This window comes from Cricetulus griseus, chromosome 7 (assembly GCF_003668045.3).
Source record: "Cricetulus griseus strain 17A/GY chromosome 7, alternate assembly CriGri-PICRH-1.0, whole genome shotgun sequence".
Classification (NCBI taxonomy): Eukaryota; Metazoa; Chordata; class Mammalia; order Rodentia; family Cricetidae; genus Cricetulus; species Cricetulus griseus.
The window spans coordinates 69311515-69377692 of record NC_048600.1 but is presented as its reverse complement, the minus strand read 5'-3'; the positions used below and the strand labels follow the sequence as shown (position 1 = coordinate 69377692).

General features: G+C 45.8%; 2 protein-coding genes across 3 annotated transcripts; both read left to right on the top strand.

The window, feature by feature from the left end:
• Window positions 1-1783: 1783 nt before the first annotated feature.
• LOC100765800 (proton-coupled amino acid transporter 2) lies at window positions 1784-27786 on the top strand. Its single transcript, XM_027427461.2, has 10 exons — window positions 1784-1941; window positions 5537-5627; window positions 6335-6423; window positions 7745-7840; window positions 13225-13309; window positions 17356-17574; window positions 18654-18752; window positions 22706-22872; window positions 24206-24375; window positions 27515-27786. Exons 1-10 carry the CDS (start codon window positions 1784-1786, stop codon window positions 27784-27786), a joined length of 1446 nt encoding a protein of 481 aa, XP_027283262.1.
• Window positions 27787-33513: 5727 nt separating this feature from the next.
• On the top strand, window positions 33514-62318 carry LOC100759799 (proton-coupled amino acid transporter 3). 2 transcript variants are annotated; one of them, XM_027426211.2, is made up of 10 exons: window positions 33514-33668; window positions 36777-36867; window positions 39132-39220; window positions 43408-43503; window positions 50041-50125; window positions 51797-52015; window positions 56070-56165; window positions 56606-56772; window positions 60871-61040; window positions 61995-62318. In XM_027426211.2, exons 1-10 carry the CDS (start codon window positions 33514-33516, stop codon window positions 62261-62263), a joined length of 1437 nt encoding a protein of 478 aa, XP_027282012.1. In that variant the 3' UTR covers window positions 62264-62318. The 2 variants fall into 2 exon arrangements, with proteins under 2 accessions (XP_027282012.1, XP_027282013.1); XM_027426212.2 differs by lacking the exons at window positions 33514-33668; window positions 36777-36867 and having other exon boundaries at window positions 39165-39220; window positions 56067-56165.
• The last annotated feature ends 3860 nt before the right edge of the window (window positions 62319-66178 follow it).

Sequence of the window (66178 nt, the reverse complement as noted above, 5' to 3'; positions counted from 1 at the left end):
AACCAAAACAAAACTGGAACTGGGAAGATGGCTCAGTCAGTAAAGTGCTTGCTGTACAAACATGATGAGGTCTTGAGTTTGATCCCCAGAATCTGCAGAAGAGCCAGGCACAGCTACACATGGCTTCATGTAACCCCACTGCTGGGGGCAGGGGGAGCAGAGACATGTGGGATTCTGGAGTTCACTGGACAGCCATATTTGTTGAGCTCTAGGGTCACTGAGAGATCCGGTCTCAAAATAACACAAGGTAGAACCAGGTGTAGTGGTGCATGTCTTTAATCACAGGGGCAGAGGCAGGCTGATCCCTGAGAGCTCAAGGCCAGCCTGGTCTACATAGTTCTAGGACAACCAGGGCTCCATAGTGTCTCAAAAGAAAAAGTGGAGAATGACCAAGGAAAACACCTCAAATCCACCTCTTACATCCACCAGGTACACACCATGCATGCATACATATGGCACGAAGACACTTCACAAATTCAGAATCCACATGGGACCTCAGAAAGAGTCCTGGTAAGGGACAGGCCCTTCAGAATCTGTCTCCAGCATCCCTGTCACCAGTGAGTAGTTTAGGTTATACTGTTGGCACACAGTAAGGCCTCAGTCAGTGCTGCTTTCTAAGGATGAGATGATGGTAGGGAAATGGGCCAGGTTTGAGAAAAATGCTATAATTTGTAGAAGGAGGAAAGTTTGGCTGGTTCATCTGCACTGAGCAGAGATAATGACAGAGAACGAATCCCAAGTTCCTGAGACCTTCCTTGGCCCCAGAGCTCTAATCTGAAAACCGCATGTAACCCTAAGCAAATCACACCCCATCCCTGAGCAGAGGCCTGCCTAGGAAAAAGCTCCTGGGAATCATGCAGAATTTGCCTTTTCTTGAGTCCAAGGAAGCTCTGTCCTATCATGGAGCCTCCAGAAAGCAAAGAAGCCTCTTCAGTGATTCTCAACCAGTGGGTTGCAACTCCACAGGGGTTGTATATCAGGTATTTACATTACGATTCATGACAGTGGTAAAATTGTAACTGCTATGAAGTAGCAACAAAATACTTTTATGGCTGGGGGTCATCACCACATGAGGAACTGTATTAAGGGTCTCAGCATTAGGAAGGTTGAGAACTACTGCTCTAGGTGCAATGCTGGCTGCCCTTCCCATCTTGAAAACAGCAGGCTGGTGGACCCTGAGAAGCCTGCTCTCTAAGATGGGACAAGTAGGAGTTTTCTCAGAGGCAGAAATGGGCACCCCTCAGGAGAGTGTGCAATAAGTAGTTCAGCTCCAGTCACTAAAATCAGCAGGCTGGGCTAGAGGTGTGGCTCAGATGTGGACTGCTCGCCTAGTATGCAGGAAGCCCTGGGTCCTGGGCCCAGCACTGTTTAAGACAGGTGTGATGGTGCACAAGTCTGTAATCCCAGCACTCAGGGTAGAAACAAAGGGAGCAAAAGTTCAAGGTGACCCTTGGCTACCTAGTGAGTTGGAGGCCGCTCTGGGCTACATGAGACCCTGTCTCAAAAGAAAAAAAAAATTCAGCTGCATTCTAGTTCTTGTCGCCTTTCCTGGGATTGGACAATACCAATACAGCTCCCTCCCCAAATCCCTCCTTTCTCTTCTCCTCCCCTGGGTTTCTTCAGGCAAGAGGAGGCGGGTTTACATGCAGGTGGGCGTGGTCTCATTCCAGCCCAGCCAGAGCAAGCTCTGAGAGGCCAGTTCCACTGAGCCCAACTTGCACCTGCACCCACACCTCCCCAGTTGCTTCTTCCCTACCCTGAGCTTACCCTTTCTGAAGCCATCATGCCTGTGACCAAGAGTGCTGGTAGTCCCCAGGTAGCCACCACTGTCAAGTTGGACCTTGTGTCATCTCCTGAGAGTACCAAGAAGGTGCAGAGCCAGGATCCCAGTGTCGTGAATGGGAACTCTTCAGAGTCATCGAAGACTACCAAGGGCATAACGTGAGTGCGGCTCCCTGCCACCCCATGTCTGATTCCGTCAGCTTCCAGCCTAGACCTCCAGGTGGGTGTGTCTGACCCTCAACCCACTGTGCCACCGCTAAAGAGGAAAAAGTGGCAGCCAAAGGCTGTGTGAAATAGGAAATTCTAGCTGAGGCCAAGGTTAGAATCTGAAAAGTCCTGAGAGGGAAACTGAGGTCCAACAGCTTTAAGCCACATGTTAAGGTTTACAGGCAGAGAAGAGGCTAGAATATAGTGCTGTTGCTAAAGTCAGTTGGGGCTTTTGGTGTCTAGGAAGGGAGGCAGAACTTGGAAGGAAGTTGGGACCAGAGCTTAAGACCACAATGGCCTCACACCTCACAAACCAACAAGCAAGCCTCTCCCTGTAGCAAACCTGGCCCCTGCTGCTGCTAAGGTTGCAGTGGTGCTACTCAAAGAACAGCCTGTAAAAGATTCTAGTTTCTTCCATTTCCTGGAAGATGGGTTCTGGAGAAGGGGACATTCACAAAGTTTTTCAGAACATGACAAGCTGCAGGGCTCCAGCATGCTCTCTCTCCTTTAACTTCACCAGTCCAGCAGTCCAGCTAGCTCAGGCTCACACCTTAAGAAGCAAGTGTGACACCATCAGTGTTTTATGGCACTTAACAGAGGACCAGAAGGACTGGCTTCAGGTGGAATCCTGTCCTCCTCTCCCCCGAATCGACTTTCCTCATATGTAAAGCAGGGAGGAGCAGGTATGACCCAGTGCATTGAAAGGAGTGTGTGTGTGTGTGTGTGTGTGTGTGTGTGTGTGTGTGTGTGTGTGTGTGCATGCATGCGTGCGTGCATACTGGGGGTGAATATGGAGGAGGAGAAGGTGTGGCAGAGAGGGAGAGGGTGCTGAAGGGATGGACTCAATCTCTCTCCACAAGACACTGCAGGAATGGACTCAGTGGCTGCTGGCAGTGTGACATGGCTCCTTTGTCCCTGGAACTGGTCCTAGGCCTTCTAAGTGCTAGAGATTACTAGAGTGAGCTGTAAAGACCCCTGGGTTACCCACAAGAGAACAGGGGCATTTCTCAACTTTGAGAGAACCAAGTGACTCTTGTCCTGTGTCCAGGATGGTTGAGGTGACAATTTCAGCTGCTTAAAAATCAAAAGAATACAGCAAGCACGAGCTAGAGAGGACCTAGTGGGGCTTGGAGACAAGTCATATAGACTGAGTAGCATGCAGCTGATGGAGTCTGGCCTTCTGGGTTTGGTTCCCACTTACCAGCTGGAGAAAATGGAGTCTAGAAATGACAGATTACTCCTCCCAGGATGACCACACCTTCTATGTAAGCATGAAGCCCCCAAGCATAGTACCTGTATGTTCTAAGCTGCTTTAAAATATCCGTGATGGTGGTCCCAGGTCACCAAAGGAGTCAAAAATGGAACCCAAGCCTTCTGGCTCCTGATCCAAAATTTTGTGTGGCTTAACACACTGCAAACTGGCTGAAATACTGCAAGCTAAATTCTGATTTCCTAAGTTCTTTAGTTAGAAATTTCCTAAGTGACCCGTTGACCCCTTCCCAGTTGCAAAACAAGCCCATCACTGGGGGCCAGGGGGTGTAGTTCTCTGTCAGCAATGTTGACACCCACAGGGAAAGGGAAAGGCATGCAGGGCTCTCCACCCCCTTTCTCCTCCAATTGTTCTTTAACTACTACCAATCTGATGCTAGAGGACTTGGGGGTTAAAGTAGAGACTGGGAGTTGGGTGAACTCTTTCAAAATAGCATTATTCTTCACATTTGCAGAGGCTCTCCAGAGCCAGACATGTGCCCCTACAAAATGACAGAGCTGGGTAAGTAGCAGCCTTGGGTTGTAATCCTGGTTTATTTGATTCCAGAATCCTGGCTCCTTCCAGGCTCCTGTCACCGATTTGAGATGATCTGCTGGCTGTGAGGGTTTTTGGGGAATTTCTAAGGATTCTAAAGGGTTAGATAGATGCCTAGGGCGCTGTTTCACAAGGTCAGGATACAGACATCTGAAATAAAGATAGGCTTGAAATTCACTGGGAAAGAAAGTCCCAACTTGGAATTTTTCTCCCTTGATGACCTTGTCCTCTGGATCAACTGCACATCTCTCCTAAATAGTCAATTGAGGCTGTGGACATAGCTCAGCTGTGGAGAGGGCACAAGGCCCTGGGTTTGATCTCCAGGACTGCATGAAGTGGGCATGGTGGCACACACCTGTAGTCCCAGCACTGGAGAGGTGGAGGTGGGAGAATCAGAAGTTCAAGGTCACCCTTGGCTACATAATGAGTTTGAGGCCAGTCTGTGCTACATGAGGCCCTGTCTCAAAAAGAGAGAGAAAGAGAGGAGGGGGAAGATGGAGAAGGAGAAAGAGAGAGGAAAGGAAGGCAAGAAAGAAAAAATCATGAGTGGGTGCTGAGGGCATTGTTCAGTAGTACAGCCCTCGCCCAGCATGCACAAGGCCCTGGGTGTAACCCCGAACACCGTAAGTAAATAATAACCGAAAGTGTGCAAGTCCTTTGCTTTAGGTGTTTGTTTTGTTTGTTGTTGGTTTTTTTGTTTTTTTTGTTTTTTTTTTTTTGTTGTTTTTGTTTTTGTTTTTGTTTTTTTGGTTTAGAGGTCATGCCATTCTCCAGACTAAATGTCCTGGGCTAAGATGAAAAGAAAACCTCTCTGGAGACCAATCCCCAGATGAGCCAGGTCACCTGACCTATGACTAAGAAGTCATAGGAACTTTTGTCCTGTCTGCCTTTCCCCCCTATTCTTGGAGTGCAATCCTGACTCTGCCACAACTCAGGAGGTCAGGTTGGTCTCTGGGCCTCAGTTTCCTCCATAATGACTTAGGGCTGTCCCTTTCTGCCCTTGTCCTGGGTCTGCCTCCTAGAGTTCAGCAGAAGCAAAAAACTGAGCAGTGAAACAGATTGGCTTCCAGCCCTGACTCCCAGTGTATCCATGGTCAAATCATTTAGGTACTTTTGTGCCTCCATTACCCACCCATAAACTAAAACTCACAACAGTGCCTACTTTATTGTCTTGCCAAGAAGACTAAATGAGATGTTATGTATATTTAGTACAGTGACTCACATATTTCATGCTTCGTGGCATAGACTTAGCACGGATTGCTAATGCTGGGACAATTCTGGACAACTTGGGTTGGGTGGTCACCTTCCAGGAGACCCACATGTGCCAAGAAAGGATACAGGAGCATCAAGGTGGCCATACAAGAGTAGTTTCAGGACAGCCTTCAAAGCCACAGAAAAACCCTGTCTCAAAAAAACAAAACAAAACAAAACAAAACAAAACAAAACTACTCAATCAGAAAGTGTAAACATTCTCTAGCTGGGCATTGGTGGCACATGCCTTTAATCCCAGCACTCAGGAGGCAGAGGCAGGTGGATCTCTGTGAGTTTGAGACCAGCCTGGTCTCCAGAGCGAGTGCCAGGATAGGCTCCAAAGTACACAGAGAAACCCTGTCTCGAAAAACCAAAAAAAAAAAAAAAAAAAAAAAAAAAGGTGGCCACAAACTTACTTGTCCAGTTTAATTGAGGTGTTGACATGCAATGAGGGAATGGCCGCTAGATTCATCACTCCTCCTTCTCCTGCAGAGGGTTCCAGACATTGGTTCATCTGGTCAAAGGCAACATGGGCACAGGGATCCTGGGTCTCCCCCTGGCTGTGAAGAACGCAGGTATCTTGGTAAGAGGAATGGCAAAGTGGGGCCATTATGAAGAGCTGTGGGGTGGGGGAGGAGATAGTAATGAGTTAAAACACCCTGTAGCAGACAGTATCTCTGGGGGTAGAATCCAACCATCGAGCCTGAGTCTGAGTTCTGCCTTGGCTATGGACACGAGGAGTTTATTCAGCACTTTTGATCTGCTCTCAGGCCTCAACTTCCTCTTTTGTAGAAGTTAAGGGCTGGAGTTGGACCGGTTATCCAATTTGACTTTACAGAGCCTATGTGTCCTTGGAGACAACTCAGAGGCCACCAAAGGGACATGTGGTCACAACTTTAGGTCTCCTACTCCCATCACAAACTTCATCATAATTGCTATGTGTACTTTTGGGACATTACTTGAGATTGCTTTTGGAAAGACAAGCAAAATGGCTTTCAACTCAGTTTTCTAGAAAGCTCTTTCAGAGCTAGCAAATGGCTCAGTAGATAAAGGCACTAGCTGCCAAGTCCAATGACCCAAGTTTGGTCCCTGGGACCCACATGAGAGAAGAGGAGAGAAAGGACCTCCTCTGACCTTTGTCCCCTAACCTCCATATATGTACTGTGGCATGCTGGAGTCACCATCCCCAAACAATAAGTGGAGGGGGGGTGGGGGTCCTTGAATCCTTAGCAGTATTTGCCCTACTAAGTCGTCTTCTCTCCCACCTGTTCATGTCTGCCCTGCCTGCAGATGGGCCCGCTCAGTTTGCTGGTGATGGGCCTCATTGCCTGCCACTGTATGCACATCCTGGTCAGGTGTGCCCAGCGCTTCTGTCACAGGTGAGGAGTGTCCCATGTCTGGGGTCTTGGGGACATCCCTCAAACCTCTTACATTAGAAGAGTTTCCCTCTCCATAGTCCCCATGATTGCCAAGAAAAAGAGCTCCGGGAATGGGGAGATCTCGAGAGAGGTCTGGACACATGATTGCTTAGGTGACCTCAATCTGTCTTGACTGGCCAGCCCATCCAGGGGTGTGGATAACCCTTGCCTGTCCCTGCCTCTAAGAGTTAAACCCACTTCAGTGAGAGCCATGGGTCTAGGCACCACTACACCCACGCCAGACCAGAAGTGTGTTGTTACTCATGCTCTGTGGCAACTCCTCAATTTACAGGTGAGAACAAAGCACAATGGAATTACAACCAGACATCACAGCCGCCATTGGAACCTGCTGTGTTGACTCTGTGTTCTTTCCACACTGCATCTGTGTGGTCTTGGTCTGGATCTCTTGACTTTTTTTTTTTTTAACCTGTGAGTTGTGGGGCATAGAGGACTCCCTGAGTAAATGTGTAAGGAGTGGAGGAAGCCCTGAGTGGATTCGTAGTTTTGACATGATCCTTGTCAAGATCCCAATGCCCCCAAAGCCTTCCCAAGGTGAGGCTCAAAGAGATAGCAAAGCCATCCTCTGCTCCTAGAGTGACTGTTGACAGTATATGACGAAACTACCAGCCACAGCTTCCTCTTCGGGGATGACAGCAGCCTGTGGCTGCTCCCTGACAGAGACCTCCTACCCAGATCATGTAAACCTGCCTCCTTGTTGAGCTGTGCACACTAAGCCTGGCTCCTCAGTCAGTTGTATACAATAAATGCACTGGGGTTCTGGGCTGCTGCGACTGGTGCCTCACATCAGAGTGAGCACAGTGCCACTGGATCCCAGCTTTTCTGTTCGTGGGTCTGTCCTTTGCCTTTCTTCCTTCCCTTGTCATTCCAGTTAGGTGGATCCCTGGATCAGTGCAGAGCATTGTAGGGAGTGTGTGCATGTGTGCATGCATGTGTACAGGTGACATAGCACACTGTGGAGGTCACTGACAGTCTCGGCTGTCAGTCCTGGCCTTACAACTTGTTTGGAAAAAGGTCTCTTGTTCACTGCTGCATTCACCAGGCTGCACGGCCAACACAGTGCCAGGGATTCTCCTGTTTCTACCTTTCATTCTGCAGAAATCACAGACCTGTGCTTCTGGACCTGCTTTTAGGTGGGTTCTGGGATTTGAACTCAGGTCCTCAGGTTTACACAGCATCTCCCCAGTTTGGCCTCTCATCTCTTTAAAATCATAATCCTGGATTCATCTGTTTCTTACAATGCCGTATGTGCTTTGTCCTACAGACTCAACAAGCCCTTCATGGACTATGGGGACACAGTGATGCACGGATTGGAAGCCAGTCCCAACGTCTGGCTGCAAAACCACGCCCACTGGGGGAGGTACCTTGTTCTCTTTTTGTTTACAGTGGGTTAGGATATGAAGGAGAAAGCAATACTGTTAGAAAATGTCTTCTTTCCTGACCAGGTGGCTCCGAGGTCAGACTCTCCACAGGCAGGAGGGTCACTGCCAACATCACCTAGCCAGTTCTCCTCTAACTCTCGTGATAGGTGTTCATTTCACCATACATTTTTAGGAAACCACACTTATCACTGCCAACAGCACAGGGAAGAAGGTTTTGCTCTGGCATTACCCATGGTTCATTGGGAAGGACAGACAGCCTAGGGCTTGATTATGCAACACCCATGGGATACACATGAAAGAGGTTCTGGTTACTACCAAAGGGGTAGAGGGTTATGGGGGGCCAAGGGAAGGGATGTGTATCAGGGTCAGGGTGGCTTCACTGCAACAGCTGGGATAGACTGTACAGGAAGCAGCCTTGAAGGGGAGAAGGCAGGAGGGCCTGAAGTACCTTTCGGGAAGGGGGCAGAGCTGGGGTGCAAGCCACATGGGGATTTGACAGGTTCATGCTACAGAAAGATCAGGTGGCATGAAGGCATAGTCAGGGTGGGGAAATTGAGGAAGGTGCCTGGTCATATTGTCTATTTTATTTTTGTTTCATATGTACTTATTTGTTTGTGGGAGGGATTCATGCAGAGGTCAGAGGACAACCCATGGGAGTCAGTTCTCACCTCCTCCCACGTGGGTCTCTAGGATTGAACCCGGGTCATTGGATTTGACAGCGAGCATCATTATTTACTGAGCCCATAGTGTATATTTTAGACCCTCCCTAATAGTTTGTTATTTTCTTTTCAAAGGGTATTTATTTGTATTACCTTTAATTATATGGGGGGTGTGTATGTGACTACAAATGCCCTCAAAGGCTGGAAACATCAAATGCCCTGGAGCTAAAGTTATATAGCTGGTTGTGATTTAGGGCCTGGGAACTGAACTCTGGTCCTCCGAAAATGCAGTATATGTTCTTAACCACTGAGCCATCTTGACAGCCCCTTTCTTAAGAGAGCAGAAAGCCAAGAGAGCTTTTAATTTTAAAGCACGTGTTCATTCTTGAAAGGTTCGTCTAGCTTCTGTAAGACTATAAGGCAGCAAAGGACTGACTTTGACAGACCCCTGGGGAGGTTTTAGTGTAGACAATGTCCATTCTGATGGCAGCAAGAGGAATGAAGGAAAGTTGTGTCAGTAAGAGATTAGCTGAAAGGAAAGGAAAGAGTTGGGGCTGGGGATATGGCTCATTAGTCAATGCATTTGTTGTCCTAGCATGAAGACCAGGATTCAGATTTTCAGAACCCACAAAAATGACAGGTGGCTGGGGGGGCACTTATAACTCTGGACTCAGAAAGTGGAGACAGGGGATTCCCATGAGCAAGCTGGCTAGCAAGACTAGTGATATCAGGGAGCTCTGGGTTTGATTGAGAGACCCTACCTCAATGAATAAGGTGGGAGAGCAATGGAGAACGATTCCGCCTTCACATACATGCACACACGTGTACACTACATGTAAAACATGCATGTATGCACACATGCACACAAATGAATAAAAACAAGAAAGAAGAGTCAGATTGACTCAGACTTCTACCCACTTGTATTTTGGACAGCGTGGGTCTTTGGTGACATCTGAGAGGAGAGTTCACTGGGTATTGACTTACAGAACTAAAGGTATCAGTCATGAGGCCAGGGAGAGAGGAAAGAATGGAAACCAAAGAGAACAGAAAGACCAGATTTTAGGACACTTGGTTGAGCTGAACTGCCCCCCCCCCCAGCCCACCTATTAGCTCACAGGGCTGATACACGCGTCAACACCTCTGTCCATGGTGCCTGAGTTCAAGTCCACTCCTCTGTCTCTATTTTCAGGCCTATTACACCCCATCTGTCGTCTGTTTTCTTATCACCAACTAATTGCCCTTGTAGATGCATAGTCACCACATTTTAACATTTAAATATGGCCATGTATTGTTTTCTTACAAATAACGAAATTGGTGAATCGAACTTTGTCAACTTAACCATGTGGCATAACTTTTGATACAGAGTTATCCATGGGATATCTACCAAATGCCTGCTGTCTTAGTTAGGGTTTCTATTGCTGCAGTAAAACACCATGACCAAAAAGCAAGTTGGGGAGGAAAGGGTTTATTTGGTTTACACTTGAGTATTGCAGTTCATCACTCAGGACAGGAACTCAACAGGGCAGGATCCCAGAGGCGGGAGCTGATGCAGAGGCCATGGAGGGGCGTTGCTTATTGGCTTGCTTCGCTTGGCCTGCTCAGCCCAAGACCACCTGCCATGGGCTGGGCCCTCCCTCAATGATCACTAATTGAGAAAATGCCTTACAGCTGGATCTCACTGAAGCATTTCCTCAACTGAGGCTCCTTCCTCTGGTGTCTCTAGCCTGTGTCAAGTTCACACACAAAACCAGCCAGTACAACTGCAGTGGGTCAGGTAGTACTTTTGACATTGCATCCAAACTTTAAACCAGATGTGTGCCATTGCTTAGGGCTTCTCACTGCCTGGCTTTATAAAGACTGGGCCACAGTCTGGGGAGATGGCTCAGTTCTTCTCTTGGCTCTGTTGGCCTTTCACCCAGTTTCCTTCCCTGTTCTCTATCTATACTATACTGTAGGTCTCTGTTTATCAAACGGTGTTCTGAAGGGTTGGCGTTGGGGAGGGTTTTAGCACCAGTGATATGTGAGAGGGGTGTGGTAAAGAAACTGCCGACATCCCTGCTCCACGGTATGGTTAGGAGGAAGGTTTGTATATGAGAGCAAGAACAGCCAAGGGCATCTGGAAGAGTCTAGAGCAGAGAAAGAAAGTAGTAGACTGAACATGGCCAGCAGACTGGACATGGCTGGGTCTATCTGTGAGAGAAGGTAGAAGAAGAGCAGAGCATAGAGAATAGCGAAAACATAGTAAGAATAGCCAGAACAGAGAAGAGTGGGGATAGGGGTTATAAAAAGGATGAGTAGCTAGGGGTGGGGAAATTTAGGGTAGAAGAGGAGAAAAGAAGAGCCAGGATGCCAGCATGGACTTTGAAATGTGTAACAGGTGCTTGTGCTTCTGGGGAGCCTGAAGGCCAGCCTGCACTTTGATATGCAACCAAATGGAGAGCCTTATGTCCCTTCTGCCCGAGGTAAGGGAAATGACTCCTTTTGGCAGATGGAAACCAGTTTCATAAGTTCCTGAGGAAGTCTGGCTTTTATCTAACCCCCAGAAATCCTATAGTCCAGCACACTAAGCATGTTCCTGGACATATGGACTGCCTTTTGGAGTTTGGGGAATTCGTTTTTTCCTTTGGACCTGATAGTTGGGACCTCTACCCTTTCCTTTTTCAGACTCTGCTTTTCAACCTTGGTCTGCCTCCTTGAGGCTTTGTCCATTGGCACAACTCAGCATCCCAGCTGCTGAGACACAGTGTTCAGCTTCAGATACCACATGAGTGTTGTCCTGTCCCCTTCTCCTCAGGCCCATCCTTCCTCCTGAGTGGTCCAAGTCAAAACCAGGTACATCATGTAAGATATCTGTCCCCTACCTGGCAGTCCATGGTCAGGGTCCCCAAACTTTAAACACGCTTTCATCCTCCTGCCCTAGTGGCCACAGCTTCATGAAGGCAACTGTGCTCTCACTCTGCATGGAGAGAATCTGCTGTCACACCCTCTAGCTAAGTCTTGGAAGGCAGTGACGCCTACCTGTTCCCTCACACAAATGCTTCCTCATTCCTCCTTCTCCACACCCTCCTCCTATTTTTATTTTCTCTTCCTCCGTCTCCTCTTCTTTATTCCTCCCTCTTCCCTTCCCCCTTTTTCCCCTTCCAAAGGTGCCTTGTCTTGTGTATTACTTTTCCCATTTTCACATCTATGTGTGCTGTGAGGATGTCTGCATGTGTAGGAGGAATACACATAGTGCACATGTTTGCTCATGAATGTGGAGGCCTGAGGTTGATGTCAGAATCATCATCCATCACTCTTGCACTCATTGAGGCAGGGTCTCTCAGTCAAACCCAGAGCTTGCTGATATGGCTAATTTCATTAGCCATCTTGCTATGGAGATCTCATCTCCCTTTTCCAAGGCTGGAAGAGCAACATGCACGCCTGGCATTTATGTGGATTCTGGGGATCTGGACTGCACTTTGACTACTGAACTGTCTCTCCAGCTAATGGTGGTCTAAGAATGCTTCTTTCTTTCCATCACCACAATTCATTAATATTCTCTCTCTCTCTCTCCTCTCTCTCTCTCTTTCTCTCTCTCTCTCTCTGTCTGTCTTTGTCTCTCTCTGTCTCTCTCTCTACCTTGTTGTCTCCCCTTTAGCATTAAAGACCACCATATTAAGGGAATGAAGACAGATTAGGGATAAATAATTGGGGTTTACAAATTTATTAAGACTTTTCTCACCAGACAAACTTGTGATGTGGATATTTTTGAGTACATATTTATACAAAATAATGGGTTTCATGATAACACTATGTCTCTTTTCACCATGGCCTCTAGAGCCGTAGTATAATGCTAATTCCTTTGTATGCTTATGAGTGAATGTTGGTGTGTGCTTGCACATGTCTGTGGTGTGAGTGTTCATGAGCATTTATATACAAATGCTTGTGCATGCGGAGGCCAGAGGTCAACATACGGTGTCTTTTTCATTCACTCTATGCATATATATTTATGTATACATACATACATACATACACACATAGGTGTGTATGTGTGGTGTGTGTGTGTGTGTGTGTGTGTGTGTGTGTGCAGGATCTCTCACTGAACCTAGAACTCCCTGATTTGGCTACACTGGCAAGCCAGCACACTCCAAGGATACTTCTGTCTCCACCTTCCCAGAGCTGGGATTACAGGTGTGCATCACCATGCCTAGCTTTTTACTTGGGGACTAGGGATCTGAATACAGGTCCTAATGCTTGTGAGCAAGCAAGAAATTGCATCATTTCTTCAGCCCCTGTAATGCTAATTTCTGCCCATCTTACAAACCATTCTAGTATAAACTCCCAGAGCAAGAGGCCCTGTGTTATTTATGTATCTGTAATGCTCAATGAAGTGTCTGACACATGTGAGAAAAAAATGTTTTATCTGTTCTGGGCAGCTAATAAATGCTGTGTGGTTGCTGTCAGTGAGAGGCAGGGATGAAGAATGCCATGGAGCCAGGTGGAACATCCCTGGGAACTTGATCACTTACCCTGCTGTGAGTGTTCAACTGCTGTTTATAACGAGCTGTTGTTACCTCCCTCCCCCTGCCTTCTTGATAGTGGCAGACAGATGGAGGGTGTTGGTACAGGGCCACCAACCCTTGGGGACAGAAGGCAGAATGGCAAGAAATAGAACAGAAAAGTCAATTTCTTATAACAAGCTCCTCTCCTCTTCCTTCCTCCAGGTACATCGTGAGTTTCTTCCTCATTGTTACACAGCTGGGCTTCTGCTGTGTGTATATTGTGTTTCTGGCAGACAATTTAAAACAGGTACGTACATTAGACAAGGTGGGAAAGGGAGGACATAGAAGGAAGCTTCTCTACCAATTGTTTGCCTACCACATTACTTCATCTGAGTCCTCAAAAATCTCATTAATACAACATGGGAAGGGAAAGCCATGCTATCTTGTAGCTTGGCCTCCCCCACCCTCCATATATCTATAGATTTCTGAGTCATTATTCTGTGTGTGTGTGTGTGTGTGTGTGTGTGTGTGTGTGTGTGTGTGTGTGTGTACATGTTCAAGCCATCTTAGGAGCCCATACTTTTTCTCCTTAAAAGTTAATTCTCTCAGATGTTTTATTATATCAATGGAAAGCTGACAATCATAACTGATTCACATTTTGCTAGGTTCTTACATTTTAAGTAGTTTGAAGCAGTTCATCACTAAGAATGATCATAGCATGGTTTATATTTTGTTGCTGGATATTTCCACTGTTTCTTTTATTCTTCTTTGTTGTTTTGTTTTGTTTTGTTTTAAGATAGGGTCTCATGTAGCCCAGATTGGCTCAAACTTATTATATAGCCAAAGATGATCTTGAATTCCTGATCCCCCTGCCCCTACCCACTAAGTGTTGGGATTTCAGGTGTGTGCCAGCATGCCTGGTTTATGCAACCCTTGAAATCAGAACTTCATTCATGGCCAGCACTCTACTAGCTATGCCATATCCCCAAACCAAAGATATTTTTGTTTTGTATTGTCTTTATTTTATTGGTTGAGGCAAGATCTCATGTAGCCCAAGCTAGCCTCAAACTCACTATGTAGAGGCTCTCCAAAGAGCAAGATGCTATCTGCAAACCTTTACTTATGGTCTGTTGCTCATGGTCTGCATTTTTATCAGCTGTCTATCAAGGCAAGCACTGTCTTGAAGGGGTTGCAAGCTCTGTGAGTGGGTCTAAAACACAGAGGGCAACCTTCCATGTGACCATCTGGGAGGCAGCTCAGGTGGTGGGAATGCATACTGTGGTGAAGAAGCATCATTGTGTAGCCTCTGGAATCAGAGAAGGCTGCCTCCAGGACCCATATGTGAGCTGGGCATGCTTCAGCAGCTTGCAGAGTGTAAGCAGCCAAGCTAGGGACATAGACCATGAAAAAACTTCCAGGCAAGAATACATGGAACTGACCCAAGAGAAGCAACTCTGCTGGTCGTAGAAGACAGTGGTGGCTGCATTTGAGGAAGAGTCCTGACCACTTCGCAGAGATCTTTTAAGGAGGTCTGTGAGTGCCTGGCTAATTGTCTTAGTTAGGGTTTCTATTGCTGTGAGGAGATACCATGACCACAGCGGTTCTTATAAAGAAAAACATTTAAGGGTGGTTACAGTTCAGAGATTTAGTCCTTTATCATCATAGCAGCACATGGTGGCAGGCAGGCACACATGATGCTAGAGAAGGAGCTGAGAGCCCTACATCTTGATCCACAGGCAACAAGAAGTGAACTGAACTAGACATCACTTGGGCATAGGAAACCTGAAAGCCCGCCCCTACCATGACACACTTCCTCCAACAAGGTCACACCTACTTCTATAAGGCCACACCTCCTAATAGTGCCACACTCTATGAGCTTGTGGGAGCCACTTACATTCAAACTACCACACTAATTGTCTGGGGATGTTTCCTACTGTAGGGAAGAATCATTAAACAAACAAACAAAAAGGCGAAGTTCAGAGAGCTGGGATATATATAGCTCAATTGGTAGACTGATTGTATAACGTTCCCAAATCTCTGGGTTCAATCTCTCACAAAATGGGAAGGTGGAGGCAGGAGGATCAGAAGTTCAATGTCATCCTCAGCCACATAGTAAGTTTGTAGCCAACCTGGACTACATGAGATCTTGCCTCAGGAAAAAAAAAAAAAAAAAGCCAAGAAACTCAGTGGCACTGTGCTTGCTCTGCATGAATGAGCTGCAGGGTTCCATCCCTGCAACACACATGCAGGAAGTAGAGAAAAATTCAAGACATAATGACTCATATTTATATATCCATGATGTGTACTTAAGTTAAAATAAGGTTTCAAAATAAGAATGGATACAGTAATTGCCATTTTACAATATAAAATGAATCTCCATCATGTAACTTGTTACTTTGTATAGAAAATGCATGGATGAATATATTGGAGATGACTCAACACTTCTCCATGAGTACTGATGTCAGCAACAGCTTTACACTTTCTTCTTACATGATTCTAGATTGTAATTGTTCTGCCGTGAATCCTATTGTCTGAACAATAGTATTGTTTATATTAGAGTTATGCTGATTTTAAACTTAGGGTAGACCATTTATCCACCCTGACCTAATAGGGAAGGGGCATGTATACTGTGTGTTGAGAGATTGTATTAATCCCATTTTTGTTGTTGTGATAAAATACCTCAACAAAAGGAAACTTAAGGGAGAATTAGTGTGTTTTAGCTCACAACTCCAGGTTACAATCCATCATTGTAGGGAAATCAGGGAGCAGGAACCCAAAGCAGTTAGTCCCATCACATCCACAGTTCAGAGAAGAGAGAAATGAATGCTACATGCCTACTACTTAGCTCACTTTCTCCATGATTACACAGCCTAGGGCCCGATTCTAGGGAATGGTGCTGCCCACAGTGGGCTGGTTCTTCCTACTTCAGTTAACAATCAAGATAATTTCCCCACAGACACACCCACTGGCCAACCTGATCTAGACAAATGTTCACTGAGACTCTTCCCAGGTAATTTTAGATTATAGCAAATTGGTAATTAAAACTAACCAGCATTGGGATCTTGTTTACAACATGTTTGAGGGTGTTAATAGCTTTCACTAAGTAGGATTCAAGGATGTTGTGTTCTTCTGTAAGTGGTCCAATCCATGCAAAAGGGAGAAAAAGGAGAGCCCCGACATTCAAAATTCTAGACAAGAAAGAACAACTGGGTTTGAGAGATTACTTAGTGCTTAAGAGTACTTGTTGATCCTGCAGATGACCTGGGTTCTATTCCCACCACCCACACGACAGCTCACATCTGTCTGTTATCTCCAGTCCCAGGGATCTGACTCCTTCTTCTGACCTCAGGGGGCACCAGACATGCAGACGGTACACAAACATCCATGTAGGCAAAACAGTCATACACACAAAATAATAAAACAAATCTATCATTTTTGGTTTTTTGGGGAGGGGAAGGAGAGAGAGACTAACTTAGCTCTCTAGGCTAGTTATGGAGCAATAACTGATGGGCTTTAGGGGCTATGAGTGAAAGAAAGAGACTCTGGGAAATTTTTAGACAGAAAATGAGTGTACTGGAAGGATCTAAACTGACTTACAAAATGGAATAGAAAGCTAAACGTGGGTCTCAGAAAATACCAGAAGCCAGAGCATGCATGGTGTGTGTGTGTGTGTGTGTGTGTGTGTGTGTGTGTGTGTGTGTGGTGAGGCTGCAGATACCAGGATGAGTGAGTCATCCCTTGGGACCTTACTGTCGGGGTTCACTCTCACCTTTTTTAGTTGATATTTGTGTCACTCGGCTTGAGAATTCCATCTGTATTTCTGAGCTCAGAGCCTGCCACACAGGCCAGCCTCCAGCTCTGTGATCTCCAGTTGTCCCAAGACTGAATTCTGTATGAATAATCAATACCAGGAGGATAGATGCCAGGAAGCCAAGGCACCAGACCCCACTATAAATGTAGTTATCTGTCATGAAATTTGCTGTCTTGATAGCCTCCTTTAAGGTAGTCTGTTGAAGAGGATTTAGAGTAAGACATTTCATGGGCTGGAGAGACCGCATTTACTGACAAGCTTGATCTGAGTTCGATCTCTGGGTCCCCTACAGTAGAAGGAAATAACCAACTTCTGTAAGTTGTCCTCCGACTTCCATGTGTGCACAATGTTGAGCACACATGCACACACGAACATATACATAACTGTAAATGTCTTAGAAAAATTAAAACCAAAAGGAAGTGGGCAGTGCCCTGTACTTGCTCGAGATCAACTCTTCATAAGAGAGCCTGCTTCTGGGGAAAGCGCTGAGTCCACCGTGCGACCAGATTCTTCCTCCTCTTGCTTTCCCATTTCTTCCCCAGGTTGTAGAAGCTGTTAATGGCACAACCTTCAGTTGCCACAACAACGAGACTGTAGTTCCGATGCCCACCATGGACTCACGACTCTACATGCTTACCTTCCTGCCCGTTCTGGGGCTTCTGGTCTTTATTCGGAACCTCCGTGTCCTCACCATCTTCTCCCTGTTGGCCAACATCAGCATGCTGGTTAGCCTAATCATCATTGCCCAGTACATCATCCAGGTTGGTGCACAGCGCCCACTGACTCCCTGGGAGGCGGGGCCCTTGTACCCATATGAGGCATCAGGCCCCAAGTCCTAAGGTGGGTACGGTATGTTCCTCACCCTTCAGCCTAGGGCCCATCTTGTTATAATTTCCCCCTTTGTACTGTCTTGTCTTTTTACCTATCTCATTCCTTCTGTATCTCCAAATGACTGCTTTTAATACCAAATCCAGCTTTTTAAAAAGCTATGTTTGCAGGGTTGGGGAGGCGACTCCATTAGTAAACCGCTTGCTGCGTGAGTATGAGGACCTGAGTTTAAATCCCCAGAACCTGTGTAAGTGACAGGGTGCTGTGGTACAGGCTTGTAATTCCAGCACTGGAGTTGGGGCAAGCAAAGCAGAAACAGGAAGATCTCTGAGGCTGGCTGACCAGACAGTCTAGCCAAATTGAAGGGCTCCAGGTTTAATGAGAGACCCTGACTCAAAAATTAAAGACACCTGACATTGACACTGGCCTGACATTGACCTCTGGCCTCCACATGTACCCACACATGTTCATTCACACCTGTACACACATATGCTACTTCTGATTTATGTTGGGGGATATTCCAGGAATCTTAGATTATAAAAACAATTCTGTGTTTCTTTTAACATTCTGGGCCAAGGGCTGAGTAGAGCATTTACTCCACTTCTGTCCTCTCCCTTTAATCTACAGCTCAGAAAGAGAAGAGCAGACTTTCACATTCAACCTACTGTGTTGGGCTCCCTAGAATAGTCTGTAACTGCACTCTACTCATAGATGTTCTTGGGTGCCACTAATCTGTGATGCATACAATATGCTTTTAGAGACTTCTGGTAAACCTGCTCCCTTCATGATCTTCCATGATTTGACAATGCCTGAATGCTCCAGCCCTCTGGCTCTTTGGTACTGTGAAATATTAAAGTCAATATTTATCATTTGTACCTCATTCTAAAGGCTTGCTGAACTTTTGGTCATTCAATGTTCTCAAATCCAGCTCTCCTCTCAGAGTACTTCTTGCTTAGAGGAGTCCATGGAGTGTGCCCATGGAGTGACAAGCTCATATTTCTCTCTCCTATAGGGAATTCCAGACCCTAGCCAGTTGCCAATGGTAGCAAGCTGGAAGACCTATCCTCTCTTCTTTGGAACAGCCATTTTTTCATTTGAAAGCATTGGCGTGGTAAGCTTGGAATGAAGGTGGCCTTTCCCTGGACCTGTGAGCCAGTTTCTGGGAAGGAGCTATGAGCTCTGGCTTTGTGTGTACTCTTGGTCATTGGGTTAGGCCTGTGAAAATTACACATGGGATAAAGTAGATTACAGCAGAGAAGCAATCCAGAGATTATTTTTGTCAATGTCTATCCAATGTTTATCTTCCCAGCAATATGCGTTTCCTAGTCTTTTTAAAAATCAAGACTAGTGATTGTACATAATTTAAATGAAAAGACTTCATAAAAGATAAAGGTGTTTTAGCCAGGCAAAGTGGCACATGCCTTTAATCCCAGCACTTAGGAGGCAGAGGCAAGTGGATCTCTGAGTTCAAGGTCAGCCTGATCAACAGATAGATTTCCAGGACAGTCTGAGCTATACAGAGAAACCCTATGTGAACACCATCCCAACAAATATGAGTGTTTTAAACTGCAAAAGAAGTGTGTGTTTTCAATCGATTATGGGCTGGGGATATAGCTTAGCCAGTGAAGAACTCCCTCGAGTGTACAAAGACCTAAGTTCCATCTTCAGCACCACATGAACTGTAAACCTTGCCCTCAGGAGAGGGAAGTAGGAGGATCAGGAGTTCAAGGTCAGCCTCAGCACCGCAGCATATTCACCGGCAGCCTGAGCTACAATGAGAACCTGTCTCACCAAAAAAAAAAAAAAAAAAAAAAAAAAAAAGATAATTCTTTTCCTCCCTATTGACAAAGCTGTACAACAACACTGATATAAGAATCTTCTCAGTCTTATGCGGTCATTCTAATCTCTGCTGCTGCCTCCTTCCCTCAGTGCTCATAACTGCAGCACAGCCACTGAGGGGCTGGCTCACCTCCCATCAGCTTACCCACTGAGGAGCCTGAGTTGTCTCTAGACTGTAACATCTGTGAGTAACGCTCCTAATGTCCACTCCTAGAACTCGTGTATGGGTCTTACGTAGATTTAACTTTTTCTTCTCTAGGAAGAGGCTTCTGGGTCTCATATTTATAGGACATTTAGAAGAGTGACAGTAATCCTGGTCAGATGTTTGTCATTGCTGGTTAGGCAAGTGGTTCTACCACTGAGCTCCACCCCCAGCCCTGACTGACACTTTTTACTTCAATCGGAACACGTGAGCATTGCAGTCCTTCAACATTGGGACTAGTGCCTATCTGGACTGCCAGTCCTTAGCAGGTGTGGGAGTGTGTGGGAATCGAACCCAGGACCTCATGCATACTAATCAGAACTCCATCACTGAGCTGTGCCCCCAGTCCCAGCATATTTTTATTTCAAACATTCTGCAGTGTGTAGTGGTATTTGATTATGGTTTAATTTGCATTTTACTAATAACTAATGATACTTGGTTATGAATACATCTTTGTTTTTAGTAGTGTGTGAGTGAGTAAAGGTGTGAGTGTGGTGTCAGGAGTCAGTTCTCCCCTGTACCTTTTGAGGTGTCTCTCTTACTGCTTCAACTGCTCTTGGGCCCCCAGGCTAGCTGTCCCGTGAGCTTTCTGCCAGTCCTCCTGTCTCTGCCTCCCATCTTACCTTAGGAGTGCCGGGATTACAGAGGTGTGCCACTACAACCAGCTTTTTGTGGGCTGGTGGAATTGAACTCAGGTCATCAGGCTTTCCCAGCAAGTGCTTTCCCCACGGAGCCCTCTTGTTGGCCCTCCTTTCTGCTGTTTAGTTAGTATATGTGTGTCTTCTTTGTGATGTATTCAAATCTTGCTTTGTTTTTTGAGACAGGGTCTTGATATGGTTCCCTGACTGGCCTTGTACTTATGGTAATCCTCTTGCCTCTGCCTCCCAAGCCAGGTGTGTGCCAGCCTGTACCTATCTTTCACATAAGTATTTCTTTATCTGAGTTCATCAGCTTCTAGCCAATCTCCTTTTAATTATCCTCTGACCAGAAAGCCTGGCTTTTGTCTCCCTATGCTTCCATGTACTTCTTGTGTTTCTTCCATGTATTTCTCAATGTCTTAAACAGAGAGAGAGAGAGAGAGAGAGAGAGAGAGAGAGAGAGAGAGAGACAGAGACAGAGACAGAGACAGAGACAGAGAGATGAAATGAAATGTATTCTCCCCAGGCTCAATTTGATGGGTATGCTACCTCACAGGGCCAGTCTTCGAAAGTATCGTACCCTTCATGCTCTGCCCACACCATCTTAGAATTCTTGACCTTTGCCCAAGTGCACTACATCCTGATTTTACACAAGTCGCTGTGTATTGTCCATCTTGAATGCCCCTCACTCCTGAGATCTCCCAAAGGCTCACTCCTAGTTGCTCACAGCTACTTCAGATGTCTGTTTAATCTCTGTGTCACTGGTACACCAGAATGTGACTCTGTGGCTGGGACTTGTCTTTGGAGATTTTGGCCTGGCAGAAATGGAGAAACAGGAAATCAGGGTTCCTGGCATACTCTCTGTCCTGCAAGGCTCCCTTTTCACATGCCCCCGCTAAAAAGAAAAGGTGTTCCGTGAAGTGGTTTCCATCCTCAACCACTGAATCATTCCAGAATTGGGGCCTCCCTTGAGTTTAAACTTGTAAAAATAGAAAGGAAACTATCCTGAACCTCAACATTATGACATTTATCCCCATGCAAAAACTGGAAACTCTGCCTTATACAAAAACCAACCCAAGGCCCAGCAAGATGGCTCATTGGATAAAAGTGCTTGTCTCCAAGCCTGAGGGCCTAAGTTTAATGCCCGGGACCCACATGGTGGGAGGAGAAAACCAACTCCTGCCAGATTTTCCTCTGATCTCTGCACACACATGAAATAAATAAATAAATGTAATTTTTTAATCTTAAAAAAGCCCCAATAACTCAAAATGAATCAAAGACATTAACAGGAGACTCAAGACTCAAACTTCTAGAAGAGAATTTTGAGGGGGTTGGTCAGACACGGTGGTGGTTCCAGGGGATGATTTTTCTGGATAGGATTCCAAAGGCACAGAGAACAAAAGTAAACTGGCAAATAGAGCTATGTCTAACTGAAGAGCATCTGCATAGAAAAGGAAAGAGTGGAGGAGAGACAGCTTTCAAAATAGGAGGCATGTGCTCACACGGTAAAGGGTTGACACCCAGCTTGAGGGCTGACACTACAATGTATAAGAAACCCAACAAACAACAGCAAAGTAACCAGCTGCAAAATGAGTGAATGATGTAAGTGGAGTCTTCCTCGAGAAGAACTACTAATGACCAACAAATAGTATGAAAATATGCACCTTCTCATGGGCTGTTGGGTGTATCACAGAGAGGTATCTTTTCACCCCTGTCCAAATGGCTATTGTCATAAATCAGAAGTGCAAAGATGGCTCTGCTGTTAAGAGCACTGGCTGCTCTTGAAGAGAACCAAGATTCGGGTCCCAGCACCCACATCAGCTTGTAACTCCAGCTCCAGGAGATCCATCACCCTCTTCTGACCTCCACATATGCTGCAATGACTGTCAGAATTTTCTTCATATTAAAACAGATTTATTTTTGTTCTACGTGCATATGTGTTTTGCCTGCATGTATGTATGTAGACTACATGCATGTCTAGTACCTAAAGGGTCCAGAAGAGGGTGTCAGATCACATGGAGCTGGGGTTACAGATGGTTGTGAGCTGCCTGATCTAGGTCCTGGGAACTAAATCTGGGTCTGCTACAAGAGCAGCCAGTTGTCTTAACTGCTGAGCCCCGGAATTTCCTTCTTTTTAGAGGCTGTATAATATTCCATTGCATAGATGTACCACATTTTGTTTGCTCTGCCTCCTGCCTTTCAATCGTAAATAACATTGACATGAGCAAGATCATACAAACAACTTTTCAAGTCCCTTCTTTTGATTCATTTGGGAACATGCCAGAGGCAACGAGGCTTTCTCTTCTGTGTGCTTCTGGTTGATACTGCTACTGCTATTGTTGCTGTTATCCTCCCCCTTCGCCTTACAATGTGGTGTTCCTGCAGGTCCTGCCTCTGGAAAACAAGATGAAGGATGCCCACCGCTTCCCAACCATTCTGTCTCTGGGGATGTCCATCATCACCACCCTGTACATTGCCATTGGGGCCTTGGGCTACCTGCGGTTTGGAGATGACATCAAAGCCAGCATCACTCTTAACTTACCCAACTGCTGGTACCTTCATGGCTCTTGGGTGGGAGGAACTGAGAGATGTGTAGAGATGTAGCTCCCTTCCTCTCCCTGTCAGAGCAGGGAGACCCAGGTCTAGAGACACTCTCACTGGGAGAGGTAGAGCCACCATTGGAACCTTGGGCTACAGAGATGTGTTGATAGCTGCCTCCAGGTCAAATAGGGTCTTGGTATTTTGGTGTAAAGGGGACACAACTAAGAGGAAAGAACAGAAGTAAAGAGAGAGTCCTTGTTCACCTGGGGGGGGAGATGGGGGTGCTGGAGGAGGACAAAGGGCTTTATCTGTGGGTTGGAACCTTCTGGCTCCCCTCCCCAGGCTCACAACTAAGTCTCTGCTGCCACTCCCCCTCCATGCCAAGCCAGGGGAGCTAGTGTTGAAAACTTGAAACAGGGCTGTGGAGAAGGTTCAGCCACTAAAAGAATTTGGCATGCAAGCAGGAGCACCCTGAATCTGATTGCAACACCACCCCAAAAAAGCCAGACATGTGACATGTGACTGTAATCCCAGCACTGGGAAGGTAGAGCCAGGAGGACCCCCAAGGTTCACTGCCCTGCCAGTTGGGTTGAATTGGTGAGCTCCAGGTTCAGTGAGAGACCTTGTCTCGAAAAATAAAGTGCAAAGTAGCAGAGGAAGACATCAACCTCTGGCCTCTCCATGCATGTCACACACACACACACACACACACACACACACACACACACACACACACACACACACACACACGAGTTTAACCCCCTTGAATCCTCGCCATTCCTCCCTACCCTCAGCTTCAAGCCCACCCATGACCCCGCTTCTCCTTTCACCCCTCCACACAACCCTGCAGATAACATCTTTTCCTCGCTATTATTAAGGACTTGGCAGTACTCCAAATGAAATTGTGCACTTATTGACAGCCCCTGATATACTGAGTACTTGGTGGGGGCGGGGGCAAGGACAATTCCTGTAGACTCTAGTCACAAAAGACTTTAGACCCAGGCTTTAGGTCCCTGGCTACTTACCTTGGGTCTTCCTGAGAGAAGTATTTAGTGTTAGGCCTGACCTGATCCACACTTCACAGAGTGGTCTGTGAAGGCACTAGGTGTGTACATGCTCAGGGCTGCTTGTCTCTCATTTACATAACCCTTCCCTCCGCTGCCATAAGATCCTGTATGCTTCTCTGCTCTCTCCACACTCTGTACTCGGAAAAGGCCCCACACCTTCATCTTCAGAGAAGGAAACACAGACCCAAGGGACTGTCCCAAAGTCAGAGGCTGCTGTCCCCAGGAGGCCGGGTATGGGAGTGTCAGGCCATGAAGAACATGACTGTGTTTCTTGCAGGCTGTACCAGTCAGTCAAGCTCCTGTATGTTGTTGGCATCCTGTGCACCTATGCCCTGCAGTTCTACGTCCCTGCAGAAATCATCATCCCCTTTGCTGTCTCCCAGGTGTCAAAGCGCTGGGCACTGCCCTTGGACCTGTCCATCCGTATCGCCATGGTCTGCCTCACATGTGAGTAGAACAGAGACTCAGGGAGCCTCTGACCATTTCCTGAGAAGTTCGTGTGTGTGTGTGTGTGTGTGTGTGTGTGTGTGTGTGTGTGTGTGTGTGTGTGTGTGTTCTGGATACACCTCAGGTCCTTGTGTCTGCAGGGAAGACACTTGACTAACAGCTATCTCCCCAACCTCCATTTAAACAATCCCTAATTCTCCCTAATTAGATAGGTATGCTGATGCCCAGCCGAAGGACAGATTCATTGATATCAGTGTATTAAACAGTAGCCATGACACAGAGAGTGTACAAGGCCCTGTGGCAAACCCTCCCTAGGCTGCATTTCATAGCATTGTATTCAGTTCCCGTGAGAATGCTCATGAAGCAGGACACTGTCAGATAACTGGCCTGTGACTGTTGGGAGCTGGGGACATGGCACAGTCTGGAGAGTATTTGCCTGGCGTAATTCATTCTCCAGCACCTCATAAACAGGGTGTGTTGGCACATGCTTGTGATCCCAGCACTCTCGAGGTGGGGTCAGAAGGATCAGAAGTTCAAGGTCACCCTTGTCCACTTAGCAAGTTTGAAGCCAGCCTGAGTTACATGAGCTACTTTCTTAATAGTTAATAGCAGTAGTGAAGGGCCAGTGAGATGGCTAAGTTGGTAAAGACACCTGCTGCCAAGCCTGACGACCTGAGTTTAGTCCCCAGAACCCACATGACAGATGGAGAGCATCGACTCCTAAAAGTTGCCCTCAGACTCGTACACATGTGCTGAGACACACAATGTACATGCATACATTCAATAAATAAATGTAGTTAAATTTGAAAAATCATTTTAATGAAGACACATACATACACTAAGTAAATAAATGGAGTTAAATTTTTAAAAGATCATGTTAATGAAGAAAAACAAGCAGGGCCCAAACCCAGGTCATCACAGCCCAGAGCCAGCACCTTTCACTTCCAAGGCTGGCACAGAAGGTCAGGAACCAAGGAGAATGCTTGGGCAATGGGTGCAGTTGGTCCCTCAGGACTTCGTGTAAATTTAAGCCAACATTTAAAACAAGCCCATACCCATGCTCGTGCAGGCAACCCTAACAAAATCCGGTAGGTTGTTTTAAAAGAGACATGAGGGGGCTGGAGAGATGGCTCAGAGGTTAAGAGCACTGACTGCTCTTCCAGAGATCCTGAGTTCAATTCCCAGCAACCACATGGTGGCTCACAACCATCCGTTAGGAGATCTGGTGCCCTCTTCTGGTGTGCATATATACATGGAAGCAGAATGTTGTATACATAATAAATAAAATCTTTAAAAAAATAGAAATGATAGGGGGAGGCTTGTGGAGAAAAAGAATTCTGGAACAAGTGGGAGGAGACAAGAGAGGGTAGTGGGGGTGAGGATGATCCACATACAGAATATACCCACAGGAAATTGTCAAAGGATAAAAAATGAAAAGTGCACAAAAATCATTTGGTGGGGGAGAGAGGTCAGCGCACACATGCATGAAAGAGTAATAACAGAAGATCATTTGAAACTATTGACATTTGAACAGAGGTTGAATAAAAAGCATGATTGAAGCCTGTTTTGCTGACTAGCTAGGGCATTCTGGAAACACAGCCCCTACACACACACACACACACACACACACACACACACCTGTCTGCAAGGCCAGCCCAGCAGAAGGCTAGCCATTGTCAAATTGGAATTGAGGAACCATCTGAAAATGACCTGCTGTCCAATTTCTTTGGAGTTTTGAGGATAGTGGGTACTGCTAGAGCCCCAAGCTTATGAGTCAGGCCTGCTTCCTTCATTACTGGGGTTTACAGAGCCAGGTGGACTCTCCTGGATGTAGCTCACAAATGAACTTTGTGTTTTCTCTTAATAATCTCTCCATTTTCAGAACCCCACACACTGAACCTAAGTGGGTAGAGAAAATCCCCCAACAACCCAACAATATGAACACATAGTATTATGTGGACTCCACCGCTCATGACCACTCAGACAGTTTGTAGCCAACTGAAAGTCTTTATTCCAGCCGGAAGAGACTATCTATGCTCAGGTATTTGGGGACCCAAGTGTAGCCCTGAACTTTCAGAGAAAGATGCTTTTACAGGCAAAATCCACATCCTGTTTGATGTCTCTAGCTGAAGTGGAGAGCGGGGATTGCACAAGCAGATAGTTTAACTGAAGCTAAGCCAAGTTTTAGATGGGGCATCTTGACCTCTCGTTCCTAGAATAGAGTTGGGTCATTTTCTACAGGAATTCTCCATCAGGGAAATCAGATTCTAATTTAGCCTGAAATGGCCTCAGCAAGGATAGGAGATGGAGGAACCTCTGCCCTGTCTTGCCCTGTCCCACTGCATCTGGACAACAGGAGTGAGTTGTCTCAACTGTTAACGTGTCATCCCCTGAGATAAGAACAGGTGCACTGGTAGCTCTCCATTCTTCCCATTTTTAAATTTTTTTACATTTATTTGTTTATTGCTTACATATGCATATTGACACATGTGTGTAGGTCAGAGGACAATTTTTACCATGTGTGTCTGGAGATCAAAATCAAATTACCAGACTTAGCAGTAAGTGCTTATACCCACTGAGCCATCTCCCATTTGTTTGATGCTGTTCTGTTGCTGTTTTAGTTTAGTTAAGCTTTGTTTTGTTTTGCTTTTATGGGGTGTCTCAGGATGTATCCCTGGCTAGCCTAGAACTTACTATGTAGACCAGGCTGATCTGAAATTCACAGATTTGCCTGCTGCTTCCCAAGCTCTGGGGACTAAAAGCATGCAGCACCACACCTTGCCCTTTTTTTTTTTCCTTTACTTCTTTTTTCCCCCTTTTTATACAGTCTCATATAGCACAGGTTTAGCCTCAAACCAAACTATGTAGCCAAAGAAAACCTCGAGCTCCTGATCCTCCAGTCTTCACCTCCAAAATTCTGGGGCTGTAGGCATACCAACTGGAGGTAGGTGCTGGGGATAGAACCCAGGCTCCATGCATCTTAGGCAGGGATTCTACCAACTGAGCTACAACAGTAGCCCTCAGCTTGTATTTGCAAAACTGAATGTCTGAAGGAGGTTTCGCTTCTTCTAAAGGTGACTTCAATAACAACCTTTAAAGGCATTGGGTCTCTCCATCTGTCCCCCTTCGTCTCCCATAGGCATGCTGGCCATCCTCATCCCACGCCTGGACCTGGTCCTCTCCCTGGTGGGCTCTGTGAGCAGCAGTGCCCTGGCTCTCATCATCCCGCCCCTGCTGGAGATGACCACCTACTACTCGGAGGGCATGAGCCCCCTGACCATCATCAAGGATGCCCTCATCAGCATCTTGGGCTTTGTGGGCTTCGTAGTGGGGACTTACCAGGCCCTGGATGAGCTGATTGAGTCTGGGAACACTCTCCCCTTGTCCAACTCCACTATGTTTTTTCAGTGACAGAGCCTCCCCTCACCCACGGCGACTCATGTTGTTTCACTTCGCATTTTCCCTGGACCAAGACTTTGGTCATTCTCTAGTTTTCCACACAGTGGAGAGCTTTTAGATTCCACCCTCCTTTTTTTTGGTCATTTATCTGATTTCCTACCTTGAGTGGAGCTATGCAAAAAGCAGCCACTAGAGGGCAGCAAGGGCCAGCTTTTGGCAGAAAGAGGGCTCTGCCTGCTCATTTTTTGGTAAACAGATCACATCCTTTTCCTGTCAGTGAAAGACAAGGGGGCCCAGGTGAGTCACAATACTCAGGTAAAGAAGCACCGTCTATGTTGCAGATAAGGGTATTGAACTTTCTAAACCACTAAAATTTTAGCCCAACTCAGAAATCCAGCAGTGACTAAGAAAAAAGCAGGGTCAAGCCGATGAGCCAAGTACAGGAGGCAGCAGACACAGACATCACTGGAGGAGGTTATTTCTGAATTCTTGCAATGAACATCCTCGATTACCTACTGGGCACCAGACATAATACACGGTTCTTATATGATAGTTTTGGTAAAAGTGTTATAAATACCCTGTGTCAATGTAATGTTGCAGCTCCAGCTACCAAATGGTGGAGTCTACATGTGACCCTTTGAGTCTTGATCTTACAAAACTTGCTTTGGCCAACAGTAAATGTAATATAAATGGAGATTTGGTGATGGCTTCTACCCTGAGACTGCCATCTTCTTTCTGCTCCATGGAACTGACTTTTTTTTTTTTAAGTGTGTGTGTGTGTGTGTGTGTGTGTGTGTGTGTGTGTGTGTGTGCCACAGGAGACTATCAGATCTCCTGCATCTGGAGTTACAGGTGGTTGTGATAGAACTCAGGCCTCTGCAAGAGTAGCAAGCACTATTGATCGTTGAGCCACCTCTCCAGCACCTAATCTTATTGTTGAGAACTAACTGGCCTTAGCCAAATCTTGGAGTGAATAAAGTAAGAAACACTGATGTAAGGGACAGATGCCAGCTAGGGCTCATTAGCAATTATCCACATCATCTCAGCTACTGGTAAGCATAGCTGAGTGACAGCTCTATTTTCAAGTTGTTAGTATTGTCTGTTTATTTCTCCCATCTCCACTAAAGACTCCTCCCTCCTCCTCTTCCTCTTCCTCCTCCTTGCTATGTAGCCGAGGCTGTCCTTGAATGCCTCATCTTCCTGCTTCCCTCTCCTCAGATTACAAATACCTGCCACCACACCCAAATCAACTCCCATTTCTTTAACTTTTTGGGGCTCGATGTTGAATCAGGGAGTACAGAAAACTATGTATAGTGTGTAATCACCCTGAAGACACACCCACACGTGAGGTGTGTTTCCAGAGAGGGTTGACAGGGAAGCACAGACCCATCTTGGGTATGGGCAGCACTGTGCCGTGGATGGGGTTGTGAACTGAATAAAAAGGAAGAAAGAAGCTAAGTGTGAGCATTCCCCTCTCTCTGCTTCCTGAACAGATACCATGTGATCAGGTGCCTCACGTTCCTGCCACCATGCTGTCCCCACCATGATGGGCTGTGCCCTCAAGCAGAGAGTCAAAATAACCCCTTCCTTCCTTGAGTTGCTTCTGCCATGTGGTTGTAACAGCAGTAAGAACAGTTACACACACACACACACACACACACACACACACACACACACACACACACACTCTCATATGAAGAACCAGACTCAGAAATATTAGTTTGCTGAAGACCAACATAGTGAGAAGAGGGTGTGTAACCAAGGCATTCAGCGTCAGTGCCCTGCTGCTCTGCCAGCCTAAAGGTCGTTGTACAAAGTGAAAGTGGAAAGTCAAAGAGAAAGTAGAAAAAATATTTCTAAAGAATTACATTGTTTGCATTTCTTTATTGTGTATGTGTCTGTGCACACATACAAGTCTCTCTCTCTCTCTCTCTCTCTCTCTCTCTCTCTCTCTCTGTGTGTGTGTGTGTGTGTGTGTGTGTGTGTGTGTAACTTAGAGGACAACTTTGAGAATCTGTTTTCTCCTCTCTCCATGGGAGTTCTAGGGATCAAACTCAGGTCATCGGGCTTGGTGGCAAGTATTTTTAACCACTAATCCATTTCACCACGACCACCCCTAAATTTGGAGACAGGGTCTTGCTCTACAGCACTGACTCGACTGGACCTTCCTGTGTAGACCAGGTTGGCCTCAAACTCACAGAGATCAGGTTGCTTCTGTCTCTGTCCCTGACCCTCACCTCATGCACTGCCATACCCACTCATCCTAATGAAGAGTCCTGGAAACTGCACAACCCTATAAAAGTACAATGAACCATGTGCTTAGTGACAATGGCCTACATGGTGACGATGGTAAATTTTCTCATATACTATAACCATACTCTTTTCCAAAAGCAGAATTGCCATATTGTGTTGGTGGCTGTTTTGGGGGGACGAGTGCCAGCACTCAGGCACTCTGAGGAGACTATTGACTCTAGGGTGTGATTTCTACCACCTTCCTCATCTGAGGTTTCTTTCCTGTGACCTGAACGAAGCATTTGGGACCTGTGACCCCGCCCCTTTGTCTTCTTAGCTGAGTGTTTATTGTGTCCTCCTCCACCCTGTTCAAGTGCAAACAGACACCTTAACACAGAACCACAGAAAAGAGGCAGCCTTACCCACCACTGGTGGGACTGTCAACTGGTGCTGCCACTGTGAAAACGGGCATGCTTTGGTTCCTCAAAACAGAAGCAACAGAGCTGCCATGTGACCCTGACAGACTATTCTTTTTTTTTTTCAATATAATATTTGTATTAATTCTTTGGGAATTTCACACATGCATACAATGTATTTTGATCATATTCTCCTCTTTCCCCATGACTTAGTTGGGGTTTCTATGGCTGCAAAGAATCACCATAACCAAAAGGCAAGATGGGGAGGAAAGGGTTTATTTGGCTTATATTTCCACATCATAGTCAATCACTGAAGGAAGCCAGAACAGGAACTCAAACACGGCAGGAACCTAGAGACAGGAGCTGATAGAGGCCATGGAAGAGTGCTGCTTATTGGCTTGTTCTCCATGGCTTGTTCAGTCTGCTTTCTTATACTACCTATAACCACTAGGCCAGGGATGACCTCATCACAATGGGTTGGGTCCTCCCCCATCAATCACTACTTAAGTAAATGCCCCATAGGCTTGCCTACAATCCACTTTATTTTTTTATTTTTTATTTTATTTTATTTTTTTGAGACAGGGTTTCTCTGTGGCTTTGGAGGCTGTCCTGGAACTAGCTCTTGTAGACCAGGCTGGTCTACAAGAATTCACAGAGATCTGCCTGCCTCTGCCTCCCAAGTGCTGGAATTAAAGGCATGCGCCACCACCACCCTGCACAACCCAATCTTATGGAGACATTTTCTTAATTGAGGTTCCCTCCTCTTCAGATAATTTTAGCCTGTGTCAAGTTGACATAAAACTGTCCAGCACATCCCCCCAGTCTTTCCAGATCCACCCTCGATCAACCACTTCCTAATTTTGCTTCTTCTTTTTAATTACACACTGAATCCAATTTGTGACACCCATACACTCATGGGTGTGGGACCGTTCACTGGAGCAGATTCATCCTATTAAGGCCATGGCCTTAAAACTGGCTCTTCCTCTCTTAGAAGCCATCAAGCACCAGTAGCTCCTCAGCTAGGCGTGAGGTGGGGGCGGGGGAGTTCCTTTGCCACTGAGGAGTACAAGAGGCTCACAATGGCTTCTGTGGCAGGATTAAAGGTTGCAGGGGAGCAAGTGGCCCCTCAAGGTTGTCATGGCGATGGTACAACTCAAGGGTGAAGTGTGTGACAGTGGTGCCATCATAAGCAAAGTATCCAGACCACCCCCATAAACACACAATTAGACCACAGTGCACCAACTCTGGGAAGGCAGCTTCAAGACTATGCTGATGCCCTGCCCATTCTTCCCCTTCCTCAGCCCCCAAGTATCGGGGTGATCCTTGACTGCTCCCTTTCTTTTGTGCCTCATAAAAAGTCCACCAGCACATCCTCTGGGCTTTCACATTAAAACAGGACTCACCAGCCGGATGTGGTGGCACACACCTTTAATCTCAGCACTAGGGAGGCAGATGCAGGTGAATTTCTATGAATTTGAGACCAGGCTGGTTTTTTTTTAAAAAGTTCCAGGCCAGGCAGAGCTACTAAAGAGACCCTATCTCAAAATGTAACGTTAACAACAACAACAACAAACAACAACATAGTATCCGGAGGAGATAGGAGGTAGCACAGCCAGTAAAGGAACTTGCTGCCAAGCCTCACAACCTGAGTTTGAACTGCAGGACCCTCATGCTGAAAGGAGAAAACTGACTCCACAGGTTGTCCTCTGACCTCAAACACACCGTGTTGTGTCCCCAAATATATAAGTGAATCTTTCTACAAAAAGAAAAAAAGAAGTGGGGAAAAAAACTGTTCAGAGTTCACTCACTTTGTTTCCTTACCATCTTGCTTTAAATCACTGCTCACTGTGCCCTGGGCAGGTGATTTCATTGGTTACCTTTTCATTGTTGAGATCACAAATAACTGACAGAGGTAGTTTACACTTGAATGGTCATTGTGGCTCCAGAGGGCTTTCAGTCCATCATGGTGTGAATTGTGGGTGTTTGCTTGTTGAGACAGGGTCTCACTATATGGCCCTGGATGGCCTGGCCCTCACTGTGTAGAATAGGCTGGTCTCAAACTCACATAAATGCACCTGTCATCTCTGCCTACTGAGTGTTGGGATTAAAGACACGCTACCATGCCCTAGCCACCAATCTTGTGTGTGATTCTGTTCTCTCTCTCTCCTCTCTCTCTCTCTCTCTCTCTCTCTCTCTCTCTCTCTCTCTCTCTCTCTCTCTCTGTGTGTGTGTGTGTGTGTGTGTGTGTGTGTGTGTGTGTGTGTGTGTCTTACTGGCCTGGAGCTCACCAAGTAGACTAGGCTGACTAGTGAGCCCTAAGAATCCTCTGGTCCCCACCTCCCTAGCACTGGGATTACAAGTGTGCACCACCACGCCTAGCTTTTTCCCATGGGTTCTGGGGCCGAACTCATGTCCTCATGCTTGCAAAGCAAATGCCTTACCAACTGATCCCTCTCTCCTGCCCACAAATGGCTTTTTAAAAGTATATATTTACCCCCTTCCTAATTAGGTGGCAGTGCACACTGTCCTCCTGGCAGAAGATCTGAACAGTTGGCATTTGAGTTGGCACAAGCCATTGCTTACCTCTTAGCTGGAGAGGCTAAGACAGGTGGCACTTTGCATCCTGGGTAGTAGCTTATTGCCTGGGCACCCTCCATTGTGAGGTAGCTGTGGCTTGGTCCTTGCCAGAGGCAACAAACCCTGAGCCTGAGCCCACAGAGAGGTGCCAGAACTTCAGTCTAATGATCCCTTCCCCTCCCACTCAGTGTTCTCTGGGGACCACAGCATCAAGGGCTGAGCTGGGAGACAGGCTGAAAGTTTGTGTGAGTCCTGAGAGGTGTCAAGGCAGTCCTGAGGGGATCTGTGACACTGTCCTAGGTGCCTCAAGAGCCTGGAGGGGCAACCTCAATCCCAGCCTCTCTAGCCACTGTCCTCTGACCCCCACACTCTGGGCTTCACCCAGGGCCAGGCACACCCAAGCATCAGGAGCCAGCCTCTAAGACCTGCTGTATGGCTTCTCCTGGTGAAAGCCCATTGAGGACTTGTACCAGCTTGCCATAGCTGGGTGCTGTACCTCTGCCACCTGCTCGCAATGGTAAAGTCGTCACTGCTTAGAAAAGATGGCAACCGTGAGCGAAATCTGTTCGGTGTATCTAAGGCCCCCTCAAAAAGCAGCAGCAGTAGCAACGGCAGCAGCAGCAATGTCTCTCCACAGAAGGACCCTCAAGGGGAAGCCGATGCACTACTGTGAGTGGTCCCATCACCCTTCCAGGGCAAGTACATCCGGACCTCAGCTCCAAAGGCCCTCCTCATGTTCCCTGGTAACACAGCCTTAGGTTTTGGAGCCTAAGAATGTTGACTGTAGCTCTGGGGATTGTCTGGGAATAGCATATTTCCCAATTCTTGCAAAGAACCCAGACAGAGCAGCTGTCCACAGCCTGAGCTGCGGGACACAGAGAGCACATCCCTGACACCGGGGGGGGGGAGTTCCTCTCTGCCTGGTCTCTATCCCAGTCTATCTCCCCAAAAGACATATACCTTCCTGTAAACAAAGGATCACCCAGTTACCCCACATTCAGACATATAGAAGATTTTCTCTATACAGAGTCTCACTCTGTAACCCAGACTTGCCTCAAATTTGCAATTCTCCTGCTTCAGCCTCCTGAGTGCTGGGATTGCTGGAATGCCTCAACCCTGACAAGCAGTGGTGATATTTTATATCCAACCCTAAAATGCCATTTACATAAAAGCTACAACTACTTATTTGATATATCTTTGAAAGTACATAGACAAGCTGGAGATATAGCTTGGGGATACAGCCCTTGCCCACCAGGCACAAGGACATGGTTTCCAGAGGTTAGGGGAAACAGAGAAATAGAGGAAGAAAAATGAAAAGTACATACACATGCATGAGCACACACCCATGCTTGGACACACACACACACACACACACACACACACACACACACACACACACACACACCAGGTAGCAACCATGATTTCTGAGGAAGAGAAGTAAGAGGCTGGGAGACAGAGACAGAAGAACAGGGGGTTTTTTGTTTTGTTTTGTTTTGATTTGTTTTTTGTTTTTTCATTTTTCGAGATAAGGTTTCTTTATGTAGCTTTGTAGACCAGGCCGGCCTCAAACTCACAGAGATCCATCTGCCTCTGCCTCCTGAGTGCTAGGATTAAACCTGTGTGCCACCACCACCTGGCTAGGAGAGCAGTCTTTATTCACAAGGTTCTTTGATTTTTTTTTTTTTTAACTTCTGAATCTCTTATGATAGTGTTACTATCTAGTTTCTTTCACACGTCTATATAAATATGGAGGCACTCTTCAAACACCAAAAAACACAGAGTACCCATCATTCACAAGGGAATTCATCCAGGACACTTCAAGTGCTATGGGTCCTTGGATAAAAATTCTGCACACTTAGAAGTAAATAGGAATTGGCCATCTAATGTGTGCTTATTTCTCATTGATAGGTCATGGGCATTTCCTTTACAGTAATGATGTATTGTTTTCCAAGGGAAAAATACAAAGCTAGCTTTTGTAAATGCCTTGGCATAGCCCCCAGTGTATGTGTGCTGTCCAAGGCCCTATGACCCAAGGTGCCGTGTTGTTACCCAAGATGCCATGGTTTCCCATAACACCTCATCTTTCCCAGAAGGTCAGGTACAAGTGAGGCCAGTGCTATCTGTAATAACACAGAAAGGAGGGGTGAAGGGAGGAGAATCTCTATAAAACAACTTACTCCTAAAGAACTGACAAAAGGAAAAACTTGTATGTGTGTGACCCCTGTTTCATACCATATGAAGTCCCAAGTAGCACTGGAAGACTGTGGCAATGGAACTGTGTAAATGGAATGAGACTGTGATATATTTTCCAATAATTGTAGTTGAATAAGAAATAACTGTATAGGGGCTGGAGAGATGGCTCAGAGGTTAAGAGCACTGGCTGCTCTTCCAGAGGTCCTGTGTTCAATTCCCAGCACATACATGGTGGCTCACAACCATCTGTAATGAGATCTGATGCCCTCTTCTGTCATGCAGAAAAGAAGAAAAGAAAAGAAATAACTGTATAGCAAGACTGGTGTCCAGAATGCTTCTGAGTGAACTGAGATGCTAGAAATGATGTGGGCAAATGAACCTGTCTCTCCCATGTTGTTAGAGAGATCAAAAGAGGGTTTGGGCCTTCCTGTGGCCTTCACCCCAAGTCTCTAAAATACTCTATCTGTTGGAACCCCGTTACTTCAGTTTGAAGGGGTGCCACTGCCAGTTTAATCTAGCCCCTGCTTGCTCCTCCAAGGAGATCCGGTGGTAACCCTTAATACTGTTCTCGTGGTCCTGTCATACCTACTAGTCCCAATCTGGCTAGCAGCTGCCAGCACAGGTGTAAAGAGCACTTGGAACCCTCAGACCTAGCACTCCCTGAGCACATCGTACTCAATACTCATAGTACTGTACACAGTAGCAATGGCTATTTAGCTTTGCATTTTAGCCACTCAGTGCATAGCAAGAGTCTGTGTTATGTGTTTGTAGAGATCTGTATGTATTTATTCAATGAATTTTGCCTGAGTTGATGTATGAAGAGTTGAATAGGATTAGTAAATGCTTCATATACTCTACACAATTATTAAACCTTCTCTAGTAAGTTAATGACCTAGTAAGCAGACATGGTGGTATCTCATCTTTCAGAGGTAGAAGCAGGAAGATCAGGAGTTCAATGTCACCCTGGGTTACATAGCAAATTTGAGACCATCATGGGTTACACAAGACTCTGTCTCAAAAGACAAGTCTTTAAATTTTTTAATTAAATTTAAAAAGATCTCCCAACAAGTATTCTATGGATTGGAACAGTGACTACTAATGTCTTCACTATCTTTCTGAATGTTAGAAGTGTAGTAGGCCTCAACAATTATTATTTGGAAGAATAAACCCCAATGAGTCTCCCAAATGGTGGCAATTTCTATTTGCTTCACCTCTAGAGTTTCCTGTTTGTTGAGCGCCCTGAACTGGCATAGCCCTGAATCACATGTTCCAGGATAGTACCCTGGTCACACTAGAATCTACACAGCTGGTTCTATACTTTCCCCAACACACCCGCGTACATGCACATGCATGTACACACACACACACACACACACACACAGAGAGAGAGAGAGAGAGAGAGAGAGAGAGAGAGAGAGAGAGAGAGAGAGATGCTGAGGGGGGCTCATTGGGAGCTAGTCCTGTCTAGGCAGCCCTTTTCAATTCCATTCCCTCTTTCTCTTCCTTCCCTCCCTCCCTTCTCCCACCCTTCCCTCCTCCCATTCCTCCCCACAATATCCTGTTCTCTCACTTTCCTTACCACAGGTTTATGCAAATCTTTATCCACTTGTTGAAAAGCAACATTGGCACGGGGTTCCTGGGGCTTCCCCTGGCTGTGAAAAATGCTGGATTGCTGGTAAGAGGCACTGTGGGCTAGAAGCAAGATTCATCCAAATTAGTGGCGTGTGGGGGAGGGTGTCTCTAGATCTCTGTGATGGGTGACTCTGGGGGACTGGGTTCTGCAATAGCAGCTGTGCCCATCAGTTTCTTGGAACCAACCAGGAAACGCACTGAGCACTGCGCAGCCATTACTCAAAGTCCAGCTCACAAGCAGAATCCCCATTCGCCACCCTTCTCTCCAGTCCCTGGAATCTCATGTCACCCGCCTTCCCTTTTACACTGCAATCACCTTGTTTCTGAAAACTCGTATGTGTGTGACCCCTGTTTCATACCATATAATGAAGTGGCAAGTGGGGCTGTGGCAAGACTGTGGCAAGAAGTTCTCCAGGTCAAGGCCAACCTAGACTATAGAGTGAGTTTCGAGGCAGCCTGAGCTACATAGCGGGACTATCTCAAAAAGAAAACAAAACAGAATACCCACAAGGGTTGAGGATGTAGCTTAGTTTCAAAACTGGTGGCATGAAAGCCTGGGTTCAACCCTAAGCACTGAGAAATAAAAATAAGGATATAAACCATCTGATAGTGTATGAGATAGGGGATAGGCTTGAGAATAAAGATGTCCCCACCAATCCCCATGTCCCCTACACCTAGCTGACACTATCTCCTGGCTTATGCCTCCTCTCAAAAACTGTACTGTGTCCTATACATGTGAAAGCTGTACCTTACATGTGTCTCCCCTGGAGTCCTTAGGGAGCTTGCAAAAGTCTGGCATACTTGCTCTGAATCTTTGATAAAGAACCACGTGACCCCTTCTCCCCCCCCCTCCCCCCAGTCCTGCTCTGGAGACCTGCCACAGAAAGCCCCAGTGGTGTCCATGAGGAAAGGTTAGTGTTATGTGAAGAATTTCTCTTTATTTCTCTTTAGAATTTTTCCAGGCCTGAGAAGTGGCCCCTTGCTTCCCCCTGCCTGATTTCTGATGACTAACTGTACCAGCCAGAGGGAGGACCCTCTTCTTGGTCACCCTCTAGTTTTTAGATAGATGTCAGCAGAAGAGTGTTACACCTGTGTGGCCTCAGCCAGACTTTTCCAGAATGCCCCATGATGCCCTGCCAGCTCTTTAGGCTGCCCTCTTTGCCTCCGAGAGTTGTTGGCACCCTCCATGCCCTTCTGATGGTGATCCACTGAGAAATGCTTACAGGTCATTCTAGGAGTGTGCCAGGCCCCAGGGTTAAATGTTGCAAACAAGAGGAGAGGTTCTGCCATGTGGGGACTGCCTCCTAGTGGGGTCTAACAGCACTCTTGACCCCTCATTTGTTTCTTTGTGACAAAATGATGTCACCCAGGACATTGTGCCCTTTGGTCACATCCAGAAGACTGTGATTCACAATCAACCTTGCTTCTTAAATGGGGTCTGACAAGCAGACTTGCTGGAGTGATCCTCTGGGGACAATATTCTGCACCAGCTCCACCCCCTCCCCCAATAATCTGTAACATCCAGGGACAGTTTCAATTGTTACATCCCGAACTGCACAAGGTGACTCTTCACAACAGACAAACCTGCCAGTGTCCCTGGGTCCTGTTGGTTAACTATCCTGAGAGAAAGGCACTGCATCACAAAAAGAACCTTGGTCTTTGAGGACCTTAGGAAAGCTGGGGCTAAGGTGTATAACGGAATTTAGTTTAGCATGAGGACTGGAGGAGCTTACTTGGAGGCCAATGAGAAAGGCCTGGGCTGTGTGAGGTTGTGGGATCTTTATCCCTGGAAGAACCCTAGCCAGGGTGGGCCAGCCCCTCAGCAGTGACACTAAATAGGATGTTTGAACACAGCCTCCAGAGGACATTGAGCTAGCTGCTCGCCATGGACAACTTCCAATTAGTTGATTAGTTAGCTGGTTGGTTGGTTGGCTGGCTGCTGGCTGGCTGGCTGGCTGGCTGGCTGGCTGGCTGGCTGGTTGGCTGGCTGACTGGCTGGTTGGTTGATTACAGGGTCTCACCACATAGCTCAATCTGGCCTCAAATTCACCATGATCCTTATGCCTCAGACTAAGTGCCAGCATTATTGGCATGTGCTTCCATTATCTAGCAAGTTTTCTGTCTGCTTTGAGACAGTGCTAGGATGGAATTCAGGATGTCACACATGCTAGAAAAGCCCCCAACACTGATCAACAGCCCAACTAGAGAATTTCATTCTGTGAAGAGCCCTACTGTCCAGACTACACCAGGACTAGCTGTGGATGTAGTCAGATTTCATCTTACTGTCTCCCTGTCCTGTCCCTCTAGGTGGGGCCTATCAGCCTCTTGGCCATTGGGATCCTCACAGTGCACTGTATGGATATCCTGCTGAAATGTGCCAGCCACCTCACTCAGAGGTTAGAGTCACCCCATGGGCTCCATTCCAGGGCCACTTCTCCAGGCTGCCACTTCTGCTGCTCTGGATCCTCCAGAGGTGGCAAAGGGATTGCAGAAGAGTGTTGTGGAGTAGAACACTTGTTTAACTATGTAAAGCTGTGTAAATGGAGTTCTTAATTGGTCTAAATAATAAAAGCTCAGAGTCAGATATAGAGGAAAATGCTGAGAGATCAGAGAGAAGAAGGAGCAAGCCAAAGCCATCTTTACCTCATTAGCTTCCCAGAGGAAAAGAAAGTGAGTTCCTGTTTCTTCCTGCTTATATACTGTCTCTGTCCAACCATCTGACTTCCTGTCTGTCTGTGTAGACCTTCACACCTCTATGCTTAGCTAGTGGCAAACTCCATCCTCTGGTCTTCCGACAAGCTTTATTGAACAAGCTTTATTTGTGGTGTGTGATATCACCACAAAGGTGTGTTGCTTTTGTTGATGCTGCGTATGTTTAACTATTTAAAAATGTGTTGCTGTTTTACCTTGCCTGCCTAAAGCACCTGATTCATGTAACAAAAAGCTGATGGCCAATAGCTTTTGCCTAAAAGAGGGATAGGCAGGGCTGGTGGGCAGAGAGAAAAGGGGAGCCAGCCAGCTATCTGGGGTCAAGTTGGCTGGTAGCCAGCCAGCAGTGGGCATGGGGGTGGGAGCCAGCCAGATGTGAAGGAAGCAAGAAAGCAGGATGGACAGTATGTAAATTAGATCAATGAGCCTCAGAACAGCACATAGAAATTGATTAGTTTAAGAAGAAAAGATGCTAGCATTCATAATTATTAATAAATAAGTCATCATGTCATGATTTGGGGGCTGGTAGTCCATGAAAGCCTGCTACAGGACTGTGTCCCCTCAAACAGTGAAACAAAATAATCCCTGCCTGCCTCCCTGAAGCTGCTTTTGTGTCATGTGCTTGGTTACAGCAGAATAAGGCCAGGGTGGTAGATCTGTGGCAGAGGCTTCCTAGTACTCGTGAGCTCTGGGCTCCGTCCCCACACCTCAAAAAGAAGCTAATACGGTGTCTTGGTAACTACTGCAACTAGTGAGTTAAAGCCACTCTTGCTCCCACACCCCTCTGAGCCTCACTCTCCTCACCTGGAGGCATCAAAGGTGATAAAATGTGCAAAAGTGCCCTATGAACTTCTGGGTATGTGCAGGACTCTCAGACAGCCTCCTGGTTTGTTGGGGGAGGGGTGAAATTTTATTTTATTTTATCTATGTATATGTGTACCTTCATGAGTTTACATGTACCATGTGTGGGCAGGAGCTCCCTAGGAACAGAAGAAAACATCAGATTCCCTAAAACTGGAGGTACAGACAGTTGTGATCCACCATGTCGGTACTAGGTACTCTGTAAAAGCAGTAAGTGCTCCTAACCACTAAGCTGTTTCTTCAGAGCCATGAAGCCCAGGCTTGCCTCTAAGTCACTGTGTAGCTGAGGATGTGTTAGAATTCCTGATCCCCAGCTGGGTGTTGGTGGCGCACGCCTTTAATCCCAGCACTTGGGAGACAGAGGCAGTCGGATCTCTGTGAGTTTGAGGCCAGCCTGATCTACAGAGCGAGTGCCAGGATAGGCTCCAAAGCTACACAGAGAAACCCTCTCTCAAAATACCAGAAAAAAAAAAACCAAAAACAAAAAAATTGATCCCTCTGCCTCTACCTCCCAAATTCCAGTGAGTCATGTGAGTTCATGCCCCATTAATGCAGTGATGGGGATCAAACCCAGGGCCTCATGTATGCTAGGCAAGCACTCTATCAAATGAGCTACAGTCCCATGTCCTTTTTTCCTATTCATCTCCCTAACCCAATACAGGTACATTGTCAGGGCCACTTGTCCCAGGAAAACTCTTTCAAGACAAGTTAATAAAAGTGAAAGACACAGTTAGCAATGATGTGAGCAGTTTTCAATCAATGTCTTTGGGCATAAACACATATCTGGGGGACTGAAAGGATGGGAGAGCCTGCTGGTCTTCCAGAGGATCCAAGTTTAATTCCAGCACCCACACTGTGTAGCTCATGACTGCCTGTAACTCCAGCTTCAGGGGATCCAATGCCCTCTTCTGGCCTCCTCCATTGGTACCTGAACTCACATGTACACACACACAGGTTTATACATATGAAAAATAATATAAAAACCACTGAGAGCTGGAGAGATGGCTCAGTGGTTTCTTTCTTTTCTTTTGCTTTCTTTCTTTTTTCTGAGATAGGTTTCTCTGTGTAACTTTGGAGCCTGTCCTGGAACTTGCTTTGTAGACCAGGCTGGTCTCAGACTCACAGAGATCTGCCCACCTCTGCCTCCCGATTGCTGTGATTAATGGTGTGCACCACCTCCACCAGACTGGTTTCTTTCTTTAAAAAAAAAAATGAAAATACAGAATACTGAGCTCCTCAGGGCCCAGCTACTCCTGCTACATTCGGTATGTCCTTGGGAGAGAGGAAAGGCCTTATACAGAGACTGAGGTAGGAAGACTGTTGATTCCAGGCCAGCCTAGGTTATATCATGAGCATTTTTTTCCTTTTTAAAATTAAAATTAGAAACAAGCTTCTTTTACATGTCAATCCCAGCTCTCATGGGCATTTCTGAAGCAAGGATGTTAAGTAAAAGTTTTCATGGGATGGAAATGTAGCTCAGTGGTAGAGCACTTGCCAAGCATGCAAGTTCAGTCCCCAAAACTCATCAAAAAGCCAAATAAATAGAACCCAAATAGCAGATGCACCTGGAGTGTTTGCTGGCCACACTCAACCCAGAAAGCCCTTTCAGTTCATAAGCTTGCCATACATCGGCTTTTTGCTCATTCAGCAGTGATGTAAATGGTGTGATTCTGTTGAGCCAAGGGCTTTGCAAGATTTCTGTTCTCCTTCCAGGAACCCTCTGGGATGGAGACTGTTTTTATTCCCATTTTACAGGTGAATACATTTTGGCTTAAATACCTTGCCCTGGGTCACACAATTGGGAAATGGCAGGACTGATCTTTGAAGACCTGTATAACTTCATTCTTTTTTTTTAATTAGTTCTTTGAAAATTTCATACAAAGCAATTTGATCACACTCACCCCCTCCTCCAGTTCTTTTCAGATCCACTCCCTTCCCCACCCTCCCACTCTGTATTACCCTGTTTCTTCTCTTTTTCCTTTCTTTCTTTCTTTTTCCTTCCTTCTTTCCTTCTTTCACTCTTTCTTTTTATTATTAAATCCATTCTTAACCATCAGCGAATCTCTGAATGCCCCCCTTTCCCAAACCCTCCAGGCCATCATACCTCCTGCAGGCACCAACCTGCCAACAGTTGCATCAGCCTGGCTTTGCCCTTTGGCTGATGGTGTCTTTCCTTTTCCTCTGACGTAAACATTTTTGGGACAATAGTCTTTTATCTAACGAGGGCTATCTGCCATTTTTGTTTAGGTTATTTCCAGACTGTCTAACTCTTTACGTCGTATGAACTTGGTCTCTGGATCTCCTGAGATCATAGTTCTGAGATGACAGACACACACCAAGTCCAGGGGGTGGCTGCTGGTTTAGAAGACTCCATAAAAGTCCTGAACCTCTCTGTCCCCCAGCCCTGTAGTTAGCACTATGCATGTGGCATCTGGCCAGCATCAGCTGCTCCTCTCAGTTCCCACCCAGGACCAGAAGGGTCCTACTGCAGAGCCACCCATTCCCCCTTAGAAAAGAAGAGATCATCTTCCCAGGGGCTCCCAAATCACAGTATACAGTTTACATCCTAAACCAAAACAGTCATTGGCTGGCCACACCCACTCCACCTTTTCCTCTTCTGCTCTGCTTTTTCAAACCAATGCACAGATACTGCTTAATCCAAAAGACAAAACAAAGGAAATATACCTAAATATCGAGTTTAAAGCATGCCACTGAGTGCATGTCTGCAGGGAGGTGGGAGAAGAAGAATCAAGGGTTCAACGTCCTCCCCAGATGAGCACATCCACCCTAGGCTACATGAGACCTTATCTCAAAAAGAAAAAAAAGTGTAAGTGCATAAAAATTATATAAGTTAATAATTAACCTCTGAAAGTTGCATTAATGGTACTGTTATTAGAAAATTCACAGAACACTCCACACTATCACACAAATACACAACAGTCCCCAGGTTAGGCTCATGCTAAACCTTTAGCAAAGTGTTTTAACTTACTCATCATTTGTCCTTTCACTATAGACTGCAGAGGAGTTTTGTGAACTATGAAGAAACCACAATGTACAGCCTGGAAACATGCCCAAATCCTTGGTTGAGGACGCACTCAGTGTGGGGCAGGTACTGGTCACAAACATTCACAGTGACAAAACCATGATTGCATCCCCACCTGCCCTGCCCTTATGTCTGCTCCCACACATTTTTTTTAATTTTATGTTTAATTATATCTATCTGTGTGTTTATATGTGAGCATATGTACATGAGTACAAGTTCCCAAAGAGGCCAGAAACGAGTGTCAAATTCCCTGGGGCTGGAGTTTTGGGTGGTTATAAACCACCTGATGTGGGTGCTGGGAACTGAACCTGACAGGTTCTCTGCAAGGGCATATGCTCTTTCTGAGCCCTCTCTCCAGCCCCTGCTTGCACAAGTTTTTAAGCAGATATGCTCTTTTTTAAAACTATCAAGCAAGATAGAGGATCTCCCCCAACGGCCCCAGCCTCATCTCCTTCTTCATCTTGGTTCATAAATAGCCCTTCCAATGCTTTCTTTTTCTTCGTATATCAAGATGTCTGTGAGTGGGAAAGAAAGGGAGAAAAGCACTCATATGCCAGGGTGACCTTGAACTAGCTAAGAAGCCAAGGAGAACTTTGAACTTCCCATATCCCACCAAGCTATTTTAATACAGTGTGGAAAAGTGAAGCTTCATAAATACTAAGCTAGAACTCTACCAACCCACCTACGACCCCAGCCCTAGTTCATTAGAATCATGTGTGTAAATGTGAAATTAATTTTGCTTGCTGGCTTGCTGTTTGCTTGTTTGTTTGTTTGAGACAGGGTCTCCTGCTGACCTCAAACATGCTTTGTAGCCTCAAGAGGACCCTGATCCTGACCCTGCTCCCTCTTCCCAAGTGCTGGCCATGTACCTCCACAACTAGCCTGAAATTAGATTTTGTTTTTGTTTTTTTGTTTTTGTTTTGTTTTGTTTTGTTTGTCTAACAGTGTGACAGTTATTTGTCCTGTTGTTGCCACAGAGTATCCTAGGAAAACAACTTGAGGAAGGCAGGGTCTATTTCACCATCCTAGAAGAGTCTATCTGTGGTGTCAGGGAAGGCATGGCAGCTGGGACAGGAAGCAGCTGGTCACATTGTATCCACAGTCAGGAAGCAGAGAGTGATGGATGCTGGTGTTCAGATCTTGGTCTCCTTTTTATTCAGTCTGGGTCCCAGCACATAGAACGGTGCTGCCCACATTAAGTGTGAGTCTTCCCACCACAGTTAACCTATTCTTTTTTGTTTGTTTGTTTGTTTTTATACAGGGTCTCTCTTCATAGCCCTGGCTGTCCTGGAACTCACTATGTAGACCAGGCTAGTCTTGAATTCAAAGAGATCCACCTGCCTCTGCCTCCCAAGTGCTGGGATTAAAGGCATGCACCACTAAGCCCAGCCAGTCAACTTATTCTAGCATGTCTCTCACAGACATGCCCAAAGATCTGTTTCCCTTGTGATCCTATATCCTGTCACTTTAACAGCAAAAACAATTATCACAGCTAGAGTCCAGCTCCAGAAGGGTTTTTGTGCTGTAGGAAGGATGTATGAAGTCAGCAAAAAATGAGGTGTCTGACCACCAGTTGTCTTTCAAACTGATGGCCCCGACTAGCTCAGGCCATCTTTATCTATACAAGTTCTAATGCATTCAAGCATAGGCAGTTTCAAATCATTTCTCTTTAATCATTTCCCAAGAATCATTAACATTTTAGTTTCTCTTCTTCTTTCCCACTCCCTTGAAATCATTGACCTTTACCCTATATCATTATGTAGTAAGCCAAATGTTTATATCTATCTAGGTACATCTTATTCATATTGTGCCCTAACTGGCAGCAAACATGTGGTTACAAAATAAGAGATTTGAGCCCTGTCATTAATTATTGACAATATGAGATCAACTGAAATATCATGATACTTAGAATATCATTTTCAGGTGTATACCAGTTTCTGAGTAATCTGTATGTCACCTTTATTATATGGATTACAGTTATAATCTTATTCTTTATAAAGTTCTCAAGGTAATGATTGATACCTAACTAACTCTTTAACTATTGAGACTAAGTTTTTTTATTCTTTCTGGCAATTTCTAAATGTACTTCTTTAAGAGAACCTTGGAGTTTTAGATCCCTTTATTGATACTTTGATATTGGGAAAGTATCTGAGTGTTGATGTCCTAGTGCCAGGGAAATGTCTGACCTTTCATGACCTATCTCTTTTCTCTTCTGTGTTCCTATAAGGATTTTAATGTCATCTTTTAAGAAACTGTTGTCTTGGTTCCTAAGTTCTTTGGAATATATTTATCTCTTTTTGGTATTGAGTAAACAATAATCATTAATGTAAGTGAGTTCCTCCTGCTTATTCAGGATGACAGCAAAGGCAGCCAGAGATGACTAGAGAAACTGGTTTCTGTAACAGATCAGAGAAATTTGGCTTTTCTGTAAAGGCTTTTGTTCCCAGTAAACTCAGGCATCAACTAACAAGGCAAAACTAAGAGTTACCATAGCATTAAGCATAGTGAAAGTTAGAGAAGCTGGAAGCATGAGCTCCCTATGATCAGCTCAGGAGTTTGCAGTATTGCATCCACAGGTCCTTGCCAAATGGATGGGATTCTCCAAAAGGCCTTGACGGCTAAGGAGCTCCATATGCAATATACCTATGCACGGTTCCCAAGGGTAATGGCATGGCTTCCACCACCCTTTTTTTTCTCATCTTGGGACATACAGACACATTTCATCATTTGAAGACTAATGGAGTTCTCTGGTGGAGATGTTTACCCTGTTTTGGTTGATCTTTCCCTTGGGGGTGGACATTTAGCTTGTTCCCTTTGTCATGGAATAATGACCCAGAGACCAGTTGGCACAACAAAAGTTCAAATTGAGAGTCTGTATTAAGCTGGCCTGCGATTGCCTGGAGAGAAACACTTCTCACAGAGCAGCCCCAGATATGTATTACAGGGAGTTTTTAAAGACAAAGAACACGGAAAAACTACATCCTGATTGGCAGTTGCAGGGGGAAGCAAGCAAGCAGTTTAACGAGAGCCAAGAACCTGCAGTTAGCTGGGGCTTTTCAATTGGAGTTTCCAGAACAGGGTTGGATGTGTTCCCATGAGACATTTCAGGGCAGGTGCATAGAAACCAAATATGACTTCAGCTGAGACAAGATGGAGAAACCTTTACTCTGTTACACCTTGTTTGGTAAGAAGTTAATGGTGAGCTAGTCCTGGTAGCAAAGACCTGTCATGCCACTGTTCTGATTAGCTTTAATTATCTACTTGACACAGCATAGAGTTGCCTGAGAGGAAAGCCTAAATTGAGAAATTGCCCTGATCAGATTGGCTTATGGGTAATTATCTTGACTGTTAATTGGTATAGGAGGGCCCAGCCCAAAGCACCATTCTCTGGGTCTACATAAGAAAGCTAGTTAAAGGCCAGGCAGTGGTGGCACACACCTTTAATCCCAGTACTCAAGAGGCAGAGGCAGTCAGATCTCTGTGAGTTTGAGGCTAGCCTAGTCTACTGAGTGAGTTTCAGGACTGACTCCAAAGCTACACAGAAAAATTCTGTCTCAGGGAAAAAAAAAAAAAAAAAAAGGAATAGAAAGAAAGAAAGGTAGTTAAACACGAACTCCTTGGAAAGCCAGTAAGAATGTTCTTCCATGAGCTCTGCTTCAGGGTCTTACTTACATCGTGTGTGTCCTGACTTTGCTCAGGCAGGACTGTGACCTGGGGTGCAAGATGGAATAAGCCCTGTCCTCTCCTATGTTGTTTTGGTCAGAGTCTTTTATCACAGTAATGGAGGAGGCTAGGACAGCCACCTTCCCTGAAGGCTGTCAGAGATACCCAAAGCTTAAAGCCTGTCTGAATCAAGACATAGTGATGTAGGAAGACCCTTGTGCCAGAATATTAAGAGTTAGGCATGCCAGGCAGTGGTGGGGCACACCTTTGATTTCAGCACTCAGGAGGCAAAGTTAGATGAGTCTCTGTGAGTTCCAGGACAACCTGGACCACACAGAGAAACCCTGTCTCAAATAAATAAATAAATAAATAAATAAATAAATAAATAAATGAGAATTAGGCATATAGCTCAGCAGCATAGCTGCTGGAGACCCTGGCTTAGATCCTCATCACCATACACTTGAGTACCACACACACACACACACACACACACACACACACACTCACACACACACACACACACACACACACACACATTAATGGTGTGTTCAAAATGCTTTTCTGTTTGAGCATTTCTGGTCACCTCGCCAACCTAGAATAGGACCCAGGACGAGATTTCACTGCCCTAGAAAAATAGGGTGACTAGGGCTCTCTCCATAAAATAACACCTCAGAGGTTCAAAAGACCCTAATAGCGGAGAAACAGACATCCCGAGACCCTTCCATGAGACCTTCCCTGACAGTCCTTCTCCAGGCAGTGAGTCAATGCTGAGGCAGGCACAGCCCCTTCCACACCGCCTACTCAGGCTGGTACTGATCTCCCAATTAGGAATTGTTCTAGTTATTAGCCAGATGAGATCAGGATCCATGTCTGATGACATCTCAAGTAGTTATGTAGGGCAGAAACAGCCCCTGGAGTACCCATGCCCGTTGAGATGGAAAATTACACAGCTCAGAGAAGACAAGCATGCTGATGAAAAACACACAGGAATTTAGTGTCAGAGCAAAGACTAGAACTCAAGATCTCTGCTCTCCACCCACCAGGATTCCCTTGTCCCATTTCTTTGGAGATCAGTAACTGAGGAGAAGTTGGAAACACTTGAAGGGAAGTCTCATTTCGCCCAGTGGTTCTTGATTTTCCGTGGCTTGAGTAAGAACTGCCTGCCCCACATAAGTAGCAATCATTGACAGATGCTCAGCCCTTAGATGGACAGTCAGGGGGGACTTTATAAAGGAGGGTGGCACCAAGCAATGGAGACAAAACCTGCCAAGGGTGCTAAGCTAAGCTCACACTGGCCCATGACACAGGTGTCTTGTGATAGAATAGAGTATATAAAGATCCAATCTGAAATTCTCTTGCCAGAAAAAAAATCAGTGAAGAAACCTCATCTAAACAGACCTCCTGAACTGAGATCAGCTCACAAGAAACTCCCAAGAATGGAAGGTCAAGATAAATGATGCACAAGAAAGCCAGCAGGACCTAGAAAATAGGATATGCCGACTGGACAGACGGTCTGCCAACTCAAGCTACCACCAAAAAGTAAAAAGTTGCAAGACAGGACTGGGATGTAGCTAGAGGGTAGAGCACCTGCCTAGCATGCAGGAAACCCTGAGTTCAACCCCCCAGCACCAGAAAATAAGAAACAAACAAACAATGAGCAAAACCCACAGAGCAGGAAGAACATGGTAATTTTTTTCAAATTAAAAGAATTGTAATGAAGTACAATGCATAGGTTTGCCTAGAACCAACTTTATGAAAGGGCATCATTAAATCCTAAAGTCTTAGGAGTGAGGGGGGTATATGTATGAAGAGAAATCCTAAACCACAGGACAACAGGCCGTTGACCCCCCAGTGTGTTGAAAGCAGAACAGTGCCTGAAGTGCTTCCAGAGGTCTAATCTGGAGGAAACAGTCACACAAACACAGCATGTGGGCAGTTCATAAAAAGGCCGGCCTGAAATTTCCAAAATAACCTATTGTAATCCAGCTGTACACACTGCCTTTAATCCTAGCACTCAGGAGGCAGAGGCAGGTGGATCTCTGTGAGTTCGAGGCCAGCCTGGCCTACAAAACAAGTTCCAGGACAGCCAGGACTATGCAGAGAAACCCTGTCTCAAAAAACAAAACAAACAAACAAAAAACCTAATAGGTGCATATGCATGCAAAATATTCCGTGTGTGTGTGGGGGGGGGAGAACTAAAGAGGTACAGTTAAATACAACATAAAGCCTTGGAAACTTTTTAACAAAAAATAAAAATTAATCCAGGTGTAGTGGCACACCTGCAATTCCAGCACTTGGGAGGTAGAGACAGGAGAATCAGGGATTCTGAAGCAGCTAGGGCTATACAGGGAGTTTAAAGCCTTGACTACGTGAGACCATGCTCCCCGAAAAAGAAAAGGTATTTGTGAGGTCATTAAGATATCTAAAATATAGATTATATATTTGATGTTAAAGTTGATTTCTGTCTATCGAGGATTAGGAGAAATTTGCCTGAGGTATTCCAGGTAGATGTTTCATGACTTCTGAAACTATCATTGAAATGATTCTAAGAGTGTGTGGGATTTTGTTGGTGGTGTGTGATATATATATATATCCAGAATGAAAATTAGGGCCAAAATACTCATACATTTATTAGAGTGTATGGATGCTGGTGGTTGTGGTGATGTCCGCGCTCTTGAAGTAGAAGCTAGAAAATCAGGAGTTCGAGGTCGCACTTAGCTATCTGGCTAATGAGAGGCCAGCCTGAACTACATGAGGCCCTATCTCAAAAAACAAAACAAAACCTCAAGCCAGAGTTTATGGGTGTTAATCCTACCATACTCTCAGCTGTTTCTAAGGGGCTGAAATTTCTCAAAATCCAATGATGAGAAATAATTGTTTTGAAAAAGAAACCCAGTCTAAAGAGTAACTTCTTTCCCTCCTCGTCCTCTTCCGTCACAGGTACATTGTGAGTTTCCTGCTGATCATCACTCAGCTGGGCTTCTGCAGTGTGTATTTCATGTTTATGGCAGACAACTTACAGCAGGTAAAGAGGGCTCTTCTGGGCAAAGTAGGAGGGAGAGCAGGGAGAGCGGGATTGCGGGGAGAGCAGGGAGAGCAGACCTCCTGATGCTGGGATGTCAGTTGAGACTAGCATTCGAGCCTGCCTGCCCCACATTAGACCGCAGTTGGAACCAGAACAAAGCCAAAGCCCCACATCTTCAGTCTGGAAAGCATAGATGAAATCTACCTTAGGATGTCAGATTGTCACATCCAAGATGTCTAACAAGCTGTCACCTTGTTGCCTTCATCACGTTCCTAACATGAGACAAGTCAGTGAGAGCATTCTTTTACAGCTTTTTGGGATGGAGGAGCACATCCAGCCATTCAGGAAGAACAGTGAGCTGTGAAACAGAGGGCCTGGTGGAGAAGGGACTGCTGGGTTCCCAGCCCTGCCCAGCTTAGACCGCTAAGTCTAAAAGAGGATGTGCTTATGTAACCAAAACCTTTTCTCTAGTCATGTGAGGGGAAACAGAAATCACCACTTCATGGGGAATAAGAGATTGTCAATCAGACAAAAAGACCGTTGGGTCTTTGGGTTTTATGATGCCCAGGGTTTCCGGTTGTCAGGATCACACGCACTACAGTTAAGGTGGCTAGGACTGCCAAATACAAACACAGGACACCCAAAACCAGACACATCTGTAATGCCAACAGTTGGAAGGTAGAAGCAGAATGATCAAAAGTTCAAGTTTAGAGGCCAGCATCACATCCATGAGACCCTATCTCAAAAGAGAGTGAGGGGGCAGGTGAGAGCATAGCTCAGTCAGTAAATTTCTTGCTTTGCAAGCACAAGGTCGTGAGTACCATGTGGGTCCTGGGAAATGATACCCACAACCTTCATATTAAAAAGCAGGGCTTGGTGGCATGCAGCTGTACTTCCAGTGCTGAGGAGACAAAGACAGATGAGCACCTGCTGCTCACTGGATGGCAAGCCTGGCCTAACATGTCCAGTACTAGGCTAATGAGAGACCTTGTGCCAAAAATCAAACAAAAAAAGTTGACAAACCTGAGGAACAATATTGACTTTGTCCTCTGGATCCCTGCTTCCAGGAACACACATGCATAACTGCACAAACTACCAGGAGACACTTACCTATAGAGCTGTAAAGATGGCATTTGTTGCTTTTTCAGAGGACCCAGACCCAGGCTCAATTCCCAGCACCACATGGTAACTGTAACTCTGTTCCGGGAAACCTGACTCCCTCTTTTGACCTCTTCCAACACCAGGCACGTACATGACCCACTTACATAAATATACAAGCAAAACACTAATACAATAAAATTAAATAAATCTAAAAATGTTTTAAGGATTTATTTATTTTATTTTTATGTGTTTTTAAGTTTTGCCTGCATGTATGTATGTGTACTACATGCCCATGGAAGTCAGAAGGTGTTGGCTTTCCTAGAACTGTGAGCCACCACATGGGTATTAGCAACCAGTGTTCTTAACCACTGAGAAACCTCTCTAGCCCCCCCCCCAAAAAAAAACTGTTTTTAAAGGCATCTTGGTTATGTATTGAAATTTCACACAAGTCATGAATAATATCATTTCTGCTGGCTCAGTAAGTTGTCAGTGGGTCGGCTGAAATCCCAACTGAAATGGTTCCATGGTGACGATGATGGATGCCCTGCCTTTCACTGTGCCCTTCGGCAGATTGTGGAAGAAGCTCACTTCACCTCCAATGTCTGCCAGCCCAGGACGAGCCTGGTGATGACGCCCGTCCTGGATGCTCGATTCTACATGCTCACCATCCTGCCCTTCCTCATCCTGCTGGTGCTCGTCCAGAACTCACAAGTGTTGTCCATCTTCTCCACCTTGGCCACCATCACCACTCTGGGCAGCCTGGCTCTGATCTTCGAGTATCTCATACAGGTCTGTCTCTAAAGCCACACAGAAGGGGGTCAGGGTCCAAGGCTTCCGAGGCATGGCAGGGTTACAGAAATGGTGGGAAAGTGGTCGGTCCCCTTCCCTGAGCCTAGATGATTTCTAGAAATACTTCCGTCCCACAAACTATAAAAGTTAGGCATTGTCCAGTGCAGAGGTGGCACATGCCTGTAATCCCAGCCCTTGGGAGGCAGAGGCAGGCAGATTTCTGTGAGTTTGAGGTCAGCCTGGTCTATAAAGTTAGTTCTAGGATAGCTAAAGCTGTTACACAGAGAAACCTTGTCTTGAAAAACAAACAAAAAAAAAAACAAAAAACAAAAAACAAAACAAAAAAAAAAACAAAAAGGTTAGGCATCATTATCATCAACACCCTTCATCTCCAGCATCGTGGTCATATCCAAAAATTGAATCACTAGGTAATTGCTGAATGCCTTCTGTGATCAGGTGTTGTTTGAGAAGATGAGGATATGGGGATTGATAATAAAGAAGGATGTCATGCTCTCCATCATTTCAATGAAATAACAAGAAATATCACAGTATGGAAATTAGGAGAGGGCTCAGTGGATGAAGTACTTGCTGCCCTAGCTTGAGGACCTGAGTTCTCATGCCCAGTATCCACATGACAGCCTAGCACAGTGGGGCACACATGTAACCCCAGAATTGAGAGAGTGAAGGCAGGTGGGGATTCACTGACCAGACAATCTAGCTAAAATGATGAACTCTAAGTTCAGTGAGAGACTCTTAAAAGCAATAGAAGGAAACAACAGAATATCTCTGGCCTCCACACGTACTGGCATGGGTACATGCACACAAATGCATATACACCACTGGTGAGCATGCAACTGCATACACACACACACACACACACACACACACACACACACACACACACACACCACATAGGAAATAGAGCACTGGTCAATAGACAGGAAATAGGTAGGGCTCACTAGATAGCTCAGATGCTTGTCTCCAAGCCTGAGGACCTGAGTTCCATCTGCAGAACCCACATAGTGGAAGGAGAGGACTGACTCCCACAAGTTATTCTCTTCCTTCCACATCCACACTGCGGCATACATGTTCCCTTCCCCCCAGAAATGTAAACATATTAGAAACATTTTAAAGATAAATAGATAGATAGGTAGATAGATAGATAGATAGATAGATAGATAGATAGATAGACAGACAGACAGACAGACAGAGAAGGAATTTAATCTATTTGGTACCAAGGACTTTACACAACTTCCCCAACCTTTGAAATAAAACAACTGCAAAATGCTGTCTCTATCCCAGTTTCCAGAAAAAGACACTAAGGAACAGGAGCAGCAGATCTTTCTGATTGGGCCATCTGGTTTACCTTCCATCATTGGTGCTAACATTCCACCATTGTTGCCTCATGTCTTTGATCATGAAAGTCTTTGGGATTATGTTAGTATCCTGTTGCTGCTATAACAAGTAACTACAAATCTGGAAAAATTAAAAAAAAAATAAAAAACTGTAGTCCAGTTTGACTTTGTAGCTAGGATGACCTTGAGCTTCTGATTCTCCTGTCTCCACTTCTGAGAGATAGACTTACAGACATGCACCTTGACACCCAATTTAAGCAGTGCTGGCAGTTGAACTCAGGGCTTCGTGTCTGTTAGGCGGGCACTCTACCAACTGAACTATAACCCAGCACAGATTTTGGTTGTTTTTCACTTGGACTTATTTTTTTGGCTTCAGAGTGTTTGTCTTGAAACAGGGTGTCATAAAGCCCAGGCTGACTACAAGCTCTTTGAGTATTGGAGGGTGACCTTGAACTTGTGGTCTTCCTGCTTCTACTTCTCAGGAGCTGGGTTTACAGGCATGTGGCACCACATTTGGATTTATGCAGAGCTGGGGAATCAAACTTGGATCTTCTTGCTTGCTGGGCAAGCACCCTACCAACTAACCTACATTTCCTGGCCCTAAAATGATACAGATTTCTCCCACAGTGCTGGATATCTCACTTGAGTTCATCAGAGATCAGCAAGGCTATAGCTTTCCCAGAGGTTTTGAGTCTGCTTTCCTGCCTTTCTTAGCATGCCTTGGCCCATGGCCCCTTCCATGGTCAAAGCCAGCAACACTAGGCTGAGTCATCCCATGCTGCAATCTTATTTCCTCTTCCATTTCTCTCTCTTTCTTTTTTCGGGTTTTTGTTTTGTTTTGTCTTGTTTGTTTGTTTTATTTGTTTTTGAGACAGGGTTTCTCTGTGTAGCCCTGACTGTCCTGGAGCTAGCTCTGTAGACCACACTATCTTTGAACTCACAGAGATCTGCCTGCCTCTGCCTCCCAAGTGCTGGGATTAAAGGTGTACACCACCCCCTCTTCATCTTCTATGGATCCTTATCTGACTCAGATAATCCAGGTTTGTCTCCCTATGTAAGGTCATCTGCTTTAACATCCTAAATTCCTTTTGAAAACTCAACTCTCTGGCCAAGCATGGTGGTATTCACCCATAATCCTTGGGAGGCTAAAACAGGAAGGTGGTTTGGTCTACATAGCAAGAACCTACCTCAAAAAAATGATATAATCCACCTAGTTTGGGTGGTTCATGCCTTCAACCGTAGTTCTTACAAAGTGGTGACTATCAAATCTCTGTGAGTTTGAGGCTAGCCTGGTCTACATTGTGAGTTCCAGGTAGCCAGGGCTACATAGAGAGACGATGTCAATAAATAAATAAATAAATAAATAGCATAATCTGCTCACAGATTCCTGGGGTTAGGATGAAGACATCTTTGAGAAGCCTTTATTTATCCTATCCACCACAGAAATCTATTATAATCACTCCTTCCTTGGCTACAGATCAAGTTTGAGGCCAGCGTGGGCTACCTGATAACACTGACACAAATAATCACTCCTTGAATCTGGTATGGCTGCTGTACCAGCTGTCACACTGCACAGCCCCAAGTGGAATGATAGGAAAGAGGTGTTAAAGGATAGGAGCAGGGGACAAGCACCCTTACCTGGTCTGTGTGAGTAGCTTGCAGAGCAGCTTTGGGCAATTTCCTTCTTCCACTGTCCTGACTGCTCCATATTTAATGAGAAGACAAACTTTATTGGGGGGGAGGGTAGAATATTACTGAGCACTAAAGAAAACAGGAGGGTTTATATTTATTTTTATCCCCCCACCCCCCCCCCGTGTGAGTGTGAGTGTGTGTGTGTGTGTGTGTGTGTGTGTGTGTGTGTGTGTGTGTGTGTGTGTCCAAAAGGCCAGAAGATGGGTATCAGAATGATGCCTGGAGCTAGAGTTGCAGACAGGTGGTTGTGAGCTGCCTGATGTGGGTGATAGGAACTGAACTCCAGTCCTCTGGAAGAGCAGCAAACACTCTTAACCACTGGGCCATAAATCCAGGCCCAGGAATGAAATTCTAATGCTACAACATGTATGAACCTTAAAAGACATTAAGCTAATTAAAATAAGCCAAGCACAAAAAGACAAATGCTACAAGCTCCTGCTCACAGGAAGTACTTAGGGAGCCACATTCATGGGAACAGAACAGACATGGGTTGCTAAGAGGTGGAGAACAAAAAATAACAAGAGTTACAGTTTGGTTGATAAGAAAGTTCTGGTGATGAACAGTAGTGATGGCAATGTCACAAAGCAAATATACTCAGTGGGTAAAATGACTAAATGGAAAGTTTGATGTTACTTTGCCACAATAAATGTAGATAAATTAGACTAAGGATGTGGCTGAGTGGGTAGAGTACTCGTCTAGTATGCAGGAGGACCTGGGTTCCATCCTCAACACCGCATAAAACCATACCTAGTAGTGCACACCTGTTATCCCAGCACTGGAGATAGAGACAGAGACAGGAGCTTCAGGAATTCAAAATCATTCTCAGGGACATGTAGAGTTCAAGGTCAGCCTGGGCTGCAGGAGACTCAGTCCCAAAATAAATTAGCTAATTGGAACACTTTCTTAAAGTTAAGACATTAAGTAATAGTGCTGTTTACACTGTTATTGGACATGATCCAAGATGACCTCCCCACAGCAACACCAACACCCTTCCTGTCTTTCAGGAGATCCCACGTCACAGCAGCCTGCCGCTGGTTGCAAGCTGGAAGACTTTCTTGCTGTTCTTCGGCACAGCCATCTTCACCTTTGAAGGTGTGGGGATGGTAAGAAAGATGATGTGCCCCATAGGGTGGCCAGCTGTGAGTCCCCATGTCATCTCAGCAGTGTTGAGGGTAGCAAAGCATGAGTCCCTCCTGGTGACAGGAAAGTTTGCACTGATGAGGGCATCTCCCAACCCAGATAACACCTCAAGTTTCCAAGACAAAGACAAAGATGGAAATTTACTGAGCAGAGTGTTGGGGCAATAGCAAGCATGAGACGAGATGAAGGGGGAAAGAGCATCTGGAGAAGGTGTGGCTATGTGGAGGGGTGTGGCTATTTGCAGTGATATGGCAATATGGCAAGTGTGGCTGTGTGGAGGGGTGTAGCCGTGTGGAGGGGTCCCTGCTGACTCAATACACCAGGAGAACACCTGTAAGGAAACCTACACCCACACAATGGCTGCTCCTTTCTACCTTGTCTTTCCCAAACCGTCTGCTTCCAGGTTCTTCCTCTCAAAAGCCAGATGAAGAGTCCACAGCAATTTCCTGCCGTGCTGTATCTAGGGATGTCCTTTGTCATCTTCCTCTACATCTGCCTAGGGACTCTGGGCTACATGAAGTTTGGCTCAGACACTCAGGCCAGCATCACCCTCAACTTGCCCAATTGCTGGTAGGAACCTGCCTGCCTCACGTGGGACAGGGAGGCATGGGAGGTGAGCCTTGGTGACAGAATGCGCATGTGTGAACCGGTTACCTTTAGCAGAAGAAATGAGCTGTTGTGAACTGTTGACATTCGTGTTAATTATGCTAATGGTGAGTTTGATGACCAGGCACTGTGTTCCTCCTCAGTTTCTCACAGCAGCCTTAAGCATTATCATCGTGGACTCTACAGAGCAGGCAAGATACCAACATTAGAGGCTCTCAGAGACCTTCCCAGATAACACTGTCTAGTGGGAGTAGAGATTTGAATTCCAAGTTTGACCCTAAAACACAAAGACCCCAAGATGAGCAGTGTGGGGCTGTTGAGGAAAAAAAAGTGAAAACTCCATGGTAGAGCATATGTGCAGATTGTCTGAGGCCCTAGGTTGGACAATAATAATAATTTTATTTTTGAGATAGGGTCTCTGCTTCCCAAGTGCTGTGATTATAGGCATGCACTACCATTACCTGGGTAAAACCAGATTAAAAAAAAAAAGTTTAGGCATGTACCACAGATGGACTGCTACTTAGGCTCTTGAGTATCCCCAGCTGGAACTCAGCCTGGAGTCCTTGCCCTCAATCATCCATCCATCCAGGAGACATCTGTAGGTGGGACCTTTAGAGGAAGTGTTGGGCTTCTAGTGATTAAGTACATGTCCTGAAGCTAACTAATAGGATCCAAAATTCTGGTTCCTCCATGGCCGTGGGCGAGCCTCCCACAGTAAGGCTTGCACACATGCCTCTTCGTATCAGTCAGGACAGCTTCACGATGCTTCAGTCATGAACCATCACCGTGGCTGTCACCCAAGTGCCTAACTCTTTGTTCACACCAACCCACTATGGGGTGGCCCAGGCTCTCATTCTAATGGATCAGCCACACCCCAGGGTGCTGCTGGTTGTCATGACAAGGAACCACTGAATGCCATCTACCCTTCCCAAACTACCTTAAGCTAGAAGAGATAGCCTTCCTGTCAGATTGCCCCCCACCCTCACCCCCATACTCCTACTCCCCTATCCCCCACCCTCCCCACCCCCAGCAGGGAAGGGCCTAGAAACCTTTGATTAGTCTGCAGGCAGCAATTGCTTTAATATTAGAAAATGTTAGAAATGTAACAAGCTCTGTGGATTATCAACTGTCAACCATTGTTATAGGTCCTTACAGCCTTGGACTTTCAGGTGGGAGGGGCAATGGTGGCATTCACATTCCCAAAGCCAGAGCAGTAAAATAAGGAAAATGTCACCAGCCCCACCCTCTTCACTGTGCCCTGATAATGACCAGATGAGATCATGAATGTGGATGCTTTGAAGTTGCGCCTTATTTTATGTAAGTGAGATATTATCTTAATATGTGGGTCTTACTCTTGGTTGCGCTTCCTCTAGCTACCCTGGGCAGAGCCTTTTTATTCTGAGGATGGCAGCTAAATACATGGGCAGTGTCTCCAGTAAGGCCTTTTAATACATGCTGGTATAAACCAGCTGGTGAGTGGAGAGAGAGGAACTCACTCTTGAGGGGAGTCATGAACAAACACCCTTCCCAATAAAAACACCAACAATTCTAGAAAAAAAAAAGAGAGGGTGATAAGTACATAAAATAACAATTTTATATACAAAAGGTACTCAAAGCATACAAAAGAAATGCCAGTTTAAAAAATTACATTGTTGGGGCTGGGGCTATAACTCAGCTAAGTGTTTGCCACAGAAGCATGAAACCCGAGTTTGGCCTTCAGTACTTGAATAAAAATCTGGGTTTGGAGCTGGGTGGTGGTGGCGCACACCTTTAATCCCAGCACTTGAGAGGCAGAGGTAGACAGATCTCTATGAGTTAGAGGCCAGCCTGGTCTACAAAGCGAGTTCCAGGACAGCCAAGGCTAAACAGAGAAACCCTGCCTCAAACATAAACACACACACACACACACACACACACACACACACACACACAGACACAGACAGACAGACACACCCTGTCACCACCAAAAAATAATCTGGGTATGGAGGTGTACACTTACTATCCTAGCACTGGAGAGGTAGGCAAGCAGATCCCTGAAATGTGCTTGCCAGCCAGCCTAGCCAAATCAGTGAGAGTTCCAGGGCCCACAGAGAGATCACTCATCAAAAGCAAGGTTGCAGTTCCTGAAGAGCAACACCTCTACATGCCTGAACACACATGTGCATGTGCATACAGCAACACACACAAATAGTGCAATGTCAGAGAAAGATATGATTGACATACTATTTTAACACTTAGAGACACCATAGACTAGGACAAAAGGGCAGAATGTCAATAGGCATCAAGATTTTAAGTCATAGCCAGGGTCTGATGCATAGCTCAGAGGTTGAGTGCTTGCCTAGCATACACGAGGCTTTGGGTTCAGTCCTCAGCAATACTTTAACCAGAGTGGTGTCTCATGCCACTAACTCTAACACTTTAGAAATGGAATCTGAAGTCCGAGGTCATTCTTGGCTGCAAATCAACCTGGAAACCAGCCTGGGACACAGGGTGAGATCCAATGCCAAGAAAAAACTAACTTAGAAATAATTTTTGCCCCAGATTGATAGCTGGGATACCAGCATGGGACTGATCCAGACCCCAAGAACATGGGTGTCAGTGAGGAAATCTCGGAAATCTACAGGACCTCCTGTAGTAGTTCAGTACTTATCCCTAGCATAGGTGTGGACTTTGGTAGCCCATTCCACATAGAGGAATACTCCCTGAGCCAAGACACACGGGGGGTGGACCTAGGCCCTATCCCAAAGGATATGATAGACTCTGATGACACCCCCATGGAAGGCCTCACCATCCAGGGGGAGCAGAAAGGATATGTGATAGGTAGGGTTTTAGTTGGGGGGGGTAGGGGAGAAGGGGAAGGAGAGGGAACTGGGATTGTTATGCAAAACAATCTTGTTTCTAATTCAAATAAAAAAATCTGCAAAAAAAAAAGAAATAATTTTTGCTTCTGGAGTTGATTTGCAGATGAGGAATATGGTGATATATATATATATATATATATATATATATATATATGCTGATAAGCAGATGTAGGATATGTGGGTGTGTATCATGTGTGCTGAAATATGCAGATATATGGAGAGATAGTCTTTGCTGCATTATTTCCTTGGCAAAAAACAGAATAATCGAAGTTTCTCATTAATTGTCAACTAGTTGAAAAACTAGAAAAAAATCTGTGTGTGGTTAAATAGAAGTGCCAGGCATGTGTTCACAGGGAACAACTTACAAGAAATATTTTGTTTATTTATTGTTCTGAGATGGGATCTCACTGTCTAGGCCTTGGTGACTTGGAACTAACTATGCATGCCAAGCTACCCTCAGACTTGTGGCAATCCTCCTGTCTCTGCCTCCCAAGTGCTGGGATCACATACATGTACCACTACATCCAGCTTTATATTTGGTGAAATAACAAAGGTCAACAATTCACAGAGACATGCCACCGTGCACCTGTGGGTGTATGTGTGGCTCCCCTACTTTCTGTTTAAGATTGTAGGCACAGGGCTGGGAAGACACTGGGTAAAGTGTTTACCACCCAAACATGTACACCCAACTTAGAACACTCAAACCCATATAAAAGCTGGGCACAGTGGTGCGTATCTGTAATCCCAGTGTTCCTAAGTGTGATAAGAGACAGAGACTGGAGAACCCATGAGGTGCAGCTAGTCTGACATACGCAGCAACAAACAGGAGAGATGCTGTTCCAAATAAGGTAGAAGGCTAGGATGAACACTGAGGTTGTAATTTGACCTCCACGCGTGAGTCATGGCAAACTCCAAGGGAGAATCAGGGGTGGGGAGAATGGTCGTGGCTGTATGGCTGCTACACAGTAAATTGTACTGTATCTAGAAAGGACATTTATAATTTTTAAATAAAATATTTAAATGAAATACCTGGAAGTTCCTATAGTCTCAGAACTTCCAGGAATGCATGCTTCACATGTCCCCTCTGAGCCAGTCTGACCTGAGTCACTGACTTTTGACCTGTGAAGCTTCCCATGGGTCCTGAGCCTCCTTCCCTGGAAGCCTGGTGGCATCTCACATCCTTTCAATGTCCTGTCTGCAGGTTGTACCAGTCAGTCAAGGTGATGTACTCTGTTGGCATCTTCTTCACCTATGCCCTCCAGTTCCATGTCCCAGCTGAGATCATCATCCCCTACGTCATCTCACGGGTGTCTGAGAATTGGGCTCTGTTCGTAGACCTGACCGTCCGCACAGCCTTGGTCTGCGTGACCTGTGAGTTGGGGAGATGATACTTATTCACTCAAACCTGTGACATGTGTCCTACCCTGTAAGGTGCCTACCCAGCAGCCTTGCCGCCACCACTTGCCTCTGATCAGCCACTTGCCTACCTGCTGCTGGCCACTGTACTTATGTGTCTAACACTCACACCAACCCAGTATTGCTACCAACTGAGGGAGTCATGGCCCAGAGAAATCAAGTCACATCCCCACATCACACAGCTCCATGACAGAATGGGGGATTTGGTCTCCCAGGGCCTGTCTCCTTTCCATTTTATGTATGGTCAAGTCCCTGGGTCATCAATTATTTAGTTGTAAAGAAATTTACACATTCAATTGTAAAGAAACTCTTTTCTCTTCATTCACCCACCCTTTGATTCACAGTGAATATTGCTTAGGAAACATTGGAAGAAGGGCTGGGAAATCCTTTCTCTGGAACATTCTAGGAAGAGAAGATCAAAAGAGGTGCCCAGGAAGAAAGAGCAAAGGAACTGGGGATGTTTGACCTAGAGAAGCGAGGGCACTGGACTTCCAGTGTTTGATTATAATACAGGCAGAAGAGACCCTTAGTGTGCGTAGGATTCAGTGAGAGACCCTATCTCAAGGTAATGAGGCACAGGGTGCTAGATGATGGAGCAGGATACTTGATCCCCTCCTCTGGACTCCACACTCATACAGGGCGTGTGCGCGCGCACACACACGCGCACACACACACACACACACACACACACACACACACACACACACACTTTTTTTCTCTATAAAAAAATGATAATTTTAGAAAAGGGTTTCGGGGCAGACAGGGTCCAGAGCCATGGTGCCTGACCTAATCCTTAAACTCCAAAGCCATGCTTGTTGGGGACTCCCCTCTTTGAGGCATACTCAGTGAATCTACATCTCTCTCTCTCTCTCTCTCTCTCTCTCTCTCTCTCTCTCTCTCTCTCTCCAGGTTTCTCAGCCGTTCTCATCCCTCGCCTAGACCTGGTCATCTCCCTGGTGGGCTCTGTGAGCAGCAGTGCCCTGGCCCTCATCATCCCGCCCCTGCTGGAGATTGCCACTTTTTACTCTGAGAATATAAGCTGTGTGACCATTGTCAAGGACATCATGATCAGCATTCTGGGCCTCTTAGGGTGTGTATTTGGGACATACCAAGCCCTCTACGAGATGACTCAGCAGGCCCGATTTCCCATGGCTAACTCTACAAGTGGCTACACATAATTGCCTATTTTTATTTGAAAAGTTCATCCTTCCTTCCATCCTCTGTTGGATTCCCATTATACACGTTCATCAAAACCCAGCATCTCTATGTTACTTAGTGGCTTCTTTATCTTCCAGGAGGAACATGGGTGCTGGTGACTCAGGTCGGGACTGATCCTTGAAAGGTGCCCTGCTATTGGCTCAGAGTTTCTTGGACAGTTCTTTTGTACCTTGAAACCCAAATCAGGTTATATCTTTGATACCATCAGCCTCAAAAAGTCAGGCAAGGCTGTACACACCTACAGTCCCAGTGCCAGAGAGAAGGAGAGGCAAGCAGAGACAAATAGATGCCTAAAGCTCATTGGCCAGCCAGCCTAGCCAAATCAGTGAGTCTGGGTTCACTGACAGAGCCTGTATCTCAAGCGTAAAGGTAGAATGCAATCAAGGAAAGATAAGTGATATCAACCTTACACTCCACATGCTTGTACATGTACACACAGATACACACACCCACACTGATAAAGCACATGTACTACATACACACAACCAACGTGGGAGAAACAAAAAAGAAAGTGGGTGGACGTACAGAGATGACTCATCAGTTAACAGCACTTGCTGCCCTGGCATAGCACTTGAGGTCAGTTCCCAGCTCCATGTCAAGGAGCTAACAAGCCTGTAACTCTAGCTCTAAGGCATTCTGACACCCTCCTCTGGCCTTGTGGGTGCACACATACACATATTTATGCTCATGCGCTCGCGCACGCGCGTGTGTGAGCGCGCGCGCGCGCGCACACACACACACACACACACACACACACACACTTCTATAAATTAAAAGTAAATAAATATTTTTTTAGAAAAGAAAATGGATGGCACACCCCATACTCCCTGATGCTCCCTGAAAATCACATAAATGCAAGAGTGGTTGTTTTCCCTATGTTCAGAATGTATTTTTGAAGCATCAGGCTTAGACAGTGTGCACTGAGGGAATATGAGTCTCCTATTTGGATAAGAGTCTCAAGAAGAAAGTAGCCTTAACTATGTCCAGCCACTGAGTCAAAATGTATCCCTCAAACATTTGAAAAAATCATTTCCCATAAATTAATTACCCTGCTGCCCTGGCAATCTGAAGAGAGGTAGAAATAAATGCTAGCTTCTTTGGAAGTTTTCATTACATGTCCATCCTTCAGAGAAGGTACATCCCCTTATTACCTAAAAGGAGCCACTTTCCCATCTATACTGCTTCCTTCTTCCTCTTTTCCTCCCTCCTCCCTTCCTTTACTTGTCTTCCCTTCCCTCTCATCTCGCCTCTCCTCCCCTCCCCTCCCCCTGCCTGCCTACCCCTCTTTCCTCCTAATTCTCTCCTCTCCCTCCTGTGGAGAAAGAGATTTTTATCCTCTGCAAGGATTATTGACCTACTTTTTAAATAACATTTAGCTGGGGGTGGGGGGTTAAAAAGACAGTGTTTTCTGCAAACACACTGCTACTGTGTTTCTTGTCCAAGGACAATTTTGTAATGTGGAAGTCTTGATGCATGTAGCACTCATGGGCATTTGTCCCAAGCATCTTTTGTGTTTGAAAAGATTAACATAAAATAGTAGAAAGTTAGAAAAACACATCCTATGTAATTCAAATAATGAATCCAGAAAAGCTCTCATGCCACCTGGTTTAGAGCACACTGCTGGGTAACTTTGGCTTATCATAAGTAAAAGCTGGCTAAAAACAAACAAAACAACAGGTGAGCCAGCCAGGCATGGAGTCTGTACACACAGGAGGCTGAGGCAAGAGAATAACAAAATCAAAGTCTGGGTTATGGAGGGGGTTCAGGGTCACCTGTGCAACAACTTAGTGAGGGCCTGTTGCCAAAATAAAAAGTGAAGGCGAAGGGGCTGGGGCATGGTTCAGGGGCAAAGCTGTTTGTTGCCTGGTATGTGGAAGACCTGAGGTTAAATTCCCAGTAGAGCAAAAGGCAAACTAACAGAATGATGTGAATCACAGCTGGATAAAAGCATCATGGGAAATTAACACTGGAGAACAAGCTCCTTTGTGGACACAGCGGAGCACTGGGACTGGCGCCCAGGGCCTTGTGCATGCTAGGAAAACACTGTACTAATGGAGCCACCGCCCAGGCTTATGGTGCTTCTTTGAAGTTCTTTCTAGAGCTTTCCCCTTGCATTCCTAACCTATCTAAGTGTCTGTTGCAAGAGGCCTATTTTCTTGCCTGTCTCTGCTAGTGACATGGCTCCTTAGGAACCACAATCACTCCTGACTAGATTTAAAGTGAGAGACTTATGATTTTTTACATTTGTTTACGAACTTAAAATATCATTGTATGGTTATGAGCTGAGTAGCGGTTTAAATGAGAATGGCCCCCAGAGGCTCATAAATTTGAAGGTTTGATCACCAGGGAGTGGAACTATCTGAGAAGGATTAGAAGGATTAGGAGATTTGCCCTTGTTGTTGGAGAAGGTGTGGCCTTATAGGAGGAGGATGTCACTGGGAGTGGGCCTTGATGTTTGAAAAGTCCATAGCTGACCAAGTCATCTCTGTCTGTCTACTGCCTGTGGATCAGGACGTAGTGCTCCCAGCCATTTCTCCAGCACCATGTCTGCCTACTTGCCACCACACCCCCTGCTGTGACGATAATGGTCTGAGCCTCTAAAACTATAAGCAAGTCCCAAATTAAATGTCTTCTTTTATAAGAGTTGCTTTGATCGTGTTGTCTCTTCACAGCAATAGAACAGCGACTAAGACAAGCTGGCTAATTTTTTAAGTGTGTGTGGTATGGTGTTGTTAGACCCCCGAAAACTCAAGTATCCGGGGTCTCAGGCCAGGTTCGCGGTCACCCCAATCACCAGGCAGATTCGAGAGCTTGCTGCAAACTGCACGAGGCTTTATTGTAATTTAACGAACTAACCCCATGTTAGCTCGGGTCTTTCACCCACCCGCCATGGCAGACGGCTAGAAAAAGACGGCTCCTAAGGTCTCCCCAAAGATCTTATAGGGCAGCGTAAGGGGAGTGTCTAGGGGTACGCACAGGCTTACGATTGGTGTGCCTCCAGGCTTGGAGGGCTTGCCCTGTGTTGATTGGTCAACTGGTTGTTATGGCTCATAGGCCCTCCCAGGGTGGTTGCTATGCTCTCTACGTCATTGCTGTGCGCTTGTCCGTAAAGCACACCCAGAGCCATAAAGCATAGCACCACCAGCTAACTTCTGATTGGTTCCTTGTCACAAGACAGGCATCTGACTTTCTGGTTTCTAGGACAAGGTCATAGAAGCACATGTTCAACCATTATGGCTGCCAAAAGGGAAGCCGGTTCCTTCAGTGTATGTGTGTGTGTATGTGGTGTATGTGTGCATGGTGTTGAAGGAACTGGCTTCCCTTTTGGCAGCCATTATGGCCGAACATGTGCTTCTATGACCTTGACCTTAGTCACTAGAAGGTCAGATGCCTGTCTTGTGACAAGGAACCAATCAGAAGTTAGCTGGTGGCGCTATGCTTTACGACCCTGGGTGTGCTTTACGGACTAGCACACAGCAATGCCGTGGAGAGCATAGCAACCACCCTGGGAGGGCCTATGAGCCATAACAACCAGTTGACCAATCAACACAGGACAAGCCCTCCAAGCCTGGAGGCACACCAATCGTGAGCCTGTGCGTACCCCTAGACACTCCCCTTACGCTGCCCTATAAGATCTATGCGCAGCAGCTTCAAGCCGTCTTTTCTAGCCATCCGCCATGGCGGGTGGGTGAAAGACCCGAGCTAACATGGGGTTAACTCGTTAAATTACAATAAAGCCTCGTGCAGTTTGCAGCAAGCTCTCGAATCCGCCTGGTGATTGGGGTGACCGCGAGCCTGGCCTGAGACCCCGGATACTTGAGTTTTCGGGGGTCTAACAGTGTATGTGGTGTATGTGGTGTATGTGGGGTGTGTGT

Coding starts and splice junctions, on each gene's coding strand:
- LOC100765800 (XM_027427461.2), top strand. CDS start 1,784: ATGCCTGTGACCAAGAGTGCTGGTAGTCCCCAGGTAGCCACCACTGTC. Junction 1,942..5,536: donor AAGACTACCAAGGGCATAAC/GTGAGTGCGGCT, acceptor CTTCTCCTGCAG/AGGGTTCCAGACATTGGTTC. Junction 7,841..13,224: donor AACCACGCCCACTGGGGGAG/GTACCTTGTTCT, acceptor TCCTTCCTCCAG/GTACATCGTGAGTTTCTTCC.
- LOC100759799 (XM_027426211.2), top strand. CDS start 33,514: ATGGTAAAGTCGTCACTGCTTAGAAAAGATGGCAACCGTGAGCGAAAT. Junction 39,221..43,407: donor GCCAGCCACCTCACTCAGAG/GTTAGAGTCACC, acceptor CTTTCACTATAG/ACTGCAGAGGAGTTTTGTGA. Junction 52,016..56,069: donor TCTTCGAGTATCTCATACAG/GTCTGTCTCTAA, acceptor GTCTTTCAGGAG/ATCCCACGTCACAGCAGCCT.